This window comes from Cervus canadensis, chromosome 14 (genome assembly GCF_019320065.1).
Source record: "Cervus canadensis isolate Bull #8, Minnesota chromosome 14, ASM1932006v1, whole genome shotgun sequence".
Classification (NCBI taxonomy): Eukaryota; Metazoa; Chordata; class Mammalia; order Artiodactyla; family Cervidae; genus Cervus; species Cervus canadensis.
This window is the reverse complement of record NC_057399.1, coordinates 51,028,322-51,100,410: the sequence shown is the minus strand read 5'-3', so window position 1 is coordinate 51,100,410 and position 72,089 is coordinate 51,028,322. Positions and strand designations below refer to the sequence as shown.

Below are 72,089 nucleotides of genomic sequence, written 5' to 3'. Positions count from 1 at the left end.
TCAGGGATATAACAAAGTTAAGTGTTTTGTCCAACACACTGAGCTATTAAGATAATCAAAAAACTTTTTTCCTAGGTTTCAATCTTTATGTCCATGTTCTTCCCCACTCTTCACTAAGTACTATCTATAAATTAATAGACTCTGCACATTTTAACTACATCTACCAAAGCAAGCTGCAAAGACCTATGGATTTGTGAAACATTATTGCTCAAAAACTCTTTGGCAGTTTTGAAACTTGGTTGCACATTGGAATCACCCAGGGAGCTCTAAAATATACTGTTGTCTCGGTCACACCCCAGAGATTCTAATTTAATTGGTATAAGACCTGAGCTTCAGTATTTTTAAAAGCTCCCCAGGTGATTCTAATACACAGCCAAAATTGAGAACCACTATTCAAACCTTTGTTTTACAGATAAGACAATTACCCCTATCAGTGACACATATAAATTTGATGTTATAGCTAAAGCTAAAACTCCAGTCTTCAGAATTTCAGTTAATAACTCTTTTCATTAGCTCAAGGCTTTTCAATAGTGTTTCTCTGGGCCTAGGGCTCCTCACAGATACTGCAGGGGCTGTGAAAATGATAGAGATGAAAGAGGAGCGGTCTGATCCCACTTCAGTTCAGTTCAGTTCAGTCACTCAGTCATGTCCGACTCTTTGCGACCCCATGGACTGCAGCATGCCAGGCTTCCCTGTCCATCACCAACTCCCGGAGTTTGCTCAAACTCATGTCCATCGAGTCAGTGATGCCATCCAATCATCTAATCCTTTATTGTCCCCTTCTCCTCCTGCTTTCAATCTTTCCCAGCATCAGGGTCTTTCCCTAATAAAAAAAATCTTAATTTATATTTTTTAATATGTCGGACTCAGTTGCAAGATTTTTTTCTAGGGGAAGAAAAAGAAAAAACAGAGGGAAAAAATATATACTTGCCTAAAGTAAAAATAAGGTTTAAACTGGAACAAGCAGACAGCATATATGTATGCCAGAGAGCACCGTCTCAGAAAAAGAGACAGAGAGAAAAGGAGAGAAGGAGAGAGGGAGGAAAGAGTGCTTGCCTCAGCAATACATATGCTGAAATTGGAATGATACAGAGAAGACCAGCATGGTCCCTACACAAGGATGAATTCACAAAGAATTCATAGAATTCACAAAACACTCCATTAAAAACAAAAGAAGGAAAACTTACGACTTTTTAGATAACCCGAGGCCAGTGGATAAAGCTATTTATACGTATATTAAAATGTAAATCTGGGGATTTGATTAGTTTAAATTTAACACAATGAAGAGCCCTTAGGCCAGAAAGTAACCGCTTTTAACATCCCAATGGGTATTTTCTAATTCTTAAGGAGGAATGTGTCCTTCCAGGGTATGAGGTGGGTTGAGGATGCCCCTGAGGAGCAGAGTTTTGAGAGGAGAAATGGACATTTCATTAAGCAAACAAGAAAGAGAACTGGACAAGGTGAAAGTTCATGAGAGGAGGCCAGAAAAGACTGTAAGGACAAAGACAGGAAAATCGGACAGAAAACACTGAGATAGGAAATCTGACTTATAGGAAATCTAGAAACTAGACTTATGCTTACTTTATAGGCTAAATGAAAAAGGCAAACAACTTGAGAAGAGAAAGTGGAGAACAGCTGTTCCATCATCATCTCTGCGTACAACACCTCCACATCCATTTTATCTTCGGAGCAGGCTGGAGCAGTGAAGTTAAACGACAGTGCTGAACTTAGCTATTCACGAGCTAGGATATCAGCTAACACTCAGTCAACGTCTATCGAAATCTTGGAGGTTGATGCTTAACATTTGTCTCTTTAGTTTTATTTATTCATATTTCTGCCATAGGATTTCCAGCAATTATCCATTCTTTTATTTTGATTTTGATAGATATATATTTCCCATTACTCATAACTTATGAAATAGAATCTCATTGACATGTTTTGTTACTAACCGGAAATTATAATTTATAATAAGAATAGTAGTCATACATTGATCACCTTCCAAGTGCCAAACAACATGAGTATCACCCTATAAAGATCACCCTTAATCATCACAAAAACACAATGAAGCTAATTTTGCTGTATTCTTCTCATGGTGAACCCTGGGCTCAATAAGGTTATTTTGTCCAAAATGAGGCAATTTTTATTTATTTTTGTCAAGATTTCCAAAGTCTGTGTTCTTTCCACTGCTATACTATGCTGTTTCATTCTCTCCACTGACCCCTGAATCAAATGGAAATGCCCCCATGCTTCTGAAACATGTAGGCCAGCAATATTAAGCATATTTGAACTACTTTTTTCCATTAATGGCACTCCATTTCCCTTTCTATTCAGAACCCCCTGGGAAACTACTACTTTACCATGAGTTGCAGATTAAAGGAAAATTAAAAAGTAATTATAAAAAGCATTTCATGACATAGAAGGACAATTATTTCTGAATGAGACCTTATAAAATTTCATCAAATTTTATGAGCTTTAAGCATTGTATTATATATTAATGAATCCAGAAGGCTATATAACATATAATACTTAATCTTCTGCTTATCTACCTTATTGCAGACAATTAAAGACACTACTTTTGAAAATTCTTTTTTTCTTTCCTCTCACAGAATATCTAGTAAAATTTTGACATTGTTACCAATCTGAGTTTAAAATACTAAATGGTTTCCTGTTAAAATTCATAAAAATATAAGATACAAGACTCTTTTTTACCCCATTTACAAGGATGCATATCTTAACTCATCTTCTCTAAAATAAATCTATCACAGTATAAATCTAACCCACGTAATACTAAAGTATGATTTTTCTCAATGATTTTGTATTACAAACTCTGTACACAAATTTTTCTTAATGACTGACACTTAGTTGCAATATAATAAATATTCAGCTTCCCAAGAGTGACTTCATTTCTAATTCTATCTTCTTCCATATTTAAATCCTATACCATCCATCTCTGCTTGCTGAAAAAGACAGTTAAAAGTTACTGAGTTCTTAATATATCCTAGGTATTTTAATTATTTTAAATAAAAATCTCTATCCTCATGAAAGATCTATAAAGGGGATACAAATATTACCCCCATTTTACAGATAAGAAAACTGAGTTTAAATAATGTACCCAAATTTATTCAGTTAACAAGCATAGAACATGGATTCAAGTCTAAGTAGTCTAACTTGAGAGCTTTTTGATGACTTAGCTATTTTTTAACATACAGCTTTCACTCCATTTAGACCCTTCTGTGAGTTTGCCTTAAGTTATTATTATAATTCGTTGCCTGCACAAACTCAAAAAATGCAGGAGAGAGCCTCTGTCCCTTTTATTCTTTTTATCATCTTACTATTTCCTATGATAAGACCTTGAACAAAATAGGTGCCCAACAATTTGAACTAAATTATTAAAATAAATTAATCTAATTAGATGAATCATTTATTCATTCCATAAACATTATTAAACATGTCTCTGTGCCAGATACTGTGATATATGATAGAAAGTGAATGGTCAACAATGTAGATAAGGGTTTTCTTTGCCTTCCTGTAGAAAACAATCCTACATAGTGTTTTTGATGGTACGCTTCTAGTTGTCAGTGAAAGAAACTCCACCAAAACAAGCTTGGGTTAAGTGGTAACTTAATGACTTACACTCCTGAGAAATCTAAGAGGTGACTGACTTCAAACACAATTAGATCTAGGATTTTAGAAATGCCATAAGAAATATTCTCTCTCTCAACTCTGTTTTCCTCCTTGTTTTATCCTTAGAGCTCTCTCCATGTGATGGTAACAAGAGCTCCCAGGGGCTCCTACTTCTAATACATCTTAGTAACTAAGGGATAAGAAAGCACTTTTTCTTGAAGTTCCAACAAACACTTTTGGTGGAGCGCTCATTGGCCATGCTTGGGTCATACATTCATCTCTAAGACAATCAACATGGCCAGACTAATTGGCCTTGCCTCGGTAATGTGCTCACAGGTCACTGTGGTGGGAGGGGAGGGGTGAACACTAGAAAAAGGGAAGCTTGCCAATAAACCACATACCTACTGCTATTAAGGAAATAAGAATGTTTCCTCCTCCATAAACTCACTGGGCAAGAAACAGTTCTGTATTTAATCATTCAAAGAAATTATCCCTCATAAAAATGATTTCCACCACCAAGAAAGATTTTTTTAAAAAACCTTAGTTTAAATCATTTTGTGGTATTGAGGACTCTACTAAATTTACCCATTATATTCAACCCATTCATTTTAAAAAAAGTGACAGTCTCACCACAAAAAGCAACAACCTAGTAGCAAGATTCTAAACAGATGTATGCACTAAAATGGCTGCAATTGAGAGGTATTTTTATTTTAAAAATCCAAATATGAACAAACACTTAATTGCCTCTTCTAGATTATTGGAATTATAATCTCTTCGACCCACACCAGATACACAGAAAACCTTTCCTGAGTTCACTTTAAGCAATCTTTATCAGCATAGCAGCAGTGATCTCAAAAGCACTTAATAAGGACTGTCACTGGTTAGTTCATAAAAAATGAATTCAAAGTCAAAGTGATTCACATATTAAAATTCTGAAAAACAAAATTGCACCAAATACAGCTCTAATATGTAAAACATCCTAGTCAAATCTGAAATTAACAGGAAGGTCAGGGAATGGAAAGCAAATAGGAATAACTGAAATACTCTTTAACTTCTTGCACTGTGGGGGACTGAATATATAAGCAGTGAAAAACAACATCTAGTTGATTATGGGAACACAGGGAGCAATCAAAGTTTTTTTTAAAAAAAAAAAGAAAGAGCAAGAAACCAAGGCAGCTACAGGGAAGAACTTGGAAACAGATAAGGAATAAAAATAAAGAAAGCAGCTGACAATCTGAAAGAGGTGACTGGGGAATCCTTAGGGGAAAATGAAGGAAAGTGGGCTTTGACAAAATGTAGAAACAGACTTGCAGCTACAATAAAAAATCTCATGAGATATTAACAATGAGCTTATTAGTTAAAAACAGAACTAGATACAGCTAATATCATTTCTGATATTGATTAGATAGCATCGATCCATAAGAAAAAAAATCCATCAAGTATTATTACTGAAAAATATAAGGGTACCAAATTATATATGCATACTGCATAAACTAGGCTAAGTATACAGCAATAAAAAGGGGGAGTCTGAGATACTCAAATCAATAGGCAATGCAGCAAATAAAATTGATGGGAGCCTCTTTTTTCTAAGGGATTTGAGAGGATTGTGTCAGACAAGAAGGTCTCCTCAGGACAGTGAGCTCATGTAAAAGAAAGAAATTTTCACTAAAATGCCAGTAGAGGAATGGAGACCCAGATTAGACTTATACTTAACATATCACCCTAATTTTTTTTTTAAGTGTGACAGGAAGAATTTTACATATTCATCAAAGAACATTTCATTTTCTCTGAAGCACGTAGCCAGACAACATTTTGTAATCAGGTGGGGACACGTGAAAGAATTCTGAGCAGCAGAATGTGGGAAGAAGTGATAAATAATACTCTCCTACCTGGCCCTGAAGTCCCTTGGGCCACCCTTCAAGTTCTTTCTCTCCTTTGTCCAAGGAGATGGTAGAGTGAAGAGGAACTAAGAAGCCTCTTGATGAAAGTGAAGGAGGAGAGTAAAAAGTTGACTTAAAGCTTAACGTTCAGAAAACTAAGATCATGGCATCTGCTCCCATCACCTCATGGGAAATAGATGCAGAAACAGTGGAAACAGTGTCAGACTTTAATTTTTGGGCTCCAAAATCACCGCAGATGGTGATTGCAGCCATGAAATTAAAAGATGCTTACTCCTTGGAAGGAAAGTTATGATCAACCTAGATAGCATATTGAAAAGCAGAGACATTACTTTGCCAACAAAGGTCCATCTAGTCAAGGCTATGATTTTTCCAGTGGTCATGTATGAATGTGAGAGTTGGACAGTGAAGAAAGCTGAGCGCCAAGGAATTGATGCTTTTGAACTGTGGTGTTGGAGAAGACTCTTGAGGGTCCCTTGGACTACAAGGAGATCCAACCAGTCCATCCTAAAGCAGATCAGTCCTGGGTGTTCATTGGAAGGACTGATGCTGAAGCTGAAACTCCAATACTTTGGCCACCTCATGTGGAGAGTTGACTCATTGGAAAAGACCCTGATGCTGGGAGGGACTGAGGGCAGGAGGAGAAGGGGACGACAGAGGATGAGGTGGCTGGATGGCATCACCGACTCAATGGACATGGGTTTGGGTAGACTCTGGGAGTTGTTGATGGACAGGGAGGCCTGGTGTGCTGCGATTCATGGGGTCGCAAAGAGTCAGACACAACTGAGCAACTGAACTGATGAACTGAGAGTCACTACATAAAAGAAGGCTGGTGCCCTGACGACTGCAAGGAGAAAAGCCTCCTTGTGGACCCAAGGCCAACTATGACTTAAATATTAAATAAGAAATAAAAATATCAGCTGATATCCACCCACCCTGGTTCACACACAAACATTCGTCCAAAACTTACTGAAGAAAATTGAATTGTTTACATTGTAAAACCAGGTGAATTTTTAAAATAAAAAGTTAAGAATAGATAAGAAGGTAGAGTCCTGCAGTACAACGAAAGGACAGGGATAGATGAAGTGGAACAACAATTAGTGAGTTCGCATTATTTGAAGTGGCAAAGGGGTGTTTAAGAGAAAGAATGTCTAAGATAAACTTGAATTATATGCTGTGCTTTGCTGCACTGCACATTAATCCCCTATTGGATACCAAACCTTGCATAAAATTTGCTAAGTGCAAAGCCTTAAAAAATATTATCTTGATAGTGAAAGAGTGGTATCCAGGTAGTGTCAGAGGAGTGTGCACAGAAGGTGGAACAAAGAGTGAAGATTAAGAATTAAGTAACAGCAGCTTCCTCACCCATTCTGTGAGAACAGCATCACCCTAAAACCAAAGCCAAATAAAGATATTACCAGAACTAAAAAACCTATAGATCAATAACTCTCATGAACATAGTTGCAAAAATCAACAAAACATTAGAAAATCAAATGGCCAAGTAGGATTTATGTCAGGTAACAGTATTGGGAAAACTGGATATTCATTCACATGCAAAAGAATGAAATTCTACCTCTATCTTACATCACTCACAAAAAAATTAACTGGAAATAGATTGAAGAATTAAATGTAAAACCTAAAACTGTAAAAGTCCTAGAAAAAAATAGAAGAAATGCTCCTTGATATTAGTCTGGGCAACAATTTTTCTTGGATATGACACAAAAAAATAAAGGCAACAAAAGCAAAAATAAGCAAGTGGAAATACATAAAGCTAAAAAGCTTTTGCTCACCAAAGGAAACCATCAGCAAAACCAAAGGAAACCTATGGAATGGGAGAAAACATTTCTGAACTATATTATCTAATAAGACATTAATATATAAAGTATATAAGGAAATAATACAAATTAATGGCAATGAATAATTACAATATGAATAGAAAATGGACAGAGGACCTCAATAGACATTTTTCCAAAACAGACATACAAAATGGCCAACAGGTACACAAAAAGATGCACAGCATCGCTAATCATCAGGGAAATATGAATCAAAATATCCTTGAGGTATCACTTTATGCCTGTTAGAATGGCATCAATCAAGAAACAATGGATAGGGACTTCCATGGTGGCCTAGTGGTTAAGAATCCACCTTGCAATGCAGGGGATACAGGTTCAATTCCTGGTCAGGGAAATAAGATCCCACATGCGATGGAAGAACTAAGACCATGAGCTACAACTACTGAGTCCATGTGCCACAACTAGGGAGTCTGTACGCCACAGTGAAAGATCCTGCCTGCTGCAACAAGACACAAAGCAGCCAAATTAAAAAAAAAAAAAAAAAAGACAAGGGATGCATGCTGGTGGGAATGTGAAGAAAAGGGAATCCTAGTGCCTTGTTGGTACAGATGTAACTTGTACAGCCACTGTGGAAAACAGTACGGAATTGCTTCAAACAATTAAAACTAGAAGTGCCATGTTATTGCCGTTCAGTCACTAAGTCGTGCCCAACTCTGCGACCCCATGGACTGCAACACACCAGGATTCCCTGTCCTTCACTATCTCCCAGTGAAGTAAAGTGAAGTGAAAGTCGCTCAGTTGTGTCCAACTCTGCGACCATACTATCTCCCAGAGTTTGCTCAAACTCATGCCTATTGAGTTGGTAATGCTGCCCAAACATCTCCTCCTCTGGTGCCCCCTTCTCCTCTTGCCCTTAACTTTTCCCAGCATCAGGGTCTTTTCCAATTAGCTGGCTCTTTGCATCTGGTGGCGGAAGTACTGGAGCTTCAGTTTCAGCATCAGTCCTTCCAATGAATACTCAGGGTTGCTTTCCTTTAGGATTGACTGTTTTTGATCTCCTTGCTGTCCAGGGGAATCTCAAGAGTCTTTTCCAGCACCACAGTTCAAAAGCAACAGTTCTTCCGTGCTCAGCTTTCTTTATAGTCCAACTCTCATATCCATACATGACTACATCACTTTGATTATTTGGACCTTTGTAGGTAAAGTGATGTCTCTGCTGTTTAATACACTGTCTAGGTCTGTCATAGCTTTCTTTCCAAGTAGCAAGCAACTTTTAATTTCATGGCTACAGTCACCATCTGCAGTGATTTTGTAGTCCAGAAAATAAAATCTGTCATTGTTTCCACTTTTTTTCATTCTATTTGCCATGAAATGATAAGTCTTGATGCCATTATCTTAGTTGTTTGAATGTTGAGTTTTATGTCACCTTTTTCACTCTCCTCTTTCACCCCGTGACAGTATGAAAAGAATTTCCATATAATCCAACAATTCCACTTCTGGGTATATATTTAAAGGAAACTGTTATCTTGAAGAGCTATATAGACTCCCATATTTGATTCAGCATTATTCACAATAGTCACAGTATGGAAACAGCTATTTGCCAATGGATGAATGGAACAAGAAAATGTGGTATATATACAAAACAGAATATTATTCAGCCTTCAAAAAGAAGAAAAGTCTGTCATCAGTGGTGACATGAATAAGCTTTGAGGGAATTATGCTAAGTAAAATAAATCAGGCAAGTAAAGAAAAATAAATACTGCGTGGTATCACTTAAATGTAGAATCTTTTTTTTAAAAAGTGTACTCATAGAAACAGAGAATAAAACTGTGATTGCCAAGAACTGGGGTTGGGGAAAATTGGGTGAGTTTGGTAAAGATTACCAACTTTTAGTTACAAGATGAATAGGATCTGAGTATCTAATATATGACATGGTAACCACAGATGATAACACTGAATCATTGAAATTTGCTAAGAGAGTACAACTTAAGTGCTTTCAAAAAAATTAAAAAAGAAAGTATAAGATGCTGCATTTTGCATTCATTGCAAAAAGAATTTAGAAAAAACATAAAAATTAGCTAAAAATATTGACAGCCCATAATCCCAACACTCAGAGTAACACTAGTATCATTTTAACAATTATAATTTAATGTTAATAACTGATACTAACTTCTATATCCCTATTTCTACTACTTAACCATTTATCATTGGCCTTATCCTATGTCTGGAGAACCTCTTTGTAAAAGTTATTTTACAGTGAATATACCATACCTGTAAATACCACAAGTTACATAATCATTCTCCTAAATGGGAACATTTCAATTGTTCTAATTTGGTTAAGTAGCATTGCAATAAAAAAATTATGCATATATATTTTTCTATAGTTTGCATTATTTTGTTAAGATAAATGACTAGAAGATGAATTCTGAAGTCATGGTGAATCATATAAAATGAAGGCTGAAGACACACATTGAATTACAGAACTCTAGTAACTTTTTGGAGGTATCTTTTTCTAGCTGTAATTACAACATTCTCAAAGAAGCTACATAAGTATTGCTAAAATTAGCAGTGGGATGAAGGTAATGACGTGCTGTAAATTACTATAATATTCAAGTAGATTGAAATTATTTCTTAAATCTGATGAGAAAAGTCATAAAGTTTGGTTCTTTATCCAGTGGAATAGATTTTTGAGCTCCTGTGTTATTTGAAATGATCGATTTTAAGTACTTGGGTTGACACACCCCTACATGCACCTTTCAAGTGCCTAAGATGGCACAATTCTCATGCTTTCCTAACTGAGAAAAAGGCAATATTTCTCAGGCCAAAGAGATACTGAAAAGTTGTCTTAGTAAAAGACAAAGAACAAGAACACACGTTTTTTCTAAATTCCTTGTTCTGAACCTGCCTTCTTATGATAACAACTAGTTTTGCCTAAGGAAGCCCCTATCTCCAACTTTTCCTTCTACTTGAAATCCAGCCACATTCCAATTTGCTAATAACTGAAAAATCAATTGCTTCACAGGCTTGACTAAATATCTTTTCAAACGACACATTACCAGATGGCCAAAGCTGCTACAAATCAAAGCAAAGAAACTGCTGAGGTTGTTAGAATAAAAGATGATAGATCTATGTGTGATCTTTCCAGCTAAACATCAACTCTTGAGTTAACTTTAGTAGTTTTAGCTTACAATGTTCTGAGGAAAAAAGAGACAGAATTTAACTAACCATATTTTTAAAATACACACCACAAGCACGTTGGAACTCTGCTCAGTGTTATATGGCAGCCTGAATGGGAGGGGAGTTTAGGGGAGAATGGATACCTGTGTATGCAAGGCTGAGTCCCTTTGCTGTTCCCTGAAACTATTACAACATTGCTAATCGGCTGCTACCGCTGCTAAGTCACTTCAGTCGTGTCCGACTCTGTGCGACCCCATCCCTGGGATTCTCCAGACAAGAACACTGGAGTGGGTTGCCATTTCCTTCTCCAGTTAATCGGCTATATACCAATATAAAATAAAAAGTTAAAATAGATAATGATATATTGTTCACAATATTAGTGACAGCAATATATTGTAAAATTTTATTGTTATTTTTAATTTATTACTTAAAAATTTAAATATTGTTTATTTTACCTTTAGTTTTCAAATATATGTTTTAGCAATTTTACAATGGACATAATAGTATTCACTCTTTTATATATACTAATTTTTAAGTGATATACATACCTTGGGAGGCCAGGCTCAAATTTTATTTTTAGTGTTAGGGGTGTCTGGAGTATAAATATACTATACTTCAATAAAAATTAAATTTAAACAAAGAAAATAAATAAATTAAATACATACTACAACAACATAATTTTTAAACCACAGTACTCTCTTGAAAAAAAATAGAGCTTTGAAAACAAAGTAGAAGTCAAGAAATACATATGCATACAAAAATTTAGTATATGATAAAGTTGAGGCAATGACATTATTCCATAAAGGATGTTGTAAAGTTGGATGGCTATTTGGGGGGAAAATTGCATCCCTACTACCACTTTATTTCAGTAAACATTTCAAAATGTTAATACTTAAATGGAAAATGAAACCAGTTCAGAAGAAAATGTGGGAAAAAACTTTCATAACCCAAGATTAGAAGCTTTTCTAAGTATGAAAAAACAGAGAAAGTACAAAATATGGATAAATTGGACCTAATTTAAAAAAATAAAATTTATATGACCAAAAATCCCTCACACCAATAGTTATAACAAAAATAACAAAATGAGAAAGTAAATACTCTTTCTTAAGATGGCTCTTAGAAATGTGGAAAGATGCTGACTAAGGAAAAGGAATTTAAATTGTTGAACTTAACTCAAGCATTTATCATTATTCACAAATAATTAAAAGATGGGTCTTTAGAAATGACAATGTCTGCTATGATATTTGCAATCTGATGTTTGATTGGCACTTCCCCAGTGTCTCAGTGGTGAAGAATCCACCTGCAATGCTGGAGACGCGGGTTTGACCCCTGGGTCAAGAAGATCTCCTAGTGAGGGAAATGGCTACCCATTCTAGTATTCTTGCCTGGAGAATCCCATGAATGGCAAGCCTGGTGGGCTACAGTCTATAGGATTGCAAAGAATCAGACACAATAGAAGTGACAGCATGCACTCACACACGATAATGTTTAGTCTTCAGGTGACTTTCCACCACTGTTTACTGCACCAAGTGAGTTTGTTAGACCACTTGTACTGAACATAACTGAAAAGGGAAAAATGGAAAATTTTGCCAGCATTGGGGAAAAAGAAACAATATGGTTAGATTTTGTTATTGTTTGTGCTTTTTTAAAGTTGCGTATTGGCAGGAAGGAGATTTCCAACTTTTAAAAAATACACTATTAACAAATTCTGAAAAGTATGAAATGCATAATAATAATCACTCATAATCATACCTGAAGATGGACACCCTGAGCACTTTAACATAACTTTCCTCTCCACTTCCTCTAATAAATACACATTCCTTTAGGACACACACATACCATACAGACTGTATGTACTGTGTATATGGAATAGAATATACAATGTAATACAGCAGAATTTTCTAATCTGTACTTTTCACTGAGCATATCATAAGCTAGGGAAAGAGGTTTAAATAGCTTTGAAGACAATAAAAGGGCATCTTCATACATGAAATAGCAGTTCATATAAGAATGGGGGCTTTGGGGGAAGAGAGTTGAATTTTAATTTCTTCAGAGCAATGTATATGTATCTGTATTTTCTGTCCTCTTGTTTTCTTTCCTTGGAAAAAGGCTTCCTTCCTAAATACCACTTCCCATTTCTTTTCCATGTGAGATGGAATGACTTATCCACTGAGATGGAGTAATTAGTGAGTTCAGAAACAATTTGTTCATGGGCAGCTCTGCTCTTTCAGGGTTCTCTGCTTCCATTCAGGAAGCATTCATTCTCTTTACATTCTGCATTGCAAAATTACGGCCCCAGTGGTAAGACCTGTGCCTACACACACTGTTCTGTGCCTACCTGAGTGGGTAAATTTAATTCTAGAGTAAAGTGTTGGGAAACATATCAAATCTACAATCTCAAATATAGCCTTAATCTGTAATTAAGTTGCTACTTTATCTTGAGATGCTTGCTTTTTTTCATGACTGGAACTTATTCATTTGACTGGAACAAGGTGAAGAAAGGCAATATGTGTAAAACCCCAACTTTGTCTACAACTTGTTGCTATTGTTACTAAGTCATGTCCAACTCTTTGCAACCCCATCAACTGTAGCACGCCAGGCTCCTCTGTCCATGGAATTTTGTGTTCAATTCACAAAGCATTTTCATGTACATTCTCTTATTTGATTTTCACAGTAACCCTTAGATGTAAGAGGGAAGACATTAACATTTCTTGAGTACATGCCTACTGTTTGTCAGAAATGTGCTATAAGATTTACTTTTATTAAAGTTTAATTAATCTTCACAACTTTCAAAAATAGAATTTGCCCTTATTTTAAAGATCAGAAAATGGAGTTTCAGAGAGGTGAAATGATTTACCTAAAGATAGATAAGCAGTAAGAGGCCGGACCAGAAGTCTGAGCTGACTGTAAACACTAGGATTATGTTCCTCATTCACGTCTCTATTTCTAGGTCCTGGTCTCAAACTTGGCACAGAGAAGGAATTCAGTCAATATTGTTCAAAATTGACTCCAGATAAATGTTCTTTCCACTGCATCATGGAGGGAGAAGAGAGATATTTTAAACTACCAAATTCAAGCAATCTTCCAGCTATAATCCTATTTCCATGGGAGTTGGAAAGTAAGGGAATGGGGGGAACTAAGGCTTGTTTTCTGACATACTTATGTTGCATGTGATACAACAGAAAACAGAAAGGACGGTGACATTTGAGATCTAGTGGGTCACAGCGGCCTTGTCACTGCTAAAGCAGTAAGACCTTGGACACAGTGACTTGCTTGCTCTCACTCACCATTCCCTCATCTGAAAAACAGAAATGCTAAACTCTCTTGGAACTTGTTGTAACCCTGATAGTCTGGGCTTCCCTGGTGGCTCAGAAAGTAATGAATCCGCCTGCAATGCAGGAGTCCTGGGTTCTATCCCTGGGCTAGGAAGAGCCCCTGGAGAAGGGAACAGCTACCCACTACAGTATTCAGACCTGGAGAAAATTCCATGGACAGAGGAGCCTGGCAGGCTACATTTCAGGGGTCGCAAAGAGTTGGACATGACTGAAACCTGATAGTCTACCAATACATGAAACTCAAAGCTCAACTTTGAAAAGAACAAATGCTGCAACTTTCTAAACGACAAAGACTGTGTATTCATTGTGTAGTTATACGGAGAAATTGTAATTTAACACATGGACAAAGGCATCTATAAGTTTTGAATATAACATAGTTCTCACATGTCCACAAGTCTACAAGTCCAGAAATTCCTGAGGATAGAAAGACAGAGACATTAGTCCATAAAATCAGAACATTCCAAACAGAAGTTATCGGATTTCCCTAGTGGTCTAAAGGTTAAGACTCTGCACTTACAATGCAGGGGGCTCAGGTTTGATCCCTGCCTGGGAAACTTAGATCCCACATCTCATGTGGCACAGCGAAAAAAGAAAAAAAGAAAGAAAGAAAGAAATATCCTCCATAAAAGAGGGGATATATGTATATGTATGCCTGATTCACTTTGTTGTACGGCAGTGTAAAGCAACAATGCATGCATGCTAAGTCACTCAGTCATGTCCGACACTTTGTGACTTCATGGACTGTAGCCCATCAGGCTCCTCTCTCCATGGGATTCTCCAGGCAAGAATACTGGAGTGGGTTGCCATTTCCTTCTCCAGTGGATCTTCCTGACCCAGGGATTGAACCTGCGTCTCTTATGTCTCCTGCATTGGCAAGCAGGTTCTTTACCACTAGCACCACCCAAGAAGCCTCAAGGCAACTATACTTCAATGCAAATAAACAGGAAGTTACAGCATATATTCTGTTGGAAAAAGTATTGATCCAAAAGTCATGATTCACAACTTGCCTTTAATACGAAGGCCAAATAGGAAAACAGTTTTGCCTAAGAAAAGAATTAAATGTAACTTCCATCCCGGTTCCTCCCTCCTTTGTGCCTCTTACACACACACACACACACACACACACACACACACACACACACACCCCATAAATGATGTTGTGGCATGAACACACACACAGATAACTTATTTTAAAAGATAGAAAAAGGAAATTAAAAGAAGCAGTCATTTTCTTCTTCACATCTGGCCATATTGCCAGCAACAGGTGATAATGAAGGAAATCTGCAGTGATATGCATCCTGCTATATCTTTGCTGACCTGAGTCTTCCACAGTCAAAAGAAAGCAGGTAATACCCCCCATTAGCAGAAGAAAAGCTTTAAAAATTGCTCAAGTTTACTAGTATCATTATTCTGCTGATTTTTTAGATGCAGATGTAAGATTCAATGTGAAGGTAGAATATACATGTCAAAAAGTACTCTATTCAGTGGCCTAACTTTTGAGAAAATAAACCAGTCTGAAAATTAACTTAATCTATTTACAACAGGTTTAAACCACAATGTTCTGGGGGAAAAAATGAAAAACGCATTCAGATTTTCATTGCCTGCATCCAGAGACATACAGTTGTATACCAATATCTATTGTATACCAATTCTAGCCAAATCATTCCTACAAAGTAGCAGCAAAAGAGTATTTCTCTCCAGATAAGAACCAAGTATTGCCTTACCAATTTTCAAAAGGAAAAAGGGGTGGGTAAAGTGCAATGAATTACTGTCAAACAAAGGTGCTATATATACATCAGAATTATCAAGGAAGTATTTTTTAAAAACCAGATGCAGGTAGTCTCAGCAATATTGACATGCAAATAATTATGTAAAAATATATAAATAATAGCCCAGCAGAATTTTGTAGTCCTTACTCTAGATTTTGCCTCCCTATTGAAAAATCTGAAGTGAAGTTAAAGTCTCTCAGTTGTGTCTGACTCTTTGCAACCCCATGGACTGTGGTCCATGGAATTCTCCAGGCGAGCTTTTCTCTTATCCAAGGGATCTTCCCAACCCAGGGATCAAACCCAGGTCTCCCACATTACAGGCAGATTCTTTACCAGCTGAGCGACAAGAGAAGCCCAAGCATACAGGAGTGTGTAGCCCAACCCTTCTCTAGGGTATCTTCTCAACCCAGGAATCAAACTGCAGTCTCCTGCATTGCAGGCAGATTCTTTACCAACTGAGCTATCGGGAAAGCCCCCCAAAGCCTACAGCACCCAGTATTCTCAGGCAGTCTCTCTCATCCAAGACCTAACCAGGCCTGACCCTGTTTAGCTTCTGAGATTAGACGAGATCGGGTACGTTCAGGATGGTCATAGCCATCACTTCATGGCAAATAGATGGGTAAACAGTAGAAACAGTGACAGACTTTATTTTGGGGGTCTCCAAATTCACTGCAGATGATGACTGCAGCCGTGAAATAAAAGACGCTTGCTCTTTGGAAGAAAAGCTATGACCAACCTACACAGCATATTAAAAAGCAGAGACATTACTTTGCCAGCAAAGGTCTGTCTAGTCAAAGCTATGGTTGTTCCAGTAGTCATGTATGGATGTGAGAGTTGAACTATAAAGAAAGCTGAGCAGCAAAGAAATGATGCTTTTGAACTGTGGCATTGGAGAAGACTCTTGAGAGTCCCTTGGAATGCAAGGAGATCCAACCAGTCCATCCTAAAAGAGATCAGTCCTGGGTGTTCATTGGAAGGACTGATGTTGAAGCTGAAACTCCAATACTTTGGCCACCTGATGTGAAGAACTGACTCACTGGAAAAGCCCCTGATGCTGGGAAAGATTGAGAGCAGGAGGAGAAGGGGACGACAGAGGATGAAATGGTTTGATGGCATCACTGACTTAATGGACATGAGTTTGAGTAAGCTCTGAGAGTTGGTGACGGACAGGGAAGCCTGGCGTACTGTAGTCCATGGGGTCACAAAGAGTCAGACACAACTGAGCGACTGAACTGAACTGATTGATAAATATAACCCTGACACTAGTTATCTAGCCTTAATATCAATAAAAGCCTCTTCCTACTCCTTTAGCATCTTAAGTAATAATGCAGCCAAAATTTAAAGAGTCCCTTATAAATATACCCTTTAATCTTCAAAGCATTTATACATCCATTACCAAACATTATAGAATGTATGAACAAAAAGGGATATCAGGAACAATTTCCTAAAATCCCCTTATTTGACAAATCATTTAAGTCAATAAATACCATTTGGATACTTTCTAAGTAGATGCTATGCTGCCTGTGGATAGGAAGGAAAACAAAATATATGCAGATGTTGTCATCATGGGGTTTTCCTGCTTGTTCAAGTTTATCTAATTTATAAGAGCCTGATCCAAGACTGTGACCCAAATCCCTTATTTCTAAACTCTTTTCAGTATCCAGCATGCCCTTCTGTTCTTCGTCGGTCCTCTAAATCACAGTTACTATGATCCTCATTTTACAAATAAAGCAATGAAGGACAAAAATTTCTATAATAAGCTCCAAGTCATGTACTTAATATGCTTCAAAGCCAGGCTTTGCCCCATGTTTCCAGACACCTAGTCCAGTGTGCTTACTACTATACCAGAAGTAGTAATTAATACTCTAGGAATAGATTGACTAGCATAATTTGGTAGTGAACAGCTGGTTAAAGAGATAACTGTTGGGTGTATTCAAGTTTAGGGGGCAGGAGTTTCTTAACTGATGAGTGATGTGTTACAAGGACACAGAATGGGGATGATAGCAAGTGCATTTAATATTTTCTACCTATGTTCACAATATTTTTACCTGAACAAAAGTCATTCATATTGTCAAATACACTATTATGCTATAATTAAAAAATTACATAATATTACCTATCTTTATCACTATCCAATAAGCACAGAAGCTGGTACATGGTACTAGATATAAATAATATAAAAATGGATAAGATTTGGTCTCTGTCCTAAAACAGACTCACTCAGTGTGTATTAAGTCGCTTCAGTTATACCCAACTTTTTGCGACCCTATGGACTGTAGCCTGCCATGCTCACTGTCCATGGGATTCTCAGGAGGCAATTAGATTAAAGCTTTACTGAGCAAGGCCCTACTCACCAGAGCAAGACCCAGCTTTTCCCAATACCAGTCCCTCCCATTAGGAAGCTTACACAAGCCTCTATACCTTCTCCATCAGAGGGCAGACAAAAGAAGCAAGAAAGAAGTGTTAGTCGTTTAGTTATGTCTGACTCTTTGTGACCCCATGAACTGTAGCCTGCCAGACTCCTCCATCCGTGGGATTTTCCAGACAAGACTACTGGGGTGGGCTGCCATTTCCTTCTCCAGGGGATCTTCTGACCCAGGGATCAAACCTGGGTCTCTCATATTGCAGGCAGACTCTACCATCTGAGCCACCAGGGAAACTGGAAGAAGCAAGAAGAACCACAATCCCACAGCAACTAAAACCAAACCACATTACAGAAAGTTAATCAGTGTGGAAAGGCACAAAGTTATATCCCAGATGAGGGACAAGGTAAAACCCATAAAAACAATTAAATGAAGTGGAGATAGGCAGCCTTCCAGAAAAAGAATTCATAATAATGATAATGAAGATGATTCAGCATCTCAGAAAAAGAATGAAGGCAGAGATTGAGAAGATGCAAGAAATGTTAACCAAAGACCTAGAAGAACTAAAGGACAAACAAACAGAGATGAAGAGTACACCACAAGGAATCCATAACAGAATAACTGAGGCAGAAGAACAGATAAATGACCTGGAGGACAGAATGGTGGAAATCACTGCCACGGAATAGAATATAGAAAAAAGAATGAAAATAAATGAATACAGCCTAAGAGACCTCTGGAACAACATTAAACACACTAACATTCACACTATAGGGGTCTCAGAAGAAGAAGAGAAAGAGAAAGGATCTGAACATATTTGAAGAGATAATAGCTGAAAACATTTCTAACATGGGAAAGGAAATAGTCAACCAAGTCCAGGAAACACAAGGAGTCCCAGGCAGGATAAACCCAAAGAGGAAAACACCAAGACACATATTAATCAAACTGATGAAAATTAAAGACAGAGATAAAATACTAAAAGCAACAACAGAAAAATGACAAATAATATACAAGGGAACTCCCATCAGGCTATCTGACTTCTCAATAGAAGCTCTACAAGCCAGAAAAGAATGGCATGATATATTTAAAGTGATGAAAGGGAAGAACCTACAACCAAGAATACTCTACCCAGCAAGACTCTCCTCCAGATTTAATGGAGAAATCAAAAGCTTTCCAGACAAGCAAAAATTAAGAGAATTCAGTACCACCAAATCAGCTTTAAAACAAATTCTAAAGGAGCTTCTCCAGGCAGGAAACAAGAGAAGGAAAAGAACCTACCCACAGAAAATAAACCCAAAATTAAGAAAACAGTAATAGGATCATACATATCTATAATTACCGTAACTGTAAATGGATTAAATGCACCAACCAAAAGAGACAAACTGGATGAGCAGATGAAAACATGTGCATGTATGCACTTCCACTTACCATATCACTCTACTTGACCCCTCAAATTGCATGTACTTACTTTATATTGTTAGGTTAGTCATGTTCCCATTATGGCTTGCAACTGTAATTATCTTTTATTTTTTGTCTGGTTATTGATTGTGAAAATTGATAAACATCTTTTACTACTGTGATTATGTAACTATCACTCACTTAATACCATTGTATCATGACTGGTAGACAGAAAAATAATAGAATTGTATACCACCACAACTACTATTTAACAGAAAAACTTGTAACCTCTTTTTAAAACCTAGATGCATGTCAGAATTATCTCGGAATTTTTTGAAAAATACAAGTGCCCAATTATTGCTGTTTTCTGGCCAGAGCTCCAGTTGCGTTTCTAAGGAGTAGCCACGTTTAAAACAGCTGGACCAGACGAGGGGCTCATGCTTTTATGCAGTTTGTTTCACTTTGCTACATCATATTCAGTGTTCCCGTTTCATCTCACTTATGTGTCCAATTTCTCCATCTTTTCTATGTTCTTTCTCAAGCCTTTATCAAGCATAGTATAAATGCTTTTTATAAGTATACATAATATGTATTTTGGAAAACTTATGAAATGTTATCTAACTAAAAAATGTGTGACATTTTAATTCTACTCGTTCGACTTAGTATGAATAGAATTCTAGATTTCTAACTTAAAAAAACAGATATGCAACAAGCAACAAAGGTTTACTGTATAGCACAGGGAACTATAGCCAATACCTTGTAGTAAACTATAATGGAAAATAATTTCAAAAATAACATGTGTATATAACATATGTAATAACATATGTATAACTGAATCACACACAATAAAAGAATTATACTTTTTGAAATTTAGTAATGTTTACCGTTTTGTCAGATTTTCTAAATGTCCTATGGACATCTAATAACAATGTATGAGATACAAATTTTAAATTTATTTGTATAGGAAATAAGATTAATATAAATTAATTAAATTAAATCTATTATATTATATTATTAATGACATCACTCAAGATGCTCCTATTCTTGTTTTCACACTTGATAAAATATTCCCAGAGAAATGTTAATATATATATATGATTATATATACTTTTCTTGTCCCTTATATTTCTTCTAATTTTTGCTTTATGTATCTTTGTTGTTAGATGTCTAATGGTTTATGATGTCTATCTTATTTGTGAATTGCACCTTTTATTGTTAAAAATATTGATCTTTATTTCATTTTTAAAAAAGAGGACAAATAAATTATGTCATAGAATGGAATACTATACAACAGTGTAAAATAAAGAACTATAGTTATTGTGCAATAAATGGGTTGAATCTCAAAAAAAAGACAAAAAAGTTCATGTGAACTCTTCTAAAGAATACAAAAGGAGAAAATACTTCCCATTGTCCCTGATATCAGTATATCCCTGATACCAAAACTAGCAAGGACATTACATAAAAGAAAAATTGCAAACCAATACATCTTATAAAAACAAATGCAAAAATCCTAAATAAGGTATTAGTGAATGGATTCAACAATACATAAAATATATCACCAACAAAAGAGTACAATGTTGGATTAACATGTGATAGATTTTATCACCATTTTAATAGATATAAAAATTATTATCTCTAAATATACATAAAAATCACTTGCTAAAATCTAAAATTTGTTAATGATAAAACCCCTCAGTATACTAATAATAAAAGAGAGCTATCAAAGTCTGATAAAAGTTAGCCATAAAAATTCTACAATTAGCATCCTTCTAAATGGTAAAATATTGACCACTTTTCTCTTTAGTTATGAAATTGATAAGGATATCCACATCACCAATTCTATTCAACATTATGCTTTTAATATTGTAAGAAAAATGAAAACAGAGTTTTAAAATTGAAAAGGAAGAAATCATAATGTCAAAATTCATAAAAGATATGGCTAATTCATGTCAATGTATGACAAAAACCACTATAATATTGTAAAGTAATTAGTCTCCAACTGATAAAAATAAATTAAAAAAAAAAGAAATAAAATAGAAAAAAAAGAAAATAAAAAGAATATATAAACTATTAAGATCAGTAAGTAAATATTAATTACATACATAGTGAATACATAGTGAATAAATAGTTTATGAATTCAACATACAAATTATTTTATACATTTTCAAGGAACAAATGGAAAATGTAACTTTTAAAAGAACACCATTTACATAGTATCAAAACATTAAATATATAGGAGTAAATCTAATAAAATCTATACAAGAACTCTACAAGGAAAAACAATAAAACATGTTGAGAGGATTTTTTAAAACCTTAAATAGATACATAAATATGTAATATTCATGGATTAAAAGATGAGTATAAAAATATTAATTCTCTTCAAATTGATCTACAGTGTCAATGCAACCCTCAAATACCAACATGTTAATTGTGTGAGAGAGAAATGGCAAATTTGAAAATATATAAAAACTAAAGGATAAAACTAAAGTATAAAAACTAAAGGAACCTAAGATAGTCAAGACAGAATCTGAGATCTTAAGCTGCTCCATTGCTGATCAGGGAACTAAATCCCACTCGCTAAAACTGAGAGTTCACATGCCACAAATAAAGATTCCGCATGCTGCAGCTGAGACTCACCACAGTCAAATAAACAAATAAATTAAATAAATATTTTTATTTATTTGGCAAAGGATGGGCAAAAGGATACACACACACACAAATATACCAACGGAATAGACTCGATAAAATTCAAGAACAGATTCACACATTAATTATCACATTATTTACTTTAAAGGTACCTGTACCATCAAAATTCTCCAAGCCATGCTTCAACAATATGTGAACCATGAACATCCAGATGTTCAAGCTGGTTTTAGAAAAGGCAGAGGAACCAGAGATCAAATTGCCAACGTCTGCTGGATCATCAGAAAAGCAAGAGAGTTCCAGAAAAACATCTATTTCTGCTTTATTGACTATGCCAAAGCCTTTGACTGTGTGGATCACAATAAACTGTGGAAAATTCTGAAAGAGATGGGAATACCAGACCACCTGACCTGCCTCTTGAGAAATCTGTATGCGGGTCAGGAAACAACAGTTAGAATTGGACATGGACCAACAGACTGGTTCCAAATAGGAAAAGGAGTATGTCAAGGCTGTATATTGTCACCCTGCTTATTTAACTTATATGCAGAGTACATCATGAGAAACACTGGGCTAGAAGAAGCACAAGCTGGAATCAAGACTGCCAGGAGAAATATCAATAACCTCAGATATGCAGATGACACCAACCTTATGGCAGAAAGAGAAGAAGAACTAAAGAGCCTCTTGATGAAAGTGAAAGAGGAGAGTAAAACAGTTGGTTTTAAAGCTCAACATTCAGAAAACGAAGATCATGGCATCTGGTACCTTCACTTCATGGCAAATAGATGGGGAAACAGTGGAAACAATGGCTGGCTTTATTTTCAGTTCAGTTCAGTCGCTCAGTCGTGTCCAATTCTTTGCAACCCCGTGAACTGCAGCACGCCAGGCCTCCCTGTCCATCACCAACTCTCGGAGTTTACTCAGACTCATGTCCATTGAGTCGGTGATGCCATCCAACCATCTCATCCTCTGTCGTCCCCTTCTCCTCCTGCCCCCAATCTTTCCCAGCATCAGGGTCTTTTTAAATGAGTCAGCTCTTCACATCAGGTGGCCAAAGTATTGTAGTTTCAGCTTCAACATCAGTCCTTCCAATGAACACCCAGGGCTGATCTCCTTTAGGATGGACTGGGTGGATCTCCTTGCAGTCCAAGGGACTCTCAAGCATCTTCTCCAACATCACAGTTCTAAAGCATCAATTCTTCAGCACTCAGCTTTTTTTATAGTCCAACTCTCACATCCATACATAACCACTGGAAAAACCATAGCCTTGACTAGACGGACCTTTGTTGGCAAAGTAATGTCTCTGTTTTTCAATATGCTATCTAGGTTGGTCATAACTTTCCTTCCAAGGAGTAAGCGTCTTTTAATTTCATGGCTACAATCACCATCTGCAGTGATTTTGGAGCCCAGAAAAAGACTATTTTGGGGGGCTCCAAAATCACTGCAGATGATGACTGCAGTCGTGAAATTAAAAGACGCTTACTCCTTGGAAGGAAAGTTATGACCAACCCAGAGCAGCATATTAAAAATCAGAGCCATTACTTTGCCAACAAAGGTCTATCTAGTCAAGGCTAATGTTTTTCCAGTGGTCATGTAAGGATGTAAGAGTTGGACTATAAAGAAAGCTGAACACCAAAGAATTGATGCTTTCGAACTGTGGTGTTGGAGAAGACTCTTGAGAGTCCCTTGGGCAGCAAGGAGATCCAACCAGTCCATCCTAAAGGAAATCAGTCCTGAATATTCATTGGAAGGACTAATGTTGAAGCTGAAACTCCAATACTTTGGCTACCTGATGCGAAGAGCTCACTCATTTAAAAAGACCCTGATGCTGGGAGAGAATGAGGGCAGGAGGTGAAGGGGACGAGAGAGGATGAGACGGTTGGATGGCATCACCGACTCAATGGACATGAGTCTGAGTAAACTCCGGGAGTTGGCGATGAACAGGGAAGCCTAGCGTGCTGCAGTCCATGGGGTCACAAAGAGTCAGACATGACTGAGCGACTGAACTGAACTGAACTGAACTGAACTGTACCTTCTAATCCAGGAAGGATAGTCTTTCAAATAAATGGTATTAGAGCAACTGAATATACAAATATGAAAGAATGAACCATGGCTAGTTCAGGCCATACACAAATTAATTTGATGTGGACCACAAACCTAAATGTTAAAGTGAAAAACAGGAAAACATCATCATGACCTTGAATTAGGCAAAACTTTCTTAAAAGAACAAAGAAAGCGTTAACTATTTTTTCAAAAAGATTCAGAGACTGTCTTTAAAATTAAGATATTCTAGCTATCTAAAAGCATAATTTAAAAACAGAGCATCCAAGCCACAGAGAGGAAGAAAATATAATTGATAAACGGGCTAACATCCAGAAACATAAAGAATGTCTAAGAATCATTAAGAAAGACACAAACATTCCATTTCTTTTTTTTTAAGGGAACAATTCTTAAAGAGGTATCCACAAATGGCTGTGCACATATATGGAAAGATACACAATTGGTCATCAAGGAAACTGAAATTAAAACAACAGTGAAATATTTTTACACATCAACCACACCGGCTAAAATTCCAAATGAGTTATCTTACCAAGTGTTGATAAAGATACAGAGCAACTGAAATTCTCATATGTTGCACACTGAAGTGTAAACTGGTGAAACTACTTTGGAAAACCTTGCACTGCCAATCTTGTAACCCAACAATTCCACTCTGAGGTATGTATCTGAGAAAAATGAATGTATTTGTACACCAAAAGACATGCTCAAGAATGTTTGTAATTCTTTTATTTATCATAACCAAATACTAGAAACAAACAAAATAACTGTCAGTAGTAAAATGAATGCATAAGCCGTGACATTACTGCACAATAATCAAAACAGTATCGTACTGGCACAAAAACAGACATATATATATATATATATATATATATATGAAACAGGATAGAAAGCTCAGAAATAAACTCATGCACTTGTGGTCAATATACAACAAAAGAGGCAAGAATATACAATGAAGAAAAGACGGTCTCTTCAATAAGTGGTGCTGTGAAAACTGGACAGCTCTATGCAAAATAGTGAAATTAGAACATTCTTTAACACCATATACAAAAGTAAATTCAAAATGAATTAAAGACTTAAATGTAAGACCAGATACTATAAAACTCCTAGAGGAAAACATAGAACACTTTTTGACATAAACTGCAGTATATTTTTTGGATCCATCTTCTAGAGTAATGGAAATAAAGCAAAAAATAACAAATGGGACCTAATTAATCTTAAAGCCTTTACACAGAAAAGGAAACCATAAGCAAAACAGAAAGATAATTTATGGACTAGGATAAAATATTTGCAAATGATACTATTGACAAAGGATTAATTTCCAAAGTATTCAAACAGTTCATACCACTTAATATATACAAAAAAAACCAGCCCAATCTAAAGAAAGAGTGAAGACCTAAACTTCACTCTTTCTTTGGGATCTTCCCAACCCAGGGATTGAACCTGAGTCTCTTATGTCTCCTGCACTGTCAGGCAGATTCTTTACCGCTAGTGCAACCTGGGAAGCCCCCAGAAACACACTACTACCTATAAAATAGGCAAACAACAAGGACCTACTGTAGGGAAGATTCCCCTGGAGAAGGAAATGGCAACCCACTCCAGTATTCTTGCCTGGAGAATCCCATGGACAGAGGAGCTTGGCAGGCTACAGTCCATAAGGTTGCAAGCTTCCAACACCACCTAGCAACTAAACCACCAAACCAAGGACCTACGGTATAGCACATGGAACTATACTCAATATCTGTATCTACATACAACTGAATTATTTTGTTGACTGAGTTGTTGAAACTAAAACGACATTGTAAACTAACTCTGTGCTGATTAAAAAAAACAAACAAACTGTGAGATGAGATGCTACAAACACACACACAAGAAAAACCACCATATGCAAAAAGCAGTATAGAAAAGAAGTCATAATGCATGATCCTAAGAAGTTCAAGAACTGCAAAATTAATTGATGGTGAAAGACCAAAAGGGAGGGGATATATGTATATGCATGGCTGATTCACTTTGCCGTACAGTAGAGACTAACACAACATTGGAAAAAAAAAAAAAAAACTATACTCCAAAAAAATTAATTTAAAAATAAATCTGTGATTTTTCAGAATTGTTTTTTTTTTTTTTTTAGCAACCTGGGGATCATGTTAAAAACATGAGAGTCAGGGCCCTAATTTTCAGATTCTGATTGTGTAAGTCTAGTATTAAATCATTGGTGGGGGGTAGAACAATAGTATAAAAGTGGTTTTTAAATGACTATAAATTGAACCTCATATGTAGTGACTACTTTTTAAAAATTGACTAATTCCAAACCTACATGCAAAAAGATAATTGATATTGGAAGAATCTTTTTTTTCCTTTCCCCTCAAAATTTCTGTTTTTCTTTTGATTCGTTTATCTCAAAAAATACTGGTTTAAGAAGAAATTATATCTAACAAAACTTACAAGAAATGAAGTAATACTTCTCACTTTGATCATAAATGGCCCAGTTTTTACTTCTTAAGTTAAATGAGGCATATTTTTTGGTCATAATGACTACTTCTCAATGTTTCAGTGGAGTTAAAAATAGCCACTCTTCCATGGATGGGTAGGTATCTTCCATACTTGAATCATTTTTCTTTTTGTAGTAATAGAGATGGAAAAGGGAGGGGGTATAAGGAGGCACAATGAAAAATATTCCAGTTTAAAGGTCATTGATTCAGGTCAGAGCAATGAGGGAAATGGTAATATGCTAAGCCAAGTCGAAAGTCAAAGTGACTGACTAATTACTACATACCCTTCTATTCCCAGACTCACATTTTGTGAAGCTATGTAGTTTAGTACCTTAGTACTGCCAAAGCCAATTACCAAAGCCAATTTCATGCATGGACAGCACTGAGTTTTACCCTCTCTCTTCTTCCTCCTCCCTGATTAAGTCAAAGAAAATATATTCCAAAGATACTTTAAATTCAAATTTATAAATGAGCACAAATACTAGGATTCATATTTTAGAACATTTTGCCATCAATGTAACTCATGCTTCACCAAGCCAACCTGGATATAAAGGATAGTTGTTTATTGTGAAAAATCTAACATTGAAGGCAGAGAGATTTCATAATGGAAATTAAACAATCCTCCCCCAAAAAAGCTTAGTTTAAGGAAAAAGATGATATGGGAATGTAAATGTTAAAAAGTGTTTGGAATTAAAATCTAACTTTATAAAAAAAAAAAAGAAGCTGTAAAACCCTCTAACATATTTATTATGTCACCATAACATAACTATGTAGAATTAATAGGGCAGAAAAAAATTATTTCTTTGATCTCTGCTGAAATATATATATAATAATCTTTTATTAACACAAGAAACATAAAGAATAGGTTCTCACTAAAAGAATTTGATAGCCTTATAAATTTTTTAATTACCTTGATTCCTTTCCAAGAATAAGACAACTACTTGGCAATTTTTAACCACAGATGATATGTTATTGCAATCTAGAAAGAAGATAGTTATGTCTCTAGCTTTTCTAAATGGAAAACAAAATGATCACAAGATCAAACTTAGACAAAAAGGGTTTTTCACAGTTTCTTAAAATGCTATATTATACTCAGAGTTTATGCATTTTTCCTTTAAAGATTTTCATTGATTTTGAATGTGAAAAAAAAAAAAACGATGTGATGTAAAAGAATTAGAAAACATGGATGTAAGACATGTTCTTAAAATCTGAGTCAAATAATGACTCACAACTAGTGAAATCAAGAATTATATATGGGGATCTTTCTGATACTAAAACACATCCTTTATCCATTCCACCATGCTTCGTAGAATATTTTGTCTCCCATCCCTTCATGTCAAATTTTAAAAAATTTTTATCACCAGGCACAATGCTGTATCCTTGATGAAGTCTTCTCTAACTCATATGACTGGGAGTATCCTCTCCCTTATATAAAACACAACAGAAATTTAGCTATGTCTCCATCTCTTTCAACAGACATATTTATTAGCCTAATATTTTAGTTATTTGGGGTAAATGACAATATCCCCTGTTGGAATATAATTTTGTTTAGGATAGTCTATTTGTTGCATATTTACAGCATCCACTGAGTTAAAACCTCTGCCATGTCCCTAGTACATGTTTAATCAATACTTTTAGAAAACTGAATAAAAAGACAAATGAAATTCAACTCTTTGATAATATAACTGAAGTAATAGCACATTGATCTATAAAGTTTAATTAGCTAGATTCAAGAACTGGTTCACAATATTGGCCCTTGTTTTTAAATAACAATTACATATGCTAATAAAATTTCCATAATTTTTCATATAAAATATCACTAATGTTGGCAACTGCTGAAAATCAGGATTTTATTTTTACTGCCATTAACTTTAGGCAGCTACTTTTATCCAATCATCACAAACCATTGCTCTATTTCTTTGTAATGATTCTATAACAGGATGCATTAATTAGTTCTTGTTTTGAGGCATTTATGTCTGGTAATAAATGATCAATAATGTGGAATAAAAGTGGGAGACAACATTGGAAATCTCACAACTGAATGAAAGTGATTTATTAACAGGTCTTCTTTCAGTAAGTTTTTAAAAATCTAACTCTGTATTAAGATATTTTAATATCATTTTCAAGATCCTATTATTAGATTCAATATTAAATTACTTGCCTAAATTAAGATTGGACTTCCCAAGTGGAGTGAGTAGTTAAGAACCTGCCTACCAGTGCAGGAGACATAGGTGCAATCCCTGGGTTGAGAAGATACCCAGAAGAAGGAAACGGCAACCCACTCAAGTATTCTTGCCTGGGAGATCCTATGGACAGAGGAGCCTGGTGGGCTATAGTCCATGGGGTAGCAGAGAGTTGGACATGGCTTTAGTGACTAAACAACAACAATCCAAAATATATCAATAGCTCATACAACTCAAAATCAAGAAAACAAACCCCAAATAGTTCAGTTCAGTTCAGTTCAGTCACTCAGTTGTGTCCAACTCTTTGCAACCCCATGAACCACAGCATGCCAGGCCTCCCTGTCCATCAGCAACTCCCAGAGTCCACCCAAACCCATGTACATTGAGTCAGTTATGCCATTCAACCATCTGATCCTCTGTTGTCCCCTTCTCCTCCTGCCCTCAATCTTTCCCAGCATCAGAGTCTTTTCAAATGAGTCAGTTCTTCGTATCAGGTGGCCGAAGTATTGGAGTTTCAGCTTCAACATCAGTCCTTCCAATGAACACCCAGGACTAATCTCCTTTAGGATAGACCCCAAATAAAAAATGGGCAAAAGACGTGAATAGACATCTTTCCAAAGAAGACATACAGATGGCCAATAGGCACATAAAAAGATGCTTGATACCATTTATCATCAGAGAAATGCAAATTAAAACCACAATGAGATACCATCTCACATCTTTCAGAATGGCTAATATCAAAAAGACCACAAATAACAAATACTGGTAAGGATGTGGAAAAAGGGGGCCCTCACACACTGCTAGTGGCAATGTAAACTGGTAGAGCCACTGTGGAAAACAGTATAGAGATTTCATTAAAAAAAACTGAAAATAGAACTACCATATTATCCAGCAAGTCCACTCCTGGGCATCTATCTGGGGGAAAAAAAAAGGAAAAATGCAAATTCAAAATGTGAACACAACAAAAAAGCATCAGACTCACAGATACAGAGAACAGACAAATATATAGTGGTTACCAGTGGGGAGCAGGAAAAAGGAAGAGGCAAGATAGGGGTAGGGGATTAAGAGGTACAAACTACTATGTATAAAACAAATAAACTACAAGGATATATAGTATAACACAGGCAATATAGCCAATATTTTATAATAAGTGGAATAAAATCTTTTAAAATTGTGAATCACTATGCTGTATACCTGAAACATATAATATTTTATGTCAACTATACCTCAATTTAAAAAAGAGAAAGAAATAAACTATTAAGCCATGAAAAGCCATGGTGAAACCTTAAATGCGTATTACTAACCGAAAGAAGCTAAACTGTAAAGGTCATGGACTGCAATTCCAACAATATGACATTCCAGAAAAGGCAAAATTACGGCGTTAGGAAAAGATCAGTGGTTGCCAAGAGCTAGGGAAAGAAAGAGATGAATGGAAGGAACACAAGAGGATTTTAAGGTAGCGAAATAAATTATTCTGCATGATACTACAATGGTGAATACATGGTTTTTATACATTTGTCAAAACTCACAGAATGTACAACACCAAGAGTGAACCCCAACATAATCTATGGATTTTAGGTTCTTTGTGCCTATGTTGGTTCATGTATTGCAACAAAAGTACCACTGTGGTCCCGGATGTTGATAGTGGGAGAGGTTGTACATGTGGGAGGACAAGGGATTTATGAAACTCTCTGTACTTTCCATTCAGTTTTGCTGTGAACCAAAAACTGCTATAAAAGACAAAGTTTATTCATTTAAAATAACAAAAATGAATAACTAAATTGAAGATGATCTAAATGCATGGAGACATATATCAGGTACATGAATTAGAAAGTGTAAATTTTTTTTTTTTAGGTTCACTAAATTTACTTTAAAAATCATAAAACGTTTCTTACAAAAGAGCATTACATTCTGCACACTGCTCTGAATAGATGTCAGGGACATATGGACTACTGTTACTTTTCCTCCCTGTCCCACCACCCCAAATGTTACAGTGACCACAGAGCAAAGTGTTCACAATAATTACATGGGGGGACTTCTTTAAACCACCAACAATGAACAAAAATTAAAATTCACTCACTCTGCTGCTGTTTCAAAATTTCAATGTTAGTTTTTGCACACCCTCCCCCACCCCCCAACCCTGTTTGTAAGGAACTAAAACATTACATCTGGTGAACAGCAAAGATTTCACTACACCTCAAATGCAGAACACCTATGAAGCAGAGGAATGTTGGCTTTTTAAACAGAAGCAGACAAAAAAAAAAAAAGATGCAGGACTCCTTCAGTTCTTCACTAGTCTTAGAAAAACTTTCCAGAATACTGCTTCACACTGTTCTGCAGCAAATACTGTGCATTCTGTATCTGGTCCTGTGTTCCTGTAATGGTAATGATCCGATCTTCGGATCCTTCTAAAGGCTCATCAATTTTGATCGAAGCTCCTGACTCATGACGGATTTGTTTAATCCGCTGACCACCTTTGCCAATAATAGATCCAGCCAAATCTTTGGGAATAGTTACTTGTGTACTAATAATAGGTCCACCAAGATCACCATATGAGCCACAACCCCCTGCATAGGAATAATCATATCCAGAGCCACCCTGTGGTTCATAAGCCATCTGCCACTCTGATGGGCAGAGTCCCAGGTTTCATCAGCCCTGAAACCAACCATGCCATCATAACGGTCTCCAGGTCTTCCTCTTCTGTCATAGGCCATTAGATATCCTCCTCTAGGTGGTGGTGGTGGTGGAAGAGGAAGATTCCGAGCTCTACTACCACCCCGGCCACCTCGCCCGGGAGGGGGTGGAGGAGGTCCTCGACGAGGGCTCATGTCATCATAATCTCTTCTGGAGGGAGGCATGGGATGCCCACCCTGACCAGGTGGCATTCTGTCAAAACCACCTCTTCCCCTCATTGGAAATCCCACAGGACGTCCACGGCGGTCATCAAACATCATTGTAAAACCACCATAGTCATAGGTCTCATCATAAAAATTGGGATCGTAAGGCTGAGCGCGTCCTTTGATGGGAGACTCTGATATAAGATCAAGGATGATCTTTATGCACTCTACAACCCTATCAGGTTTTCCTCCGATAAGAACAACTCTGTCAGTAGATTGAGGACAACATTCCTGGAAAAGCTTGATTGTTGTCTGAGTGTTCTCTCGAAGTTCTTTGATTTTATCACCTTTGACTCCAATAATTCCTCCTGCCAGACTCTGATGAATCAACAGTCTCAACTCACAGTCAAAGTCACTTCCTTTATAGTGTTGGTAATTTAAGCATTCCACAGCATCAGATTCGAGCGGGAGCTGGCTGGTTGTAGTGGGTGATGGCAACTGCAAGCCCTCTTCCAAGGTAGGGATGATTTTCTTCAGAATTTCTCCAATCGTTTCAATATCAGCACTGATACTCAATATGCGCTCGGGGCCACTGCTGTCTGGGACTGAAACACTGGCATTGTAGTCTGTATGGAGAGCCTTAATATTCTTGCCTCTTTTTCCAATCACTGCTCTAGCATTCTTGCTCTGAAGCAGAATGCGTAATTCAACCATCTCATCAGTGTTTCTAGATCTTTTAAAAGCTTGTTCCTCTTCCATATCTTCAGCAGGGCGTTTACCAAATTCGCCATTGGTTTCGGTGTTGGGAAAGGTTTCCTCTGGCTGTTCAGTTTCCATTTTCTTGTATTCAAGGGACACACCAATCTATAGGCCACAAATAAGCGGGAAGTAGGCAAGACGTCGAAGTTGGTGCAGCAGAGAAACAGAGGATAATGGCGTCTGCAGTGCTTTGGCCTGAAGCGCCTAGAAAGTGTAAATTTTTTAAAATATCAATTTTCCCAAATTGATTTATATCAATGCAATCCCAGTCAATGTCTCAGGCAGATGTCTTATGGAAATTCACTAGCTAATTCTAAAATATATGTAAACAGAAAAAGCCAAAATAACCAGGCAATCTTGAAGAACAGAATGAGACAATTCACACCACAGTATATCAAGAGTGAGTAAAAAGTACAAAGTATTCAGAAAACTTGGTATAAGCGATAAGATACACAATTAGAAAAATAGAGCAAAAGACAAAGTAGAGGAAAAGACATACACAGACACTTGATTTGTGACAAAAGTGGCACTACAGAGGAGTGGGAGGGAGACAAGATATTCAAATAAATGGTACTAGTTCATTTCACCAGGTGAAGACCAAGGGAAAAAAGGAAGAAAGAAAGAATGAGAGAAAGAAAGAAACTACACACTAAACATAGAAATCACTTCTAAGTAGATTGTTTATCTAAATATGTTCTAGGAGGTAATGTAAAACAGAGTAATATTTTTATGATGCTGGAATATGAAATTTTTTAATAGGAGAAAAAAGGTTAAACTATAAAGAAAAAGATGAATATATTGGATTATATTAAATTAGCTACTTCTGCTTAGGCAAAACACCATTACGGGTGAAAATGCAAGCCACAGAGTGGGAGGAAACATCTGGAAAATTATACGGTTCCAATACTTTGACCATCTGATGCGAAGAGCCGACTTATTGGAAAAGACCCTGATGATGGGAAAGATTGAAGGCAAGAAGAGAAGGGGTCAGCAGAGGATGAGATGGTTGGATGGCATCACCAACTAAATGGACATGAGTTTGAGCAAATTCTGGGGGATAGCGAAGGACAGGAAAGCCTGGTGTGCTGCAGTTCATGGGGTCACAAAGTCAAACACAATTTAGTGACTTTTTAGTGACAAAAACAATTTAGACAACAGTTATCAAATAAAATTCTTAAATATCAATAAGAAAATAGTAGATAATCCAATTTTTAAAATAGCAGTACTTAGAAAAGATATTCAAATAGCTAAAAATCATATAAAAAGCCGCAAATTTCATTAGTTGTTAAGGTGCTTCAAATTAAAACCACCACGAGATATTACTATATACACACTAGATTTGTTAATATTAAAACGATTGACAATACCAAGTGTTTGCAAGGAGGTGATCTTAGTCTTTATAGGCTGCTATAATAAAATACTACAGACTAGGTTACTTATTAACTACAAACATTTATTCTCAAAGTTCTGGAGGCTGGGCATTCCAAGATCAAGGAGCCAAACATGGTCACCTTTGAAAGGGGCCCTCTTCCTTGTTCATATCCTGTGTCTTCTAGCTGCATCCTCAAACGATAGAAGAGTGAAGAGAGCTGTGTGTAGTCCCATTCCTGAGGGCTCCACCCTCATAATCTCTCAAAAACCTACCACCTAACACCCTCACTTTGGATATTAGGATTTTAATACATGAATGTGAAATGGGGGAGGACACAAACATTCAGCACACAGCAGGTACAGAGCAACTGGAACTCATATACTGTCAGACCATTTGGCCTTATCTACTAAAGTTAAACAAATGTAACAAATGGACATTGATAGAAGGCGTATATATACATATATATCCCAAGAAATGTGTTTAAGAAAGCTTGTGTCAATTTTATTCACAATAACTCTAAAATGGAAGAAACCCAATAGATAAATAATCATAGAGTTACACAATAGAATATTGTGTCCGGAAATGAAAGTTCATTACCTCCTATTATACATGAGAACGTAGAATTCCATAAACACAATGTTGAATGAAGGAAACTTGGTACAAAGGAATGCAAGCATTTCTTTTAGAAAGAAAAGCAAGCAAAATTAATCTATATAAGACAGAACAGTTAATTTGGGAGTGGAAGATGAAGACAGTGACAGAGGGGTCACCACCAACCTTCTGTTTCTAGATAAGAATATATTCTCTCATGGCTATTCAAAGATATATAATTTTTGCACTTTTCTACAGGTACGTTATACTTCCTCAAAATGTATATTAAAATCCCCATTTTAAAATCTACTAAACATTTCTAGTAAATTAATTTTTTAAATGAGGTAATTTTGGTGTGCCGTTAACATGGGCTCATGTTGATAGATAGAAGTCAGCAGCCTATTCTTTCTTAAATGCAAATGTTTAATAACCAGTTTCTTTGTCATTAATCAGTTTTTCCTTTAATAATCAGTTTCTTCAAACCCTCCAACAGATTAGCAAAAAGTTATCTATGTTAAATTGATCATTAATAATTTCTATAGTCAATTTTTCTTTTTGAAAATTATCTGCAGTTTTTCTGATGCCTCTTCCAATATTTTTGTTTTAGCAAAGTTTAGTGGCAATTCAAAGAACAAATCCAATATATAGATTTTTTTTAATACAGGAGTGAAAGCAAAGATGAGGCAAAAGGAATAATTAAAAATACAATTGGCAAAAAGTTAATAGATTAAAAATTAAATTAAAATCACAGGATCTGCAGTTTGATCTCTCCTAGGTCACTAGGTATGGGATTGGGTCAAACAGTAAATGTCAAACATACACTGACATTTTCGAATTCAAAGGATACAGGGGTAAACATGTAAATATCAAGGAAGATTAGTAAGAACATTGAAAGATTATTTGCAAGGGACAGAAATCAGGTTTTCCTCAGGCTTCTAAACAACATTAAAACCTAGAAGGCAGTGGGATAATGATTACAGACTTGGGGAAGTGGAAGAAAGATTATTCCCCAAAGAATCTATCTCCATAAGGCTGTCATTTATTTGAGAAGACAACAAAAAATATATATTACTAAATATGCAAAGATTCAAAATATATTATCCAAGTACCCTTATTTGAAATACTTACCCAGGACATACTCATCTGACCAAGAATCAAAAGAAACAGCTCAACCATGAAAAATCTGGGGATATAAGACCCTACAGTGAGCAATGCTACTATTTAAACAAATGATGTATCAAAAAATTACTAAAATTATAGTGAACTCAACTGAAAATTCAGAAATAATTCTTAAATGAGAAGATAAACAATATAAAAATAATTCAAGCAAAATAAAACTTTTAAAAGTTTAGGAGCAATAGTTTTCAGTTATGTACCTCTCTCATGCACCATGAATAAGAACATGAGCTTAGAGCCAAACAAACCTGGATCCTCACTATATTAACTGAGGCAAATTATTGATCTTTCTGAGCCTCTGCCTTCTTATCTATTAAATACCCACCTTTTGTGTATTGCTCTGAGGATTAAATGAAAAAACAGACTAAAGCCCTTAAGCATAATAGAGACTCTGTAAACATGAGGCAACTCCCCTCTTCCCAACCGTGTTTACTTTCCTTAGAAAGTAATTTTTCTTAGTCAACCATCTAGAAATCATTTTCAGTTCTTTTTAAAAATCTTCTTACATGGTTAATTACCATTTGGCCATGGCATTGCTCTTCCAAGTTCATTGTCTGGTATTTGTCCTGCCTTCCATCACATCTTTCAAAACTACAAGCTACCTTAGAGGACATTCTGTGCAGATACTTTGTGTATTAAATTGCCTCACCCTCTTCTCCTCTTACCTGGTAGAAGCTAAAGTTATTAACACTGACAGTAGCATCAAGATTACAGCAAAGTATTTGCTTTGAAATATACTGAAAATCATCAGCTCAAGTAATAGTTATTTTCCATGTCATTGATTTTTATTCTGAAAACTTCACTTTTCCTGACTTAGGTGAAGCTAAATTTTTCCTAACTTAAATTTATACTTGTGGAAATTCCTTAGGGTATATATAATTTCAGATAATAAGAACTACATATTTATTTCAAAATTTAAAAACTCAAATGACTTCTAAGCTTCCAGTAAAAGCTTTTCAACTGAATTCATTATTATATCTAATTTTCACTGATCTGTACAGGGATCAAGAGAATCTAACCCTCATAGTCTTCCATGCTAAATAGGAACTTTATAAAACTAAATATTCAAATGACATTTAGGAAATAGTTTAATTTTCAAATGTCTGTCAACAAAATTAATATTTCCATACACCTGAAATTGTACTTAACTTAGTATATCCATTTTATCAAGTTAATTGTAGAAACTGCACCAGTATCATAATTCAGTAGCTCATCTCTAACAATTAGAGGACTCTTCTTATGATTAGTGAGTCAAGAAAATAAAAAGAAGGATGTATCTAATAGCATACTGAATTCATTCACAGATACTAGTTAAACTGTTGTTTTCATAATTTTCAGATTCTAAACTCGCAATTTTTAGAACTACACAAAAATGATTTTTCATTGATAAAATTAGAATTAGAACCCCAAGCCTCTGCTATCATGAACTTTTGAAGAGGATTAGTCTTAATCTTTCAAAGTACTGCTCATACTAGAATAAAGAATTAGCCAGTATTCACATTTCCCCAAAACTCACATAATGAATTATGCCTCTTTTCTCTGAACACTTTCTTTTTTGTCCACCTGATACACAATAAAAGATAATTCCACAGGACTCGAATAGCTGCTGGAAGTAACTTATTCAGTCAATTTGAGCAGAAAGTGAACCTTCCCATTTTTTATAGAACAAACACTCCACGGTTTCATAATCTGGCACTAAATGACCTAAAATATCCTATTGAAAAGTAAAACAACTAAGCAAATGATCCTTATGGACATAAAACAGATTCTCAAATATTTACTCTTTCCATATATTTATTATTAGTGCCTGTTCTTTTTAGTGGTGAAATTCTGGAATTATCTTTCTCAAATATTGCTAAGATCCATTCTACTGTATGGGCTACCTAAATCCAAAGACCACAGCCACAGGAAACTGTCAAGCATTGTTTTTTCTGCTGAGGTAATTCATGATAAAAGACAACTCATTCTTCATGGGCCCACTTCACTGGCAAATGCCTGGGCATTGTCCACAGTAGTCAGTAACTTTCCATTAATATTAAGCAAAAGAAGCAGCAAAACCTTATCAGCTCATCTTAACATCTTATTAGCCATAATAATTAATAATAACTACAAATCTTGAAGTCAGTAATTAAACCATCACAAAGAGAAATTCCCAGGTGCCAAAGGTTTGAAAATGTAATATTGGAAAAAGGGAACACATAAAATAAGTTCAGTATTGAAAGTAACTGATAAAGTGACCTCAGCAAGAAAGAAATGAGTTGAGTCAATTTTAGATGTGTGTTTAAACCCAAGAGGCAGAATTTTAAGTAAACTAAAGTCTGTATAGAATATTGTCAGCTGAGGTTAATATAATACAATTATAACTTAGGGCAAATGCATGGGTTCGCATAATTTTTCTCATCACTTTTAGATAAAAAAACAAAATAGTGATCTAGATAGAAACTCATATTTCTCCTCTTTCATTATTTTTAATCACAGTCTCTTCAGAGACCTCATATGATAACAGAATTTTCTGAAGTGTTTTCACACATTTCCACAGGAAAAGGTAAATATTGTTTTTTTTTCTAAATGGAATCTAATTTTCATCTCTGCTTTGATAGTTTGTTAACTAGCCATTAGTAATTGATGAAACCATTTATATGAGAATAAATGGTTATTAACATATATTACAGAGAGAAAAACTTGTAGAGCAAACAGTGCAACTTCTGACACCTTGGTGGCTCAGGGGAGACAGAGCATTAATGAAGCATCTAGGCGCAGGTCACTAATTTGCATCATAAGTAAATTTGTTCATAACTTCAGGGGTTCTTTGCCATCTGGAGATGGTCTGATGACCTGAGTGAGGTGCGTTGCTCTGTCCTTATCCCTGGACACAGGTGTCCAAACAGCCCTGATTGACACTTGGCACGTTCTCACGGCAGCTGAAAGCTAAACAGACAGAGAGAGCACAGGAGACTTCCGCACTGCAACAGAGACTTCTTCCAGGATAGGCTGGAGTTCTCTAATCCCCAAAGAGTTGAACGAAAGAAGAATGACTACAAATTCAACAGAGGGAAATGTAGAATTCATGTTTAATGGGCATTTAGGCCTCATCACGTGCACCACTTTTCAAGTTATGTTTCCATTATTCAATATAGATCTTCTTATGAAATTGCATAATGTTTACCTGCTGCAACTTGTGAGCATAAAGGAATTCCTCAAACAGTGCAATTTATTCTAGAGAAAGTAGAGTGATAGCCTGTGGTATATGTCTCAATTTCTTTAATTCATATGTTTCAGTTCAGTCGCTCAGTCGTGTCTGACTCTTTGCCACCACATGGACTGCAGCATGCCAGGCCTCCCTGTCCATCACCAACTCTCAAAGTTTACTCAAACTCATGTACTTGAGTCAGTCATGCCATCCAACCATCTGATCCTCTGTCATCCCCTTCTCCTCTCGCCTTCACTCTTTCCCAGCATCAGGGTCTTTTCAAATGAGTCAGCTCTTCGCATCAGGTGGCCAAAGTATTGGAGTTTCAGCTTCAACATCAGTCCTTCCAATGAAGGTTCGGGACTGATTTCCTTTAGGATGGACTGGTTGGGTCTCCTTGCAATCCAAGGGACTCTCAAGAGTCTTCTCCAACACCACAGTTCAAAGCATCAATTCTTTGGTGCTCAGGTTTCTTTATAGTCCAACTCTCAAATACATACATGACCACTGGAAAAACATTAGCCTCGGCTAGGTGGACATTTGTTGGCAAAGTAATGTCTCTGCTTTTCAATATGCTGTCTACGTTGGTCATAACTTTTCTTCCAAGGAGTGCCTTTTTATTTCATGGTGGCAGTCACCATCTACAGTGATTTTGGAGCCCAAAAGAATAAAGTCTGCCACTGTTTCCACTGTTTCTCCATCTATTTGCCATGAAGTGATGGCACCAGATGCCATGATCTTTCTTTTCTGAATGTTGAGCTTTAAGCCAACTTTTCCACTATCCTCTTTCACTTTCATCAAGAGGCTCTTTAGTTCTTCTTTACTTTCTGCCATAAGGGTGGTGTCATCTGCATATCTGAGGTTATTGATATTTCTCCCAGCAATCTTGATTCCAGCTTGTGCTTCTTCCAGTCAAGTGTTTCTCATGATGTACTCTGCATATAAGTTAAATAAGCAGGGTGACAATATACAGCCTTGACATACTCCTTTTCCTACTTGGAATCAGTCTGTTGTTCCATGTCCAGTTCTAACTGTTGCTTCCTGACCTGCATATAGGTTTCTCAAGAGGCAGGTCAGGTGGTCTGGTATTCCCATCTCTTTCAGAATTTTCCGAGTTTATTGTGATCCACGCAGTCAGAGGCTTTGGCATAGTCAATAAAATGGAAGTAGATGCTTTTCTGGAACTCTCTTGCTTTTTTGATGATCCAGAGGACGTTGGCAGTTTGATCTCTTGTTCCTCTGCCTTTTCTAAATCCAGCTTGAACATCTGGAACTTCACGGTTCACATATTGTTGAAGCCTGGCTTGGATAATTTTGAGCATTACTTTACTAGTGTGTGAGGTGAGTGCAATTGTGCAGTAGTTTGAGCATTCTTTGGCATTGCCTTTCTTTGGGATTGGAATAAAAACCGACCTTTTCCAGTCCTGTGGCTACTGCTGAGTTTTCCAAATGAGTTAGCATACTGAGTGCAGCACTTTCACAGCATCATCTTTCAGGATTTGAAATAGCTCAACTGGAATTCCATCACCTCCACTAGCTTTGTTCGTAGCGATGCTTCCTAAGGCCCACTTGACTTCACATTCCAGGGTGCCTGGCTCTAAGTGAGTGATCACTTAGATAAAAAAACAAAATAGTGATCTAGATAGAAACTCATATTTCTCCTCTTTCATTATTTTTAATCACAGTCTCTTCAGAGACCTCATATAATAACAGAATTTTCTGAAGTGTTTTCACACATTTCCACAGGAAAAGGTAAATATTGTTTTTTTTTCTGAATGGAATCTAATCTAAAGGTACATAAGATCTTTGTTGTACAGTTCTTCTGTATATTCTTGCCACCTCTTAATATCTTCTGCTTCTGTCAGGTGCATACCATTTCTGTCCTTTGTTGAGCCCATCTTTGCATGAAATGTTCCCTTGGTATCTCTCATTTTCTTGAACAGATCTCTAGTCTTTCCCATTCTATTGTTTTCCTCTATTTCTTTGCACTGATCTCTGAGGAAGGCTTTCTTATCTCTCCTTGCTGTTCTTTGGAACTCTGCATTCAAATGGATATAGCTTTCCTTTTCTCCTTTGCTTTTTGCTTCTCTTCTTTTCTCAGCTATTTGTAAGGCCTCTTCAGACAGCCATTTTGCTTTTTTGCATTTCTTTTTCTTGGGGATGATCTTGCTCCCTGTCTACTGTACAATGTCACAAACTTCCATCCATAGTTCATCAGGTACTCTGTCTATCAGTTCTAGTCCCTTAAATCTATTTCTCACTTCTACTGTAAAATCATTAGGGATTTGATTTAGGTCATACCTGAATGATCTAGTGGTTTTTCCCACTTTCTTCAATTTCAGTCTGAATGTGGCAATAAGCAGTTCATGCTCTGAGCCAAAATCAGCTTCCAGTCTTGTCTTTGCTCACTGTATAGAGCTTCTCCATCTTTGGCTGCAAAGAATATAATCAATCTGATGGTCACCAGTTGACCATCTGGTGATGTCCATGTGTAGAGTCTTCTCTTGTGTTGTTGGAAGAGGGTGTTTGCTATGACCAGTGTGTTCTCTTGGCAGAATTCTATTAGCCTTTGCGCTGCTTCATTCTGTATTCCACGGCCAAATTTTCCTGTTACTCCAGGTGTTTCTTGACTTCCTACTTTTGCATTCCAGTCCCCTATAATGAAAAGGACATCTTGTTTGGGTGTTAATTCTAGAAAGTCTTGTAGGTCTTTATAGAACCATTCAACTTCAGCTTCTTCAGCATTCCTGGCCGGGGCATAGACTTGGATTACCATGATATTGAATGGTTTGCCTTGGAAATGAACAGAGATCATTCTGTCATTTTTGAGATTCCATCCAAGTACTGCATTTCGGGCTCTTTTGTTGACCATGATGGCTACTCTATTTCTTCTAAGGGATTCCTGCCCACAGTAGTAGATATAATGGTCATCTGAGTTAAATTCACCCATTCCAATCCAACTTAGTTTGCTGATTCCTAAAATGCTGACATTCACTCTTGCCATCTCCTGTTTGATCACTTCCAATTTGCCTTGATTCATGGACCTAACATTCCAGGTTTCTATGCAATATTGCTCTTGACAGCATCGGACCTTGCTTCAATCACCAGTCACATCCATAACTGGATGTTGCTTTTGCTTTGGCTTCTTCTCTTCATTCCTTCTGGAGTTATTTCTCCACTGATCTCCAGTAGCATATTGGGTACCTACTGACCTGGGGAGTTCCTCTTTCAGTGTCCTATCCTTTTGCCTTTTCACACAGCGGCAATGCAGCACTGGAGCTGCCGAGAGGAGATACCCCATGTCCAAGGTCAGAAGTGGTACCTGCGTTTTGCTGGAGCGGCCCTGAATAGATACCCCATGTCCAAGGTCAGAGAAATCCCAGTAAGATGGTAGGCACTGGAGTGGCTGTGAGGGGATACTCCATGCCCAAGGGCAAAGGAGAAGCCCCAGCAAGATGGTAGGAGGGGCGAATTTGCGTTTAGAATCAAATCCCATTCCTGCCAGAGACGCTCAGAGGGCTCTAACAAACCTTGTGGGCACCGGGACCCAGGGACCCCACAGAGACTGAGACAGAACTGTGTTTGAGTGTCTCCTGTGGCAGTAGAGGTCGGCAGTGGTCTGCCGCAAGGACACAGGCTCTGGGTATGGGTATGGCCTAAGTCCTCTTAGAGGAGGTTGCCATTGACCCTACCACAGAGCTGCCAGAACTTACACAGGACTGGGAAATAGTCTCTTGGAGGTCACAACAGAACCTTTTGCACCAGCACGCAGGAGAAGGGAACAGTGACCCCACATGAGATTGTCCTGGACTTGCCTGTGGGTGTCCGGGAGTCTCCAGAGAAGGCGTGGGTCGGTGGTGGCCTTCTGCAGGGTTGGGGGCCCGGACTGTAGCAGTACATGCATGGGATCTTTTGAGTGACTTCACCATTATCTTCCTTACCTCCACCATAGTTTGGTCCCAGATAAACAGCAGGGAGGGGGCACAGCTCTAGCCATCAACAGAAAATTTGACTAAAGATTTACTGAGCATGGCCCCGCCCATCAGAACAAGACCCAGTATCACCCTCAGTCAGTCTATCCCATCAGGAAGCTTCCATAAGCCTCTTATTCTTCTCCATCAGAGGGCAGACAGACTGAAAACCACAAACACAGAAAACTAACCAGTCTAGTCACATGGACCACAGCCTTGTCTAACTCAATGAAACTATGAGCCATGCCGTGTAGGGCCACCCAAGACAGACAGGTCATTGTGGAGAGTTCTGACAAAATGTGGTCCACTGGATAAGGGAATGGCAAACCACTTCAGCATTCCTGCCTTGAGAACCCCTTGAACAGTATGAATTTATATGTTTAGACAAACGTTATTTTAAATTCATCATTCCTTTTTCTAAATGCTTAATACACAATGTTCTTTCGTTTTGTAACTAAATATATGCAGAACACATAAATGTACTAGAGTTGAGAGAAAAATAGTACAGGATAAATATACCTAAATATAGTACATTTCCCCTAAAGTTCTAATGCTATTATATAAACAAATAATGAAAAGTTAATATGAGTATAGTGCTCTTAAACAAATTAAGAGAAAAATACACTACATGACTTTCATATTTAATTTCAAAATGTTGTTCAAAAACAATTAGAACAATTTTAATAGTTTCACCTAATAAACAGAAAGGTCCAAATTAATAAAATTAATTTAACATTTTTCACTCTCCAAACAGAGTATCTCATTTTTTCTTACTCAGTTTTTTAATGATATATTATTGAAGGCAATAGCATATATTTCTCCTGAATTTCAGAAGGGCAGCAGAAATTCAGTCTCTTACCTAACACATACAAACAGACTAGATCCTTTTTTCAATACAAATGTTATGAGATGAGATAACTACTGTACTATAGACTTTCTAGGATGTGAAGATGTATTAGAAATCACAGTGCGTAAGGTGAATATAACTGGATCCAGAAAACATCCAATTCATTCATTTGTTAAGGTACATAAGAGGGGTTTATTTTTTAAGATATATATCCACAATAATCACTGATTTTTTTAAATGTTTTACAAAATCTCCACTGTCTAATCAAAAGGTGATTTTTAGAAAATGCTACTAACCATACCCTTATCCAATCCAGATTCATATAGATTGAACCCCCAACTTAGTTTTACATTTTTCTTCCTAAAATTTATGATCTCAGTTACAAATAGCTCTTGAGTGACATTCAGAAGATATTGCAAGGGTATCCACTCTACCTCTCTTGTCAAATATGTTTCAGCAGAAGGATTATTGATGGAAGCCTGAGACACAGATGAAGAGGAATTAGAGCTGTGAGGTATAGAATTGCAGAAATTGCATCTATACAAACAGCTGAAAGAAAGATGATACTCTGTTCAAATGTTTCCTATTTCATAGAACTCTCCAGAGTCCCATTTACTCCTGACAAGTACTAACGGTGCTTACAAGTTTTCTTCAACCTGGCGGATTGCTTAAATTAAGAAAATATTTTTAGTTAAAAAGAAAGTTGCTGCAGAACTTGAAAGCTGTAGAATAAACCTGAAAAAGATTTCATTGGACAGTAAGATCCAGCTCTGGTGCCTTAATCTGCAAAACAAAACTATGAAATAACTGATTCCTGTTTAATGCAATAGTACAGGCAGGCCTCTTTTTATTGTGTTTTTGCTTTACCTAGCTTCACAGATACTGCCTTTTTACAGATTAAACCCTGTGTCCAGCAAATCTATCAACACTATTTTTCCAGCAGCATTTGCGGACTTCATGTCTCTGTGTCACATTTTGGTAATTTTCACAATATTTCAAGTTTTTTCATTATTATTGTATGTTAGGGTGATCTGTGATCAGGGATCTTCATTGTTCTTATTGTAGTTGTTTTGAGGTGCCACAAACCACACCCATAATCAAAAAATGTTCTGGTGTGTTCTGACTGCTCCATTGACGTACTACTCTCTGTCTCTCTTCCTCTCCTTGGGCCTTTCTATTCCTTGAGACACTACAACGTTGAAATCAGGCCCATTAATAACCCTACAAAGACTTGTAAGTGTCCAAGTGAAAGGAAGAGCCACATGTCTCTCATTCTAAATCAAAAGCTAGAAATGATTAAGATGAGGCAGGAAGCTAATCAAAAGCTGATATAGGCCAAAAGCTAGGCCTCTTGCCCCAAATAGCTATCCAAATTATGAATGCAAAGTTCTTGAAAGAAATTAAAAGTGCTATTCCAGGGAACACATAAATGATAAGAAAGTGAAACAGTATTACTGCTGATAGGGAGATAGTTTCAGCAGTCTAGGTTAAACCAGGCACGATATTCCCTTAAGCCAAAGCCTAATCCAGAGCAAGGCCCTAACTCACTTCAATTCTCTGAAGGCTGAGAGAGGTGAGTAAGCTGCAGAAGAGAAGCTTGAAATGAGCAGAGGTTGGGTCACGAGGTTTAAGGAAAAAAGCCATCTCCGGAACGTGAAAGTACAAGGTGAAGCAGCAAGTGTTGATGCAAAAGCTGCAGCAAGTTACCCAGAAGTTTGCTAAGATGATTAATATAGATGGCTACACTAATCAACAGATTTTCAGTGTAAACTAAACAGTCTTCTTTTAGAAGAAGATGTCATCTGAGGCCCTCATATCTGAAGAGGAGAAATCAATGTCTGGATTCAAGGCTTCAAAGGACAAGTTGACTCTCTTGTTAGGGGCAACTTTAAGTTGATGCTTATTTTACCATGCTGAAAATCCTAGACCCCTTAGTAATGAGTCTACTAAATCTACTCTGACTATGCTCTCTAAATGGAACAACAAATCCTAGTGATAGCACATCTGTTTACAATATGGCTTGCTGAATATTTTCACCCAACTGTTAAGACATAATGCTCAGAAAAAGACATCCCTTCAAAATATTACTGCATTTTGACAATGCATCTGGTCGCCCAAGAGTTCTGATAGTGGTATACAATCAGATTAGTGTTGTTTTTATACCTGCTCACACAGTATTCACTCTGTAGCCCATGAAACAAGGAGTGATTTAGACTTTATTTCAGAATCATTATTTCAGAAATACATTTCATAAGTCTATAACTGTCATAGATAGTGATTCCTCTGATGGATCAGGGCAGTCAATGGAAAACCTTCTGGGAAGGTGATGTCATTAAGAACATTCATGATTTATAAGAAGAGGTAAAAATATCAACATTAACAGGAATTTAGAAGAGGTTGATTCAAATCTTCATGAATGATTTTGAAGCATTCTAGACTGCAGTGGAGAAAGTAAATGCCATTATGGTGGAAATGGCAAGAGAACTAGAATTAGAAGTAGAGCCTGAAGATGTGACTGAATTGTTGCAATCTCAAGAGGAGTTGCTTCTTACAGATGAACAAAAAAATGGTTTCTTGAGATAGAATTTACTCCTGGCAAAGGTGCTATAAAAGACTGCTGAAATAACAATGAAAGATTTATAATATTATATAAATTCAGTTGATAAAGCAGCAGCATGGTTTGAAAGGATTGACTTCCATTTTTTAAAAAGTTCTACTGTGGGAAAATGCTATCAGACAGTGTTGTATGCTATAGAGAAATCATTTGTGAAAGGAAGAGTCAATCAATGCAGTAAATTTCATTGGAGTCTTATTTTAAGAAATTGCCACAGCCATGCAGCCTTAAGCAACCACCACCCTGATCAGTCAATACCCATCAAAATTAAGACAGGAACCTCCCCAGAAAAAAGAATATGACTCACTGAAGCCCCAGATGATGGCTAACTTTGTTTAGCAATAAAGTATTTTCTAAGGAAAGTGTCTTCATTTTTAAGACGTAGTGCTATTTCATACTCAGTAGACTACTGCATACTATGAACATAACTTTCATGTGTTCTGGCAAACCAAAAGATTCATGTGACTCACTTTATGGTGATATTTGCTTTCTTGTGGCAGTCTAGAACCAAACATTCTGGAACTCAACATTCAAAAGACTAAGATCATGGCATCGCTTCATGGCAAATAGATGTGGAAACAATGGAAACAGTGACAGACTTTATTTTTGGGGGGGCTCCAAAATCACTGCAGATGGTGACTGCAGCCATGAAATGAAAAGACACTAGCTTCTTCGAAGAAAAGCTATGACACACCTAGGCAGCCTATTAAAAAGCAGAGACATTACTTTGCTAACAAAGGTACATCTTGTCAAAGCTATGGTTTATCCAGTAGTCATGTATGGATGTGAGAGCTTGACCATAAAGCTGAGCACCAAAGAATTGATGCTTTTGAACTGTGGTGTTGGAGAAGACTCTTGAGAGTCCCTTGGACTGCAAGGAGAACCAACCAGTCCATCCTAAAGGAAATCAGTCTTGAATATTCACTGGAGGGACTGATGCTGAAGCTGAAGCTCCAATACTTTGGCCACCTGATATGAAGAAATGACTCACCGGAAAAAAACCCCGGATGCTGGAAAAGATTGAAGGCAGGAGGAGAAGGGGACATCAGAGGATAAGATGATTGGATGGCATCACCAACTCCATGGACATTGAGTTAGAGCAATCTCTGGGAGTTGGTGATAGACTGGGAAGCCTGGCGTGCTGCAGTCCATGCGGTCACAAAGAGTCGGACATGACTGAATGACTGAACTGGACTGGAACCCAATCCACAGTATCCTCGAGATATTCCCTAGACAAGAAAACTAGTCATAAGCCACAACAAAGATTACAATATATTCTTCACAGATGACTCTAAAATACCTTCACTGAGAAAGCACAAGGAGTATGTTTCAGAAGATGTGTAACTGTGAAAGTCCATCTCTCCAAAACAACTCACTCCTTCACATTACCACATATATAATTTTTTCCCTGAACGCCAATTACAGGATTTTCCAAAGTCTGTTTTCCAGATTACTTGCTCAACAGGATGTTTATTAAATTTTCTTGATAAAGGACACCAGCTTAAAATGAGGGAATGATTGAACCATTCCCTAATTAATTAACTTTCTTTCAATGCAGGACTTCTCAGAGTTTTTCATATAGTATTTTATACTGTGTTGATCCACAGTGGGGAGGACATAATACTCAGCATTTCAAAACTTATTTGACTGTGGAAGCCCTTTTTTCATGGAATACCTTTGACTACTACTTTAAGGAGTGGGTATAACAATTTTACGGGCTTGAGATTAAGATTATTAGCATAGAAAGTCACTGGCTGTTTTTCCAAAGACCAACATCACCAGCCACTTGGCTCTGTGGGAAATGTAGAGCAGGATAAAAGCCTATTGTGTCAGTGACTGCAATGTTATCCCTACCTTTCAGCATCAGCACTCTCCATCCCAGTCAGTCACATTAGCAGGCTCACTATCAGTCAGGTAATCACAGCATATTCATATAATCACAGATATTCATGCTGGCCACTCATACCAACATGCTCCCCTGAAAATGTACCCTAGATGTGAAAAGTAACATCCTTTTCCATTTTTATAATGGCTTCTCTTATGTTTGCTTGCAACATACTATTACCGTGCTGAAAGATTGTTACTTATGCCCTATAAATCTTCCTGCCTTCTCTCAGTAGTTACCTTTCACCTAACAACCAGAAAACTTTTGCCAAGTTCTGAAAAAAGATGCTGTCATAGATTCTCTTTAAAAAAAAAATCTAGGTTAGGGTTACTTTTTTGTTTCCTGTTTATTTTACAAACAAAAGAGTGAAAGTTGAAATATCACCTGTTCAGAAAAAAGATTTTATTCTTATTGGATGTATGTGATAGTCATTTGCTTGGGAAATAGAACCATCACTGAGGTGACTGACACTTTTTTTATAAAGATACTTTTCATTTGTTACTTTGTGTTCAGTTTTTATTTTTATGATGCCTCCATTTAACCACCACTATACCTTCATGCAAGAGATACTGCTTAGAACTTTGAGTTTACTGTCTCAGTTTATCCTCACATCATCCCATACGAATGTTATTATTAGCCTAAGTCTCTATTATTAGCCTAAGTCTCAGAGAAAATAAGCTTATCATTGAAAGTCCCAGTTATTAAGTGACGACCTGATATTTGAAACTGTACCTGTCTGATCTGAAAGATCCCAGTCTTCTCAGGATACCAAGCAGACATATGCATCATTGTTTCTAATAACCCCTCAGTAAATGCTGTTTTACTGGGGGGTTGTTAGAAACATGCTATCACATGTTATCATATCATTTGAAAAGAAATGGAAGGATTTTTCCCATTCCAGCCAGAGTTGCCCCTCCTCACATCTTCTACCAAAAAACAAAGGATGTAAGCTTCTGTGAAACTGGGCCTGAACTGATGGACAAAGAGAATGAAACAAGAACAGAATGGCCCCAGGAAGAACAGGGATGGAGCAACATCCACCTTAGATCTTAGAGACTCTGAATTCAGCTTATTTTAGAGCTATACTGCCTTTTATAATAATACTTATGAAACAATCTTTTTGTAAGTGTAGCACAGTGTGTCCCCATAAAAGCATCAAGTTTTCATATGAAGACTCCTACCAACAAAGCTAATAAATCTTGGCTGTGAAGTGAAATGCAAGAGAAGTATTATGTAAGAAGTGTCCCTTTATCAGCAAATGTGCTGACTAGTCAGGTTGCACGGTATCAGTGAATAATCAGGCACAACTGAAAGGTCATGAGAGATAGAAAAGCAGCAAGGCCACTGTGGCATGAGTTTGTTAAATGACTTTCTCTTTAAAAAAAAACAAAACACTGTTATCAAATATCTTGGCTACATGATACCTTAACCCATTTCTCTGCTTCACTTGATCTATCATGTCTTGGCCATAGTACATATTCTCAGACAACCTATGATTCTGAGAATAATTGAACATTAACATCTGAATATTTGAGGCTCCCTATAAAAGAGATTGACTTGCTTCTGTTAATCAGAACAAAAGAAGATGTAAACAGAAATTAACATTTAAGTACCTAGTATGTGCCAAGAGCTCTGTAGTATTTTGGTCATGTTATTGTATTAATCCTCACAGTGTTATAAAATAGGTGTTCTACAAATGAGAATTACTAATGAAGTGATGCCCATGCTCCCTAAATCACTCAACCAGATGAAGTTCAGCCAGGGTTCAATCTGAGCTCTGCTGGCTGCAAAGACTGTACTCATTCCACTCCTCATTCTGCACCCCTTGGGTTATTTTCACTGGCCCGATCATCCTGTAGAATCAGAGAACGCTTTAAGAACCAGCAGAGACCACAGAGATTTTCTTGATAACCATCCACCTGTTCACACACAAGAAATTTTAAACCCTCAGCAGATTTATAATATAATCCAAATCAAAGGCTTCTTGGTGCTGTTCTGCTCAGTCGCTCAGCCGTGTCCGACTCTTTTTGATCCTATGGACTGTAGCCTGGTCGGTTCCTCTGTCCATGGGGATTCTCCAGGCCAGAATACTGGAGTGGGTTGCCATGCCCTCCTCCAGGGGATCTTCCCAGCCCAGGGATCAAACCCAGATCTCCCACATTGCAGGTGGATTCTGTACCATCTGAGCCACCAGGGAAGTTTCTTGGTGTTAGAATGGGAAATTAAACAACCTCTCAATTCATATGAATTTTTTATTTTTACTATTTCCCACTATATACTTGCTATCTTTTTAAATGATGGTTAAAACTAAGTTCACCACATTTCACAAATCCAAAACTGTTCATATTACAGTACAGAGTCTTATCTTTTGGTTTATGCATTTGTTTTTAATATATTTGTAGTGAAATATTCATGTTTAATAAAATAACTGAAGTGAAAAGTATTTGTGTGAAAATAGCTAAGATCACTATTATATGCATAAGAGCCTATCCAAGGTCATAGGGAATGGACCAAGGTATCCAATCAAGTCTAAACTTAACCCCACCCTGATATCTTGGGCATCTTTCAAAATCCTTCAGGATAGTGTGCATAATTTCATTATTCTACCTATTGAACATTGCAATTTATTTTGTTTGTATGCTTACTCTCACTGTTAGAATGTACACAGTGAGTGCATTTTATTTATCCTTGTACACTCAGATATGCTTGAAATGAATTGAATTAAATTGGATTGGCCTGCCTTGAGTGGAACTGTACTGAATTTATTTAAATTTAATTGGCATTTGTTACCATCTGATTAATCTGGTTATATCATTAACATCTCAAGTCTTGCTGAATTAGTAAACAACTTTTAAGTTTTTAGAACTACTTTACTGAGAAGACAGTTTGTTGACTTCTTCTTTGCAATGTCAGAAATACATGAATGAAGAAAAGGATGAGAGGGACCCAGCACAGAGGGTCCACGAACTGCTGTAAGTTGGCTTACTCAGGTAAGAATGTAAGGTTTTTTTCATGCTTTGGCCTGACACTCTAGCTGGGTTATGATAAGCACTAGAAGCACAGGGAGGCACAGAAGCAGAAAATTAGACATGCTACACATCTAAATATAGCACAAGAGAGAAAATCTAAGGTTCCAAAGAAAGCGGTGTGGAGGAATTCTTCACTTTGGTCTCTCCCTGGGTAAACTGCCAAACATTGTTGTCAAACATCTTCATGAAATTATTCTAAAATCAGTTTTAATACATTTTATTAATTTTTGTTTCAAAATATAATACTTTAAAAATATGTATTTGGTGGGTAAAGTCTGTGAGTGTTTCAGATAAACCATAGGCAAGTTTTATAAGTTTCTGGTGGTAATAAGGGTCAAACTACATGGCAAGAGGTACTCATTCTACATAGATGCAATGCAGATACCTCATGAAGAGACATCAGAGTGTCTCTTAAAGACAGCATAAAGAAATAGAATAGTAAGTAGAGAGGAACCATGCAATTAGACAAAAATAAATCCAGAATCTGAGAGCTTATGGTACAGAGATGGTGATAAAGAAGATCTCCTTTATATGGCTATAGACAAGGAAATCCATTTCTAGAATATTTAAGCCTAGAAAGGCAGATTCATGGCTTTCCTTTGTCAGTATTACTATGAGGCTAATGGAGGATTAATAGGTGTGGTGGAGATAAGCACCTTGTAAGTGATAAGGTCCTGTTCAGAAGAAAGGTATTCCATGCAGGAGTAAAGTTCCGCACCATGGATCATACATCATTTTAAATGGATATACCTGGGGGCTTCCCTGCTGGCTCAGCGATAAAGAATTCACCTGTCAATGCAGAAGACTTCAGTTCAGTCCCTGATCCAGGAGGATCCCATAACGCCACAGAGCAACTATGAGCCCCAACCACTGAGCCGGTGCTCTAGAGACTGGGAGCTGCAACTGCTGAGTCCATGTGCTGCAACTACTGAGGCCTGTGTGCCTGAGAGCCCCTGCCCCACGACCACAGAAGCCGCCACAAGGAGAAGCCTGTGCACTTCAGTTAGAGAGTAGCTGCTGCTCACCACAGCTAGAAAAGGCCCAAAAGCAATGAAGACCCAGCACAGCCCAAAATGATTTATTTAAAAGCAAAATGAATTTATATCATAGATGGATAGACGAAATTTTATTTCAAATCTGGGACTTGGGTAAGTCATGGAGCTATCTCAGTAAGTGTTGATATAAGACTAGAATGACTAAATTGTAGTTTATAAAATGTAAGAATTTCAGAGGCATATATATTTAAGGTTTTCTGAGATGTATAAATAATGCCTAGACATACTTAATCAAAAACATACTCTTTGAATGTATTAATTACTGAACAGCCTTAATACAGAGCTACTGCATTCTTTAAATTTTTTTTTCTATTGCAATCACTTCTGTATCTTTAATTTGACTGTGGGAGCCATGCAATTACAAAGATGAGGATGCACAGTTCCTGATGTTAGTACAAGTTATTTTCAGAGTCAAATTCGAGGAGAGAATAAATCTCTTAAATTTTATTCTGCAGTCTCAACTTTAAAGTGATATATATGTCACACTTACTCAGTGCTTTTATTCAGAAAATAAAAAAGGAAGCCAGCAAATGGCTCTGACATTCCCTAATCCTAAAAAAAAAAAAAAAAAAAAAAAAAAAAAAAAAATTGTTTCAGTCCCTGCAGCATGTCTGTTAAGAAGGAAAATATCAAAATCCAGTCCATAAGGTTTAATGATTTGATTTTTGAGGAAAAAACAGAATTAAATATTGTGATTCTGACCCTATGAAAATATGCAACTATAAGGTCAAAGTTGTCTAAATTAATAAATAAAACTTGTTTCATCGGGAGGCAGGATTGTAGCAAGGGCTGAGGGAGTGGGACTTGCAATACAGACTTGGGGAGATATCTGCCTAGAGGTGATAGTTGAAGTCATGAGAGATGATGAGAACTCCAAGGGTGAGATCTGACAGAAAAGGCCTTTGATTCTCCGACCAAGGAAGGGTGAGAGGCGAAGCACACAGATTTCATAATGAACTACTGTAGCTGCTATTTTTCACAATGGCAGGGGGCAGAGAAGGAGCTTCATTAGGCAGCTGATTTCCTCTTTATCCCTATTGAGTCAGAATGATGGGCTGATTCCCATGCTGATGATTGTCCTCACAGAGTTTTTGAGTGACATTAGACTCCTAAGTCACAGAAAGTGTGCACCAAATTCAGATACACAGAGAAATGCTGCCATGATGACTTGGAGAGAAGGCTAATGATAAGCTACCCACTAGAAGACAAGTGTCTGAGACAAACCATACTACAAGACAATTCTGTCGTCTCTAATTCTTTCTTGCCATATGGCTAATATTTAGAATATTCTCTCTTATAAAATCACCAAGCCTTTTCAAAATAATGGCTAGATATTTCAATATTTTTTATTTTGTCTTTTTTCATTCAAGAATCTTCCCTTGAACTTGACCAAGAAAATCACAGACTTAACAGAGCTTTTATGTTTTGTTAAAACAGAAGTATCAGTGTATTTCTCTGATTTTTCTATAAATATATACATATATACATGCTTCACTCCCTTCTTTCTAGGCTACCTTTGCCCACTTCTAAAGCATCTCGATGAAAGTGAAAGACTAGAGAGTGAAAAAGTTGGCTTAAAGCTCAACATTCAGAAAACTAAGATCATGGCATCTGGTCCCATCAGCTCATGGGAAATAGATGGGGAAACAGTGGAAACAGTGTCCGACTTTATTTTTCGGTGCTCCAAAATCACTGCAGATGGTGATTGCAGCCATGAAATTAAAAGACGCTTACTCCTTGGAAGGAAAGTTATGACCAACCTAGATAGCATATTAAAAAGCAGAGACATTACTTTGCCAACAAAGGTTCATCTAGTCAAGGCTATGGTTTTTCCAGTGGTCATGTATGGATGTGAGAGTTGGACTGTGAGGAAAGCTGAGGGCTGAAAAATTGATGCTTTTGAACTGTGGTGTTGGAGAAGACTCTTGAGAGTCCCTTGGACTGCAAGGAGATCCAACCAGCCCATCCTAAAGGAGATCAGTCCTGGGTGTTCATTGGAAGGACTGATGCTGAAGCTGAAACTCTAACACTTTGGCCACCTCATGCGAAGAGTTGACTCATTGGAAAAGACCCAGATGCTGGGAGGGATTGGGGGCAGGAGGAGAAGGGGACGACAGAGGATGAGATGGGTGGATGGCATCACCACCTCGATGGGCATGAGTCTGAGTAAACTCCGGGAGTTGGTGATGGACAGGGAGGCCTGGCGTGCTGCGATTCATGGGGCCGCAAAGAGTCAGACACGACTGAGTGACTAAACTGAACTGAACTGAACTGAATGAACATTGAGCCAAATATCATGACTTTTGTAACCATTTACCATCTTCAGCATCCATTCATCCATTCAATAAATACTTCTGTGCCCAGCCCTGGCTGCACAGAAGCACCACCTGGGGAGCTTTCAGGTCCTCAACACTCAGGCACATCCCAGTAACATCAGACCTTCTGGGATGGGGTTCAAGCACCAGCATTTTTTAAAGATCCCCAGCTGAGGCTAAGGTGAGAAAACTGAAGCCCTGAGACTTGCACAAGGTCACAGAGCCTGAAGGTGGTAGCGGCCTGGAGAGATGCCACTCCAGGGCCTCTCCCTGTAGCTCCATTCAAGTCTTCGATGGGATACTCCTCAGCTTTGTCTCTCTGATCCACAGCTTCTATTCTGACCATGATCACAGCTCCCACCTCAGCGCCCTCCCTGCACCTCACATTCTCCTTGCTCCAGCTGACAGCCCCCCCGTGAGCTCCACGCTCACAGGTAGTAGAGTTGGCCCAGGGAGCTTCCTGCAGCCCCACATTAAAAATAAATAAATAAAAATTAAATAAACACTTTTGTGACTCAGTATTGCTAGGTCCATTGGAAAAAAAAAAAAAAATGGACAGTGCCCCCTGCCCTCATGTAAGCTCATTCTGGAGTTTCAGAAAATACATCTTTATCCTAACAATAACAACAACAACAAAAAGAACAAAAAAGGAAGGGGTAGAAATAAAGCAAAGTTTATTGTTTTTCTATGTCAGAAGAAAACATTATTTAAAATTTTGCTGCTGCTTCAGATTTTGTTTACTTTAGCAGCAACAGGTGATTCAGTTCAGTTCAGTCGCTCAGTTGTGTCCGACTCTTTGCGACCCCATGAGTCGCAGCACGCCAGGCCTCCCTGTCCATCACCAACTCTCGGAGTTTACTCAGACTCATGCCCATCGAGGCGGTGATGCCATCCACCCATCTCATCCTCTGTCGTCCCCTTCTCCTCCTGCCCCCAATCCCTCCCAGCATCTGGGTCTTTTCCAATGAGTCAACTCTTCGCATGAGGTGGCCAAAGTGTTAGAGTTTCAGCTTCAGCATCAGTCCTTCCAATGAACACCCAGGACTGATCTCCTTTAGGTTGGACTGGCTGGATCTCCTTGCAGTCCAAGGGACTCTCAAGAGTCTTCACCAACACCACAGTTCAAAAGCATCAATTTTTCAGCCCTCAGCTTTCCTCACAGTCCAACTCTCACATCCATACATGACCAATGGAAAAACCACAGCCTTGACCAGATGGACCTTTGTTGGCAAAGTAATGTCTCTGCTTTTTAATATGCTATATAGGTTGGTCATAACTTTCCTTCCAAGGAGTAAGCGTCTTTTAATTTCATGGCTGCAATGACCATTTGCAGTGATTTTGGAGCCCAAAAAAATAAAGTCGGACACTGTTTCCACTGTCTCCCCATCTATTTCCCATGAGCTGATGGGACCAGATGCCATGATCTTAGTTTTCTGAATGTTGAGCTTTAACCCAACGTTTTCACTCTCCTTTTTCACTTTCATCAAGAGGCTTTTTAGTTCATCTTCACTTTCTGCCATAAGGGTGGTGTCATCTGCATATCTGAGGTTATTGATATTTCTCCCAGTAATCTTGATTCCTGCTTGTGCTTCTTCCAGCCCAGCGTTTCTCATGATGTACTCTGCATGTAAGTTAAATAAGCAGGGTGACAATATACAGCCCTGACGTACGCCTGTTCCTATTGGGAAGCAGTCTGTTGTTCCATGTCCAGTTCTAACTGTTGCTTCCTGACCTGCATACAGGTTTCTCAAGAGGTAGGTCAGTTGGTCTGGTATTCCTGTCTCTTTCAGAATTTTCCACAGTTTATTGTGATCCACACAGTCGAAGGCTTTGGTGTAGTCAATAAAGCAGAAATAGATGTTTTTCTGTGATTAATAACATAATTTTTGTGTTTTTCTGTGATTATAACATAAGTAATAATTATGTTTTATTAATAAAATAATAATGTTTTCTGTGATTAATTACATAATTACATAATCAACATGTGATTATGTTTTTCTAATCCAGATGTCTAATAATTGAGTGGACATATGTCAACATAACTCTGAAAAATACATGCAGGTTACCCTATAATAGGCAGATTATATTCAAACAGCATTGGAAACATTAATCTACTCCTTCTTCCAACAAGTATTTTGACCGTCTTTTATGTTGCAGGCATTCTTCTAGTTCTGGAGATTCATCAGTGAATAGTACCCCATGGTCTTAAAGCATAGGGCTTGGTGTTTGAGCTCACACGCCAGTCAACGCCCCGTGGCAAAGACTGGAGACTCACAGAACAAGTACAAATAGTCCCCTCCCTAAATGACATTGCTTTCACCCTCTCCCTTTCTCCCCATATATGCAGATATAATACAGAGAGTTCCTAGAATCCTAGAATTGAAAAATATGTTAATTTTTCTAGATCATCTATTTTAATGCCTTTTATCTACAGATGTGTGAATGAGTGCCAGAAGCTTTAATTAACATCCAAAGATTACTCAGCAGGTAATGATAATGACAAGACATTAGAAAAATATTCCTTATGTGTATATAAACATATATGTGCTGAGGGAACACACAAAGATCACGTTGGTTCAAAAACAAGTGGAGGAAGTCCCCTCCACTTCTTTAAAAACTATTTTCTGCATTTTTCCCAATAATAAACTTGCTACCTTACTGTTCATAAGATTTCTCTTTTATCACTAAATTCCCCTTTAAACTCTTAGACTTGGCAAACATTGAAAACCTGCAAATTATTTTTTTATCTCTTGATGTCCCTTACATAAATTAATTAAGATAATTCATTTTCTCCCACATTCCTCATAATCCAGAAAATGAGAATTAAATGTAATTTTTAAAATTCAGTAAAAAACTCTTTGACTTTCTCTTTTATGATTGCCTGTTCTTGATCCTCTGAAAAATACAAGGCAAACTTCTAACACAGACACGTTAATGCTATAGTCTAGCTATATTTAAAATAATTCAATCATATTCATTAATACAAAGACAGTGGGAAGTCCCCACATTTAGTCTCAAACAACATGAGGTCATGAGCATATAAGGGAATCATGTACTACTGGTCATTAATCTTAATTTCAGAAATTACATTTGAAGATTTAATTCTCTCTTCCTATGTCTAGACAGGCAACAAGGAATAATCTTTTCAGCCTTAATTGCATTTACTCCCATGACTTCATAAAAAGGACAATTCTAGTTGCTATTTGCAAAAGGAAAAAAAAAGATTATATAGAATCCTCATTATTACATTACAGTTGTTTGTAACCTCAATAGCTGGGCCTCCATGGGAGACATAAAAGAAATACAAAACAAATGCAAGTGATATCCTTAATAAAAATCTATTCTTCATAAAAATCATAGTATTCATCAAGAAACTGTTGATCATCTGCTCTGATTACGAAGGAGTGCAAAGCAGTTTGCCCTCGAGCAGCTTAGCTTCTATTTAAAGATGGAAGGTGTAGTTACTTTGCTAGGGCTTCCAAAACAAAATATCACGAACTAAGTGACTTAAACAATAGAAATTTATTTCTTCACAGCTCTGGAGGCTAGAAAAGTCTAAGAACAAGATATCCGCAGGTTAGGATTTTCTTGAGGCCTCTCAGTCCTCTCCTCAGCGGGCAGGTGGCAAGCAAACCTCTCTGCATCTTCACAGTGTCTTTCTTTGGTGCACACGCATCCCTGGGGTCTCTCCATATAACCAAACATCCCCTTCTTATAGGGATACCAGTCAGACTGGATTAAGACTCATCCTAAAGACCTCATTTTAACTTTACTTCTTCAAAGGCCCCATCTCAAAATATAGTGACATTCTGTGGTACCAGCGGTTAAGACGTCAACTATGAACAATACAAGCTATTGTATTAATATATAAGTGCAAAAAGCATATGACACTAGAGTAACTCAAAAGAAGATATTGGCAGGTACACTTCTAAGGCTCTATAACAGGCAACAGAGCAATTGGAAAGAAGGGAGATGGCATTTATTGGTTACCCATTATGTGACAGCTACATACTTTTTTCCAGGTATGCATTTTGTTTTAATAAATAAAGCATATGCATGGTGTAGATCTTAAATCACACTACAAACAAACACTTATGGGCCAAAACAGGTAACAGTGAAGCAGCTACTGGTGGAAGGAATGTGGTCTCACATGCAACTGAAGCCTAAAGAGCAAAGACCTGACTCCAGAGCCCACCACATACTGGCCCTTCTAGGCTAGACACTGGACCAAAGGAGAACAGGAGACTCAGAGACATTCATGCACCCACCATCTGACCCCGTGCCTTCCTACTGCAGAGCCAGCAGGAAGCTGAAATCTCAGATATGCTAGAGGAAGGTTTCCTGACCATATTAAGTGAAACTCTCCCATTGTTACCAATCAGCCAGGGGTGTTACCTACAGAAGGGTGGTTGTTCATTTATTCAGTTGTGTCTGCTCTTTTGCAACCCCTCTATCCATGGAATTCTCCAGGAGAGAATACTGGAGTGGGTTGCCATTTCCTTCTATCCACTGATAAATACAGAATATGAGAACAGCTAAGAGGAAATTACAGAGGTCATCTTGTTTCTTCAAATGTCAGAAGCATCCATGTCATAGCAGTAGATGGACACTACCTCCAATAGGCATAGTCCAAACACTTCCTGTTGGCATTTGCACCAAACAAGGTTCCCTATACTTCTGGCATCATCTGCTAGACAATGAGGTCCAGCCAGCTCTTGAGGATATTGGAAACATTGATTTTGCAATCCCCACTATAGAGTGCAACCCTGCCAGATATTTCCTCGGGCAAGTAGGCCTTCGGATCATTCTAGACATTAACATCTCTTTTGGTGGTGATTTTGTACACAGACATCGCTTTTGCACTGCTGCCTTCACCAGCGGGAAATCTTGTCTTTTGCAAAAATGATCATTCAGGGCTCCAACATCCAGTACAAGCCAAGGAGGATCAGGCCATTCAGCAGCAGTTGGCACCTGGCTGTATCTTCTGCCATTCTACTGAGTGTCTGTCTTTAGGTTTGTGACGAGATCATCCATCTCTCAGTCTGACTATTTTGAGCCTCACTTGACTCATCAGACTGGACATCTGAATTTTCTTATTCTGCTCAATCTGCTTTTCTTTCTTCTCATAATATTCCATAATCTTCGTTCTTTACGCTTGCACAAGCTGATCTTTCTCAATGTTGAACTCTTTCTTTTGCCTTCCTGTCTATTCTGCTTCCTCCTTGACTTCATCAATAAAAGTCATCCTGTGCTTAATCAGCTTCTGCATGTTGGCATCACTGAGAGAAAAGATGCTGATGAGCAACCAGGAGAGGAAAGCTGCTGCCACTTCAGGCCTCCTCAGTTTTGTTGTGCTACATATTTCACATGTGCTAGTATGTATAAAGCCCATGGAAATTACAATCCAACCAGTTATCCCCATTTTATAAATGAGGAAATTGAGGCTCCAAGAAACGAAAAGATTTCTCTAGTAATGCAGTTAGAAGATGGTGGGCCCAAGCAGATGCTTATCTGCTTGCCATCAGTATGAGTTCATCCCTAGTGTTAGTCCTGGTTCTGCTACTCACTAATTTTTCTTGGACATCTCACTTCAAATGGAATCCACCTTCCTAGTCAATAAAATAACTGGTGTCCTTGCCTAATATTTTCATAATTATACCACAATTTATTATACTGCAAAAATATGATAACCCATTATATGCACATTGGAAATTAGAAACAAAAAGGAAAAAACTAAATGCAATATTGCTGTTGTTGTTGTTCAGACACTAGGTTGTGTCTCACTCTTTAGGACACCATGGAATATACACACCAGGATCCTCTGTCCTCCACAGACTCCCAGAGTTTGCTCAAATTTATGTTCACTGGGTTAGTGATAATAGCTAAACATCTCATCTTCTGCCACCCTCTTCTCCTTTTGCCTTCAATTTTGTCCAGCATCGGAGTCTTTTCCAATGAGTCTTTTCCAATGAGTCAACAATGAGTTGACTCTTCACACCAGGCACCCAAGGTATTGGAGCTTCAGCTTCAGCATCAGTCCTTCCAATGAATGTTCAGTGTTGATTTCTTTCAGGACTGACTGGTTTGATCTCTTTGCTGTCCACGCGACTCTCAGGAGTCTTCTCCAGGACCACAGTTTGAGAGCATCAGTTCTTCAGCGCTCAGCTTTTATGGTCCAACTCTCACATCCACACATGACTAACGGAAAAACCAGAGTTTTGACTATACAGACCTTTGTCAGCGAAACGATGTCTCTGCTCTTTAATACACTGTCTATGTATGTCATAACTTTCCTTCCAAGGAGCAGGTATCTTTTAATTTCATGGCTGCACTCACTGTCCACAGTGATTCTGGAGCCTAAAAAATAAAATCTGTCAATGCTTCCACATTCTCCCCTTCTATTTACCATTAAGTGATGAGACCAGATGCCATGATCTTGTTTTTTGAATAATAAGTTTTAAGCCAGCTTTTTCACTCTCCTCTTTCACTCTCATCAAGAGGCTCTTTAGTTCTTCTTCTCTTTCTGCCATTAGAGTGGTATCATCTGCCTATCTGAGGTTGTTGATATTTCTCCTAGCAATCTTCATTCCAGCTTATAATTCATCCAGCCCAACATTTCACATGATGTACTCTGCACAGAAGTTAAATAAACAGGGGTAACAACACACAGCCTTGTTGTGCTCCTTTTCCAATTTGAAACCAGTCCATTGTTCCATGTCCAGTTCTAATTGTTGCTTCTTGACCTGCATACATGTTTCTCAGGAGACAGGTAAGGTGGGCTGGTACTTCCATTTCTTTAAGAGTTTTCCACAGTCTATTGTGACCCACACAGTCAAAGGCTTTGGTGTGGTCAATGAAACAGAAGTAGATGTTTTTCTTGAATTCCCTTGCTTTCTCTATAATCCAATGAATGTTGGCAATTTGATCTCTGGTTTCTCTGCCTTGTCTAAACACAGCTTGTACATCTGGAAATTCTCATTTCATCTACTACTGAAGCCTAGCTTGAAGGACTTTGAGCATACCTTAATAACATGTGAAATGGGCACAATCGTACAGTAGTTTGAACATTCTTTGGCATTGCCTTTTTGGGGACTGGAATGAAAAATGACCTTTTCCAGTCCTGCAGCTATGGCTGAGTTTTTCAAATTTGCTGACATAGTGAGTCCAGCATTTTAACAGCATCATCTTTTAGGATTTTAAATAGCTCAGCTGGAATTCCATCATCTCCACTAGCTTTATTCCTAGTACTGCTTCCTAAAGCCCACTTGACTTCACACTCCAGGACGTCTGACTCTAGGTGAGTGACCACACCATTGTGGTTATCTGGATCATTAAGACCTTTTTGATACAGTTCTGTATATTCTTGTCACCTCATCTTAATCTATTCCACTTCTATGAGGTCCTTACTGTTTCTGTCCTTTATTATGCCCATTGTTGCATGAAATGTTCCCTTGATACTTCCAATTTTCTTGAAGAAATAGATCTCTAGTCTTTCTCATTCTATTGTTTTTCTCTATTTCTTTGCACTGTTCCTTCAAGAAGGACTTCTTATCTCTCCTTGCTTTTCTCTGGAATTCTGCATTCAGTTGTGTATGCCTTTCCCTTTCTCCCTTACCTTTCATTTCCCTTCTTTCCTCAGCTATGTATAAAACCTCCTCAGATAACCACTTCACCTTCTTGCATTTCTTTTTCTTTGGGATGATTTTGGTGACTGCCTCTTGTACATTGTTATGAATCTCCATCTGTGGTTCTTCAGGCAATCTGTCTATCAGATATAATCCCTTGAATTTATTTGTCACTTCCACTTTATAATCATAAGGGATTTGATTTAGATCATACATGAATGGCTTAGTGTTTTTCCCTAGTTTCTTCAATCTAAGCCTGAATTTGGCAATAAGGAGCTCATGATCTGAGCCACCATCAGCTCTAGGTCTTTTTGTTGCTCACTGTATGGAGCTTCTCCATTTTTGGCTGCAAAGAGCATAAACAGTCTGATTTCAGTACTGAGCATCTGGTGGTGTCCACATGTAGAATCATCTCTTGGGTTGTTGGAAAAGGGCATTTGTTATGACCAGCGTGTTCTCTTCACACAATTCTGTTAGCCTTTGTCCTGCTTCATTTTGTACTCCAAGGCCAAACTTGCCTGTTATTCCTGGCATCTCTTGACTTCCTACTTTTGTATTCCAATCCCCTACGATGAAAAGGACATCTTTTTCAGTGTTAGTTCTAGAAGGTGTTGTAGGTCTCATAGAATCAATCAACTTCAGCTTCTTTGCATCAGTAGTTGGGGCATAAACTTGGATTAGTATAATGTTGAATGGTTTGCCTTGGAAATAAACCAAGATCATTCTGTTGTTATTGAGGTTGCATCTAAGCACTGCATTTGGACTCTTCTCTTTACTATGAGTGCTATTCCATCTCTTCTAAGAGTTTCTTGCCCACAGTAGTGGATACTATGATCATCTGGACTAAATTTGCCCAAGCCCATTCATTTTAGTTCACTGATTAATAAGAAATCAATGTTCAATCTTGCCATTTCCCGCTTGACCACACTGATTTATCTTGATTCATAGACCTAACATTCCAGGTTCCTATGCAATGTTGTTTTTTTATAGCATCAGACTTCACTTTCACCACCAACACATCCACAACTGAACATCATTTCTACTTTGACCCAGTTGCTTCATTTTTTTCTGGAGCTATTAGTAACTGCCCTTCACTCTTCCCCAGTAGCATATTGGATACCTTTGACGTGGGGAGCTCATCTTCTGCTATCATTTCTTTTTGTCTTTTCATACTGTTCGTGGGGTTCTCCGGACAAGAATACTGTAGTGAGTTGCCATTTCCTCTCTCACTGGACCACGTTTTGTCAGAATACTTCTCTATGGCCCATCCTTCTTTTGTAGCCCTGCAAGGCATGGCTCATAGCTTCATTGTGTTATACAAGTCCCTTCGCAATGACAAGTCTGTGATCTATAAAGGGGAAATGCAATATGCCACTCTAATAAAAGCACCATAAATATTTTGGTAAGATTCCTTTCTGGTACATAGGAAGGTAAAGTTTTCTTCTTGTGTCACTTCATTTTAAAGAGAAACAAGTGGTCGTATCATTATGGGACCCAGATCAGATTAGTAAAATAGAAGAAGACAGACAAAGAGAACAATGATATTCTAAGAGTTCTCTTCATCTTAGTTATTTAGGTTTCTTTGCCTGGGGCTTCCCTGATGGCTCAGATAGTAAAGAATTCACTTGCAATGCAGGAAATCTGGCTTCGATTCCTGGGTCAGGATAATCCCCTAAAGAAGGGAATGGCAACCACTCCAGTATTATACCCTGAAGAATTCCATGGACAGAGGAGCGTAGCAGGCTACAGTCCATGGGGTCACAAAGAGTCAGACATGATTGAACAGTAACATTTTGTCTTGTGGTTGCCTACCTGTGAGGCAGGACTGACCTATGTCATTAACACACACACACACACACACACACACACACACACACCAGCTTTATAAAAAAACAAACTGATTTGATTCTAAGGGCCAAGAAGAAAGAACAAGCTGGAATCAAGATTGTCAGGAGAAATTTTAATAACCTCAGATATGCAGATGACACCACCCTTATGGCAGAACGTGAAGAACTAAAACCTCTTGATGAAAGTGAAAGAGGAGAGTGAAAAAGTTGGCTTAAAACTCAACATTCAAAACACTACAATCATGGCATCTGGTCCCATCACTTAATGGCAAATAGATGGGGAAACAATGGAAACAGTGACAGACTTTATTTTCTTGGGCTCCAAAAATCACTGCAGATGGTGACTGTAGCCATGAAATTAAAAGACGTGTGCTCCTTGAAAGAAAAGCTATGACCAACTTAGACATCATATTAAAAAGCAAAGACATTACTTTGCCAACAAAGGTCCATCTAGTCAAAGCTATGGTTTTTCCAGTAGTAATGTATGGATGTGAGAGTTGGACTATAAAGAAAGCTGAGCACCAAAGAATTGATGCTTTTGAACCATGGTGTTGGAGAAGTCTCTTGAGAGTCCCTTGGACAACAAGGAGTCAATCCTAAAGGAAATCAGTTCTGAATATTCATTGGAAGGACTGATGCTGAAGTTGAAACTCCAGTCTTTGGCCACCTGATGTGAAGAACTGACTCACTGGAAAAGACCCTGATGCTGGGAAAGACTGAAGGCCTGAGGAGAATGGGACAACAGAGGATGAGATGATTGGATGGCATCACCAACTCAACGGACATGAATTTGAGCAATCTCCAGGAGTTGGTGATGGACAGAAAAGCCTGGCGTGCTGCAGTCCATGTGGTCTCAAAGAGTCAGACACAACCGAGAGACTGAACTGAACTGAAGAGAAAAGAACCTAACCTGAGGGAATAGCCACAGGGTAGATAAAGGGACATTAAGGGAGGCGGAGAAGAGAGCAGCCTGGACAGAATACACTCCTTGATCTACATCCAAATAGACTCATAATGAACCTAAAAGTGACTTGAGGCAAAAAAGCAAAGAAGTGTATTGCACCATTCTCTGACCCCTGTGTGTGCATTTGATTGTCTTAGACTTTGTAGCAACAGACTGAATGCCTTTCAAAAATTAAGGGCATGGCAAAGTGGTTATATAATTTATCTTGGAGACTAGGAATAAATGTATACATATATATCAAACATATAAGTATATGTACAAGTTTGTGGTTTGCCTCTGCTTTTGTCATTTAGCAACACATAAGCATATTTAATATAACTATATAGCCTTCATAGCCCTGACTTTAATGCTTGCATAATGTCCAGTTGAATAAGTATACCAACCAGTTTACTTAGTCATTATTCTATTTTTAGACCTCTGAATATTTCTACCGTGTATGCTAGTGTAGCAGTGTGCTCAGTGAGGCAGTCTATAATTTTTAAGAGAGAAAAATCTCCTATATAACTTCATAGCAGTTCCTTGGTAAAGACATCAGTTATGCTAGAGAGAACCTTAGTTTGAAGAGGGTAAAATGAATGACACTTCACTATACAATATAGAACAGCAAGCATCCCACGCAAGAATATGGCAGATTTTTTAAATCGTATGAGTTCCTAGTATTTAAAATACCAGTAGTTGGTGGAATTAGGCAGTACTTCTCTCCCACAAAGCCGTGTGTGTGCGTGCTAAGTCTCTTCAGTAGTGTCTGATTCTTTGTAACCCTATGGACTATACCCCGCCTGGTTTCTCTGTCCATGGGGATTATCCAGTCAAGAATAATGGAATGGGTTGCCCTCCTCCAGGGGATCTTCACAACCCAGGGATCAAACCCACATCTCTTCTGTCTCCTGCATTAGCAGGCGAGTTCTTTACCGTTAGCGCCACCTGGGAAGCCCTATAACTTTATGTAGGACCAATAAGCCTTTTAAAAGAAGAATCTATTCCCTAGGATATTTAATGTTACTGGAATATAGCTAAAGGCAAGATCATGGGAAAGGATAGGTGTCCCAAGAGAAAATCCTCTAGAAAAATAATGTGATACTCTGTACTGGCCAACGAGACCAACCTCAGGCTCTGGAATGTTGTAAGGAAGGGCTGGCTCTGCAGCATTTGGCTCATACTGGTACAACCACTATAACGTGCCTTGAGAAATACAGCTGGGTATAGGCACTGAATGAGCTAATCACTAAGAATTGTTTAACATGGTTACCTAAAGCATTAAGAGAACCCCCAAACCAAAGAATAGCTAAACAGATTAAGTAGCTTCAAATCATCAGTTGACTTCTTCCTCTAGAAGGTGTGATAGCAAACACCTTTCTATCTAGGTTTTGAAAAGAAGCATTTCTTTACCTCCACATTTAGGCACAAATCCTAGACAGGATTTAGTATGCTGCACCCTGTCACTGCCAGGCTACGTTGGCCCAAAGGAAAAGATGACAATGGTTCAGAGATGATGAAACCATCACATTAAACCAAAGGACCTCATTATAACACTGTTATTTATTAAGTTGATTATAATGTACCACTCAGTATTTCTCAGCAACCTAACTTCATACAATATTAGCTTATTCAAATCGAGCTCACCTATCACAGGAAAACTGGGCAAAATATCCACTTATTTTTCTCCTTTCTAATAGCCATAAAGCTAATAATAGTCTCTTTATAAGCTTTATTCTGTTTCTGAGTCTCCTATTTTAAAAAACCAAAAGCTTTCCTAGAATTCTCTCCTTCAAATAAAATTTATCCAGCTTGTATACATTAATAATGCCTAAGGTCAACCACCAAGTTTTCTTTATTTTAATTACCCTCAATACACCTGGCATACAGCAAGTGCTCAATGACTGTTTGTTGAATTTGATTTATATAGTTTAAAAATATCTGTATTGGTGACTGAATTTTCCCTTTATATGCAGATTTTTTATCACATCCAGGAAGATATCTGACCTAAGGTAATTAATTCCTGAAAGTCACCTGAACTGACTCAGATCTTAATATATTATTTCATGTTTAAAATATGTTTTTTGAGCACCATTTAAGTAATCTATGAGTGTTAGCAATGAAAAAGTTCTAGAGTTATTTGTGACATATATTTTTCTCTAAATTAATAAACCCCTATCTAAGACAATCCATCTATCCATTTAATTTTCCTCCCTCCTGAGTTGACCAATAATATAATCCTTACTATTCATATTAGTTGAGGAACAAAGTATCATTTAGAATTTGCTGAGATAAACATACTTTGACTTGTCTTCCTCTCCAAACTGTGAGTTTACTGAGCTTAATGAGAATTTGCTGAGATAAACATAACTTGAGTATAAGATCAAAACAACAAAGGACTTCCGATGCACAAGTTTTTGCTTTTCAATAATGAGCCCAAATCCTCCCCACATCACTCTCAGGGAGTACTATAAACATTAGAGATTGCATTGCAAGTATAATGTTTAGGGAGATTGCCACCAGGTTCTGAAGAATTGTACATCCATTAGCCTCTTAAAATGTTTTCAGTGCTATGATCAGAATGAATTAAGAAGTAAACCCACTGGAAAAATTACAGTTACTCATCTCTTCTGTACCAGTGTTGGGAAGGAATATCACTTTTCCTGGAAATGTTATTATATGTTAATTTATCTGTATTCCATTAAGTGACAAACATCCTGGAAGGTCAGCCTTGCCCATCTCTTGGAGTTTCCTATCACTCTGCTTGTAAAAATTACTAATTCAGTGCTTCAAGTATATTATTTAGCATAAAAGTAGAGTTATAAGTAGTAGAGAAAAACACTTATTTATAAACATATAAGTGGTTCTATGACCTGCACTTTATTTCATAATAACAGCTTTGATTATAAAGTAGGAATATTCTCTGTGTAAAAATTTTAGAAAGCTCAGCACTAGAATTTATTTTAGGATATCTTCCAATCTTTCCCATTCCAGGACACACAGATATACAAAAATTAGATTTACCTACACTTTTACTACTTTAGAATGTTAACTCAGAAAGTCACATCCCCAAATGGTAGAGCCTAGGTGACTGTCTTCTTTTAGAATGCATCTAATCTCAATGTGAGTGTAAATTAATTACCTTCCCCTTCCAATTGACACAGGCCAATTTGTACTAAGAGGTAAGGGTGGCAAAGCAGAAAGGGTGATCAATAGCCTGTTATGCAGGGCCACAGGAAATCTGATCCCCAGAGGGCTCAGAAAGCCAAAGAGGGCAAGAAGTTAATGAGGGCAAGATAGCAAATCTACACTATAATTTAATTTGCAAGTTGAAAAACTGTGACTATTTTGCCAAGAAGTCTTTTATCCCATTTTCTCCAATAGCGGAAATCTGTGATTACCAGTCTTTCATCCAACGTGAATTGAACACACATACAGAACAGAGAAGTAAAATTCAAGGGAGATTTTATTTTAATTTGACAAACATTTTTTTGAATTTAATAAAAAAATATTGTTCTAAAAATGTACTGATCGCATGATAAGAATCAAAGTATCATTTTATTTAAAATTTTAAATTATTTAAAAATGATGATATCTAAGCAACATCTAGAACTTAGATCAACCCAGATTCAACCAAGTGAAAGTGAAAGTCGCTCAGTCATAACTGACTCTTTGCAACCCCATGGACTATACAGTCCATGGAATTCTCTAGGCCAGAATACTGGCGTGGGTAGCCTTTCCCTTCTCCAGGGGATCTTCCCAACCCAGGGATCAAACCCAAATCTCCTGCATTGCAGGCAGATTCTTTACCAGCTGAGCCACAAGGGAAGCCCAGACTCAACCAAAATCCATTCAAATATTTTGGGTATTCCATATTTACTGTCACTACTCTTACTGTCAGGGATGCAGAGATACAAGATGAAAAAGATTGTCCAAGCTGTCAGTAAATTGACAATTCGGAGAGGAAGGCAAGTCAAAAAGATGATAAATAATGTGCTATGTGTATCTCTAAATTTGTAACACTTAACTATACCACCTGTTTCATAGTAAGAATTACATGAAGTAATTCATATAAATTATTTAGCAAAATTTCTGGCATGTAGTAATTTAAATAAATATTAGCATCAGATAATGATGTCAACTATGGTGATGATGATGACATAGTGACGCCACCATCCCAAGAATCTATGGGAACACTGAGGACACAGAATGATTAGTTAAGGGTCTTTAAAAGAAAAGCTTTCCTGTTAGAGGTATAAATCTGAGCCAAACTGTTAAAAATGGATACAAGATATAATCCAATAATAAAGAGTTAGGGAAGAGATAGAAATGTCCTAGACAGATAAAAGGCTTCATGCTTTACCCCCTACCCTGACCAGTTTAAGATATCCTTTCTCAGTCTTGGAGCAGCCCTGTACCAGGCATCTAGCACCTGAATCCTCTCGATGTGAATAGCCTCAACAGATGTCTGGTTGAACTATGTTCTCTCATCTTCTGTGGTAAGTGAAATCCTATTAACTTTTCAGAGCTCAACTCAGTCATCAGTATATTTCTTGATGCTTAAGTCATGCATGCTAAGTTGCTTGGGTTGTGTCTGACTCTTTACAACCCTATGAACTATATATATAGCCCACCAGGCTCCTCTGCCCCATAGAATTTTTCAGGCAAGAATTCTAGAGTGGGTTGCCATTTCCTTCTCCAGGTGATCTTCCCAACTCAGGGATCATACCTGCATCTCCTGTGTCTCATGCATTGCAGGTGGATTCTTCACCACTGAGCCACCAGGGAAGCTGGTATAAGTCATAGATACTCTAAATTTCAAATAATAATTCTAAACTATCTTGAGTATGGTACACTTGGATGCTTACAAACTTTCCACTCACCGCCCATTCCACAAACACCCCAAACCAGCATCTCATCTGTGCTTCTACAGGACTATGAAATTAGAGCACTTTACATTGCTTCACAGTCACTTCTCAGACCAACTAATAAACTTACTCATCTGAGTCCTCAGTGTTTATTAAAAAGGATATTAAAGATAAATTTGTCTGCACAAATGCAACTGAGAACAAAATACAACTAAGAGGAGTCATGTCCGACTTTCACCCTCCCTCTACCTAATAAGTGGTGTGGGAATGTAAGCCATTTCCATAATTCATAGGCATCCTGTGATGTGCAAGGTTATTTCTGAATTTGTTTCCTGTAAGAAAAGATTTCCTTCCTAAAATTAGATTGTGAATCTACTTCCAAAGCCACTAATCAAACATAAGTTAAAGCTACTTAAATAAGGAAGAGAAAATTTTACAGCTCTAAAATCATTAGAAATAGGTCACCAAAAGCTTCAATAAAACTTCAGAAAAGGTTCCAATAAAAAACAGGTATTCTCATTAAGAAGCTGTAAAGTAATCCCACTATCAAACAGGAAAAAAAAGATCACATATGCAAAAACAGCAAAATACAGTCTATAAAGTCATTTAATGAAGCAGAAATTTGTATGTATGCCATATCTAGTGCACTTCTGGAAAAACCTTGGCATATTCACTAATTATGAACCATATATTACACAGTTATTATGGGTATTATTCAGCAATAAAAGATTTAAAGTTGGCTGTCTCCTTCACCATAGTTAGCAAAGAAATATTGGCACATATATGATCTACTTAAATAGGTTAGAAAATAGGAGGGAATTTACTAACTAGCCCTTTAATTATGCAAACAGAGTTTCCATAATTCTGAAACTGAATTCTACGACACCCACAGATTTCCTTATAATCTAGCCATAAATAGTAATTACAGTGTTCAGAGTAGAAACTGCTGTATTTTAGGTTGCAAAGCAGTCTCTAATATTATCTTCTGTATTAAGTCATTTGATAACTGTCTAAAACTTTTCTAGTAGGGTGATTTTTATTTTATTTGAAAGTCATATTTTTCTTTATTTTCATGAAAAGTGTAAGAAAAATTTGTTCAGCCATTTTCAAATTAAAGGACAATGGGGAAGGACATTTGCTATTGAACTTTTTTTTTTTTTTTTTTGCTATTGAACTTTAAAACATTATATTTAGCAGGTCCTCCGTGGGTTGCATAATCAGTTCAAGACTATGGATTAACAATCAAAGGAAGCTCAGACACTGACCTACATTAGAGAAACCCTACACATACAACCATGGATTCATCATCCCCAGAGAACTGAAAACCTTTTGGGTAACCTGCTGGCTAGGCAGCACATGCCCCAATATTATACTGCTAGGGACCAGGAAAAAACTCACCCTGAAAAGCACCATATTAAAGGTGAGAAAAACAGTAGAAGTCCTACATAACTTAGCATTAGTTTTAAGACCTAGCTAATAGTGTTGCAAGGCAATGATCATTTAACTATTTGTTATGCAGGTTGAAATCTATGGCTACTTTAGGACCCACATTTGATAGGGCATTATGTTCATCCTCAGGATACTGAACACATGAGTTGCCAAAATTGACTGAGCCACATCAGAGCAGGGATAATTTCAACCATCAGGATAAATTAAACTTGAGCTTTACACTCAAATATTTCAGTCACTTCAACCTAACATAGGTACAAAATTTAACTTATAATGCCACCAAAATCTACTCCCCATCCTGTTTCCTATCTCAGTGAATAAACTCTTTATTTACCCAATGGATTCCTCAAGTCAGAAAAGTAAGCATCATCTTTGATGGTTCCCTCTTCACATCTTGCACATCTAATCACAAGTCTCAAATTTCCTCATTCATTCATTTCTCTTCATCCCCTCTATCATCAGCATAGTTCAGACTACCAAAAATCACTTCTCTGGATCTAGAGATAAATCTAGAAGAAGACTCATGAGTGTTTAGGTCCCTTCTAGAGCCTTGTATCTAATTTAACATTCAAAATTTTGTATTCTTTTTCTTAAAGAGAATCCCAAAACATGTAACCTGTGGACCCTATGAAAATTTATATCTTCTTCTATCTAAATTATCTGCAAAAACCTCCAATCTCCTTGAAAATGTAGCTGAAGTGGTCTTTCTTAAACACAAATATGACTATGTACTTCCATTGCTCAAAAGTTTCCAGTTGTGGCACGTTTTTCTTAGGATTTCATCTCAACTCCTTAAATTTAAATCTTTTGTAGTCTACATATATCTATGATCTACAGACAACTTTTCCAGCTACTCTACAGCCCTTATACCATATTCTGTAGACATGCCAGAATGTGATCCCTCGCAGCTTCCCATTCCCTCTTCCTGAGACAGCAGAAACAGGTCTTGTTTCCTGTTAAACCAGCAGCACCTAGCACCACTGTGTCATTTAGTAGAC

General features: G+C 37.3%; 3 pseudogenes across 1 annotated transcript; 1 reads left to right on the top strand and 2 right to left on the bottom strand.

Moving 5' to 3' along the window:
- The first annotated feature begins 1,048 nt into the window (after positions 1-1,048).
- LOC122453446 lies at positions 1,049-1,149 on the top strand (annotated as a pseudogene).
- A 29,412-nt stretch (positions 1,150-30,561) lies between these two features.
- Positions 30,562-32,517, bottom strand: LOC122453306 (annotated as a pseudogene). The gene has a single exon (XR_006272999.1). The product of XR_006272999.1 is annotated as a heterogeneous nuclear ribonucleoprotein K-like (transcript).
- Positions 32,518-59,045: 26,528 nt separating this feature from the next.
- LOC122452962 lies at positions 59,046-59,784 on the bottom strand (annotated as a pseudogene).
- Between the last annotated feature and the right edge of the window lie 12,305 nt (positions 59,785-72,089).